The following is a 72,089-nucleotide window of genomic DNA, read 5'->3' as shown; positions in this document are numbered from 1 at the left end:
TTTTCTCTGTTCACAGGTTTCTGATTGGGCAACTGAAGTTTAGAAAATAAATAATAATTTTATTGTTTAAAAGTAATTTCTGGCTTTCAGCCTTTAATGTGGCCATCCCAAAATGCTTGCAGACTGTCATCCCTCTGGGAATTTTGTTTCTGAAAGTGTTACGCACTACAGAGGGAGAGCTGGGATGGCTTTCATTTCTATTGTCCAGAGGTAGGTGAGGAGATGAAGAGGCAAAGGAGAACTCAAACCCGTATATTCACTTAATATTATCCAGTAATTTTACAAATACATTGCCATTCCTGGTTCTGCAGGACTCATGCACTGTCTTCCTCTCACTAGTTCTTCTACTTCTGTGTGTTTTAAAAGAAATTCCTGTAACTTCTCCGATGTAAACTTTGTGACCTCTCTCTAGCAGTGCTGTCAGCTACCTAGGCATCTGCAGAATTCATTTTTCTCAACAGTGACAGCTCTTCATTTCTTTGCAGATGTCTTTATTGGCTTTATCCGAGACTCCTGAAAGAGTAAATTATTTTAGATGTGTCTCACTGCAATTTCCCAAATAGTTCAGGCTATATAAAATGACCAATGTTCCACAAAACCTCTCACTGACCCTTTAAATGAGATTTTGGAGATTTTTCTCTTCTGTAGCAGCAAATTCACACAGTCTGCTGCTGATTTAAAATATGTACTGTGGGAGACCCTAGTACTGGGACTTGGCCAAGTTCAAAGCAGCTGTGCAGATGGACACAGAAGACAGAAGGCGGAGGGAAATAGACCCTTTTAATCATAACAAGGCTGCTCTTGTTTTGCTATCTATAGTAGAAATGCATGCCAGCCCCTTGTACTTAAAAGCAAGCTTGCAAGTGTGCCAGAATAGACAGCAACAGCATTTGTTATTAATGCAAAGTTAAAAATGTGTCAACCTGTCTTCTTAGTTCTGGTCTTTACATCTCCATTTCTACACTGTCTCTGTAGTGCTGCAAAAAGGGCACATCCAGTTGCTGTCAGTGGGATAAGAATTTCCTCCCCCAGAACTCAGCTCTTTGAAAGTGCGTGGCTTCGTTAATGATTGCTGAAACTAGCCACGACCTGTCCTTTTGAGATGGTTATAATGACTTATAAATCAATTTCTCGTTAGAAAGAACTTTTTTTTTTTTTTTTTTTCCCGAAGGTGCCATTGTTGCCCATGAAAAATGATTGGGTTTGCAACATAAGGTTGGAGCACATTTTATTCTGCCATTTGTGCCTTATGCAGGGGCATTATGGTGAGGCACACACCAAGCCTGGTTCTGCCTGTCTTCATTAGGAACATCCTTTTTTGATCAAGTTACCAGTATCCTAATTACAGATAAAATAGGTGTCTCACTACTGTGTGTGTTAATATGTTACTCATTATACTTTGGCTGGTGGAAGTGGGTGGTTTTATTCATTTCAGTTGTTGTTGTCTCTGTGTAGATCAAGGCTAGATGGCATCAAATTATATCTCATCCTGTGTTAACCTGTTTCATGGAAGTTGTATATTCTTCCTACGAAAAGCATGCTTACTCACTGCAAAGTACTGAGAAGGAGAAGTTCCATAGGGAATACCATCAGTTCCCTTCATGTCCTTGCAGGAGTAATTTTCATATTTCTGCATTTTAGGAAACCTTTCCAAGTTTGTGCTTAGGAGCTTGGTGGGCTCCCACCCTCCCACTGCAGTGAATATGTGAAATATGCTCTAAGAAATCGTATTTAGCCAATTCTGCCTCTGTTCAAAACAATGAAGCACTAGAGTCCGGACTATGCATGTACCTGGAAAATGATGTGGAATGGGTTTGGAGTGTGTATATAGGTACCTGTGTGCATATATACTTGCAAAATAATTGTTACAGAATCTCTGTGATAGATGTACTCATTTTAGATTCTTGCTTTTCCTCAGGAAGACTGCGTATTGGGGAATTCACTCAGCACTCATCTTGCCTTAATTTTTCTACCTACACTTCTAGCTTGTCTGCTTGTCCTCCTGCTCCAGGAATTTGAGTTTCCACATGAGAAACACTACTGCAGTGTTTGTTAGAATTTGCATAGTTGCTCCTCTAGGCATATCTATGTATTTGTGTATGTCTTATCTGTAAGTTTATGCATAGAAGTATATATATACATATATATAAACACACACACACATACGAATAAAAAGTCATAACTCATCCCACAGGATCTTTGAACCATTTCTCCAAATCTGATGTGATACTGGTTGGAGTCTCTCTGCAATTTGTTGTACTGGGTACTTCTATATCAGATTCTACTGTAGTTCTTTCTCATGTCTCATCTTTACTCCCTCTCTCCTTTTTTAAAAAAAAAAAAAAAGCAAAGCATCTGCATATTTCGAAGACATGCACCATTGCCAAGCAATCTGGTGTAGTGGCTTAATATGCTGGCAAATAATTTCACAAGTTGTTTGTGTGTGTGAAGGCAGTATATTTGAATATCATTATATTCTGAATGTAGCTATGAAGAGAGTTATCTGAGCTTATTTAAATTTTGTAAAAGGCCAGGCAGCTCCAGAAATGAAAGAATGTTTTACATTTTTTAATTGGAGTGCATATTTTCATCCTTGGCAATGCTGATGGTGTGGGACATCACATTTGCCAAAAGCCTTTCTGTCCTAGCTCCTGAGCACTGCCAATACTTGGTGGCCTGATAACAATTTTTGGGAGCATTAGACTCCTGAGGGCTGAGGAAGAAGGAATGTTGCTTTGCAATGTGTTGCTGACCATCTGTGCACTAACTTTCTGTCACTGCCTGTAAACCCCTCTTCCCTTTTCCTCTTTTGGTGTGTTTATCTGCTGTATGGGTCATTTAGTGGCTTCATTTGAGCTCTGTCTTCCTTTCCACCTCTGAGGTCTATGTCTTGTACTTTGTTTTCCTTAAGCAGTTTTATTTTTATTGATGTTCCTGCCCAGTTTTGCTCAACTGATCTCTCCTGGGTGTCCCCAGCTTGGTCCCATGTGTCCCTGCATACAGCGCTGTCTTTTTCAGTGACCTTACTGAGGATGGCTTCTCAGAGCCCTTTGCTCCTTCTTTTGCCTTTTGAATACAGATCAGAATTGGACTTTGAAAAGAGCAAGTCATTGCCTGCAGAGCAGTGAGTCTGTTCTTTCTTTACGGGGAGATCTGAAAGTCCCACTAGCTCTATCCTTCACTTTATGGAGGTGACTCTGAAGCTCCCATAGCTTGGAAGAAGAGAGAGGAGAGAGAAGAGGCTTTCTCTCATGAATTGTCTCCCTCACATGATCTGCTTTCCCCAAGCCAGCTGCAAAGGCAATTCTTCTCTTTCCCTAAAATGTGCATCCCCTGCCTCCCTGGGCTCCCTCCACTTAGGTCTTCCTGTCTTTCACCAGTTTGCTCTCATCTCACCTCAAGACATTTTATGCCCTGTGTGAGGACAATCATTCTCTCTCCTCCCAATCCCTTTCATACCACTTAACCCACATTACCTTTTGCTATCACCATCTCCCTGCTCTGTCACAGGCTTTGATTAAAACTTGTTAGAGCCACAGCTTGTTGCGGGGGAAGGAGGAGTCAGACATTCACTCTGCAGTTTATGAGAGTTCTCCCTGGAGCCTGATGTTTTGCTACCTCAGTCTTTTAATAAAGTTCACTAATACTTCTGCTGCAACAAATTCTTAACCTTTTTTGTTTTGTTCTGGCTATTACATGAAAGCTGTTTTCTTGGAGTGCTTCTCTCTGGTGTTTTTTTTCCTAATAAATATGTTTTTCCCTCAGTTTCATCTTCATGCTTCTGGGAACCTTTAGCATTTAGCATCCAGTTGTGCCTGGGTCTTTTATGTTCTTCTCTGCTCTTTGAAATGACTTCTCTCCCTTCAGCTACAGGTTATGTGCTAAGCTGCTGTCTCTTCTAGGTACTTCCAGGAGATTGAGTGTTCAGTCTCAATCTCTTTTGCACTTGACCGGCCTTCTCTGTCTCCATTTAACATTTATGTCAATTCTGCTTAGAAGTAATAAGTGCCTGCACCTTTTGGCATTAGGAAATTACTAGAAAGGAGGCAGGAAATTAAGCAATTTTTGTTGCAATATTTATATCGAAGATAAACCCTTTTGTGAAGAAGTTTGAGAGTGTAAAAATTGCCCAGTTCAATGAGCTCTCTTCCATTTTCTTTAAAATGTATGTACTGTAGCATTTTATTAATCTTGTGTTACCTGTTGATTCTGCTCTGGTGGGAAATGTGTCCTTAAACTGGAGCTGATTTTAAGCAAATGCCAGCTCTCTCTTGCCTCACCATTTCCCTCTCATCTGAGCTTTTCATACTTGAGCAAGCAACTTCATCCTCTCCCAAAATTCTGCCTCTAAATGAAATTAGGGTGTGTAAAGTAAACTTTGAAAGATGTTAGAAGCCCACGTTCTCGATGTCTTCTTTGTTGCTTTAAGAGAGCCACCTCCACTCCCTTCTCTGGAAGGCAGATCAGACAGCTGTAGTTTCCTATTAACATGACCCTTACAGCCCCTTTGCTGGTTTGTGTCTTCAGTACTTCATCTTGCCTCCGACTTGGTAGGAAATGTGTGTGTGTGGGGGGTTGTATTTCAAAAGCTGAGGTGTTTCAAGTGAACTCGGGAGCTTTGGGGATTTTCCAGAGGCAGAGGGGGCAGCTGCCCCCGCTCCTTCCTCTATTGCAGGGTGGGATGTGGGAGGCACATCCTTGGCTCCCTGAATTCTGAGAAAGGGCTTCATGCTACGCCTCTCACCTGCCAGGTGTGCACCTTGGTGCTTTGATTTCCTGCTGTTTGACTCTGGATCCAACATGAAACAACTCGAGCAGTTTGGAGGCGGGCGGCAGAGCTGAAAGGCTGCCAGCAGGTTCACCTGGCTTGTACAGGAGCAAAGTTTGGGTCCTTTGCCTGCAGCAAACAGGGCAGGATTTCAGCCTCACTTTTGAACCCAGCTGATACTGACACGCATATGCCCTGGCTGTTTGAAAGATTAAGACACCAGCCCCTTTTCCTCTGTGCCTGCAAGTCACCTGTGCTAAAACTGGGACACACATCTCACCAACAAAACTCTAGAGGGAAGAAATAATGTTCTTTCTTGTAAAAACATTGTGGGTTGGTGATTAATGTTCTGTTTTCCCCGTTGTTTTGTTTTTGTTGTTCAGATTGTCAGCTTCTGGATGCTGAGTGCTGTCACGTAGGGGCAGTTTGCCCTCAAATTAGAACAATCCAGCCCCTATCCCGCTAGTGTGCAAACGGTATGTTAATTAACATCACTAACCATGTAGCTGTGGTTTCTTGCTAATTAAGACTCGAAGATACCATCATGTTACATAAGAACAAAATTTGTTTCAGTACTTGCATGCCCTAGTTTACCCCATAGCTGATAGTGCCCTGCTGTAACTAGAAGGTAGCATCCCTGGTTTGCTCCTCTCGTGCCTATGCTCCTTCCCTATTCCTCAAACATTAGAAAATTCACAGAAGCAAATGCAAGTTTTCCTGAATTAGCAGTGACAGCATATTTGCCATTTATAGTCTAGGAGTAGCACAGTGTTGGAGATGAAGTTGTAAAACAGTAAATAGGATAGGGGTAACATTGCTTTCACATTCTCACCAGAGTGTTTTTTTTTTCCTTGCTTGGTGTTACTGAGTCTTAGAGTGCCATTTCTCAGCCTGCATAGTTCTTTCTCCAAGGCTTAGAAACCTTGGTCTGTCCTCGAGGCAATATTGTTTGTAGCCATATGGGATAAGGTAATTATTAGCCATATAAATTTTCATTTTATAGGACAGTTCTAATTCCTGGAGGCCAACAGTTACTATGGTAGATCTCATTTCTCTCACACTTTTTCAGCCAATTGCTCACAAGTATAAATTACTGCAGTTTATCCTGTGTTGGTACTTTGTGGACCTGGTTTGGTACGAGTCCCAGTGTACTGGCCACTCTGCAAACTTATTGGAAGATAAAGCCCTCTGAAAGAAGCCTTACAACAAGAAAGCAGGGAGAATTAACTTACATATTTTTGTGCAGTCAGAAGCTATGTTTCATTTATACCTGTCCATTCCCCTGTTCTTAATTAACTGCGGGTATCATAGAAGAAATGTATAGACCAGGAGATCAAAATATTTTCTAAAAGAGAAGCTAGAAAGGTTTGATTGCAGATTTCCCTTTCTTGTTTTGATTCTTTTTCTTGCCACGTCAACATTTTTGCAGTTATCAGTAGCATAATTGTATTGCTCATAATTACTTCCTGAGGAAGAAGGCAAATATTCACTGTTTCTATTCAGGCAATTACAATTGCTCTATCAATCACCCTGATTTGAAAATTATAATAAATTAAGCCCTTTCTTTAGACAATGATAAAAACTTTCCCAACCTCCCTCTCCCCCAGAATGGAAGGGAGAACATAGCATTTTAATGAAGTCATGTTCTTGCTCCCCAAGTAAACCAGTCCTCTGGACCAACAAGAAGTCCAGGGGAAGCACAGTTCTCCCTGTTGCTCAAGATGAGTTACCAGCCTTTTAGCTATTACATATTTCATATTTTACCCAATGGGTCTTTGTACTCCAAGGAGCATCCAGGCTTCTTTTAAGGCCATCTGTAACCATAAAGTGGAGGGCAGTAGTAAGACTTGCCTTCTCAACTCTTAATTAATTCTTTTGCTTGGAGCAAAAGAGCCTTACAAACTCATGTCTTCAACTTTCACCTGATGTTTTAACACCTCATATGTCTGAACCACACTAAAGCAAGCTAAAAGAAAAGAGGCAAAGGAAGTTAAATCCAGGTCTCTGCAGTCAGCAAAGCAGAGTGCTTGTACAAGCCACTCCATCTAGTGGCAGTCACTTTGCAGAGCTGGTCTGGCCATGCCCATCAATAGCCACTGGCTGATGGGAGAAAAATCCAGAGTGGTGTTCAGCTGGGGGTTTTCTGGTTTTGGTCTTCAGGATAAAAGATGCGTGTTGCTTTTGTCTATTCTTTAATCCTTACCTGTAATCATAGTTCATTACTTACTGTGAGTTGCTACACATTAGAATTGTAAGTGTTGGCATCAGGATGGGCTCTTCCTCATCTTTCATCAATGTTTAGTTCTTTTTAAAGCCATTTTAAAATTAATCTGGTAGTATAGCTCCTTCAAAGTAGAGATAAAACTGAGAGATTTACAGACTGAAAGGCTCTGTTGGAATAGCAGCTTTTGGCAGGGCAGGAGGGGTTCCTTGGCTCCCACCTTACCCCCAAGGTGACCTTGGTGCAGCACATGGAGGTCACCTCAGCCCTGTCCAGAGAGGAGGGATCTGTGCAGGGGACCCTTGTCCACTAGGGAGTCAATTAGAAGGCTCCTGGAGTATTTAATGTAAAGATGTTAATGGCTCTCAGGCAATACAAGTTTGAGTTGTGTTGATGCCAAGTGCAAAGAGTGATGTGGCTGTGTGGAGTGTGATGTTCTGTTCTTCTGGGCAGTGTCTCCTCCCTGCTCCAGGTTTGGACAGAAGAATTCAGAGCCCAGATTTGCGTGACATTGGCATATCCACCTAACCAAACAAAAAGACCAGAAACCAAACCACTACCCCCGCACCATCGGCTGTTCAGTCCGTGTCAAATCGTGCAACATCTGTGATCTGGACTCTCCTGAGAACATTGGTGCCAAAGGTCTGGTCTTGGTTGCACTATGCAGCCATGGAAAACCTTTGCTGATCACTTAAGCACATTTCAGTTGTCTAACTTAGAGCGGGGCAAGCTTGTATCTAAATTAAAATAAACAAAATTTCAGTAAAGTGCAGTTCCAGATGAGGCGAATGGCTTTTTTACTGCAACTTTAATAAAAATCAACTACTACTTCAATAGGTGCATGCACACATACTGCTAGAAATTTCCAATTATGATATTCCCAGCAGCAAACAAAAACAAAATTAATGTCAGCTGCATCCCCCGAAGCCTAAACTACATCGCTAATGAACTCCCAAGGACTCTCAGAGAAAACTCTCTTTGCAGAGACAATAAGGTGGAAATTACTGTAATAATCTCAATGTAAAAATACAGAGGGAGAAAAAAAATCATTGAAATTCAAAGTAAGACTTGCCTCTCCTGATCCCATTAACTGTGTTGTTAGCATAGCATATGCATGCATAGCCATATTGCCACATAACTCGCTGCCACCTTCAGAAGAGCACGGAGGAATTTGTGTTCTTTCATTTGTATTTCAAACAAAGGTAAGGGTTGAAGGGTGACTTGCATCTTATTTTGAGGAGGTCTGTACTTAACATGACTCCAGCAGGGACCAGCTACCTCGTAACAACTTGTTTGTCTGTCTAGCAGAAGCGCTCTGTTGCATATAATTTTTTGAAGCTTTGCTCAAACAATCTTCTCAACATGGGGCTATGTCTTCAATCATTAAAATGGTTGGTTTTTTGTGTTAGGAGTAAGCTGGAGTAACAGCCATCTTTACATGTTTATAATACTACTTGATTTATTTAATATTTCTGGGTAGTTTTCAAGTGAATAACACGTTCTTTGCTTCTGGTTCTAAATTGCTGCTATAATGCCAAGTTTAAAGTTGCCAGACTTCACCCACTGCAGGGATTTGTCAGTTGTCAGCAGGGTCATCTTTGCAACCTGTAACATCTGCAGATTCTATTAGGAACAGTTGTAAAAGCACCTTGCGGATGAAAACTACATTACATATTAGATTATTGTTATTCATTTTTAATGTGTGCTTCAGTGACATTTCTCTCTCTCACTGCTCAGACCCTCAAAATTAAATTCCTTCGTGTTGTCTGGCCATCTAATTACCTTGTTATAACTCCAAAAGCTGACACAACAAGGGTTTGTGATGTGTGATAGACTGTCCCAGAGGTTGTTTATACTCATCCTTGTTTGCAGCACTGGAGTTGCAGTGTCCTCTGGAGATCTGAGTTTCTGTAATTCCTTTAACACTCAGTGTCCGGACCCACTGAATCAAGTGGAAGCTTTAATGAACTGTGGACAAACTATCTGAGTGTTCAGGTGCCATGTGTAAGTGCAGCATAAATATCTCATCAGCCAGATGATCTCTGCTTCTTGTGGAAATGCTCATGATATCTTCTGGTTTTAAGGAAAACTGAGCTGTGGTACCTACTGTGCAGGTGTCCTCTGCAGGAGTTGAGGTGATCAGTACTTGGGGTTTTGGCAAATTATCTCCCATGGCCTTTCATGGCTGTTTGTTGTCAGATGTAAAGTGAATAGGTTAAGTCAGTACAAGCCTGTATATGGCACCTGGAATTTCTTGGGTGTCACAAACAATTTCCTCCATTCTAAAAGCATGAAAAAGCTTGCTTTTGCTCCTGTTGCTGGTGTTATCATCAAGATGTCCCTTAGCAGATGCAGAATATCTGTAGCAATTATTCTGTTTCTTATTTACATTCAGACCACTCTCAGCCACCCTGGTGTTTGGAGGATAAAACAGATGTCCAGTGCATATTACTTGGGCAAAGTTAGGTAAAGGAGCACAGCATAAGAAGAGCTGTAAGACCTGTCATACTTGTTGATGCATGTGGGATGCTCAGATGCTGGTGAGGGTACCCTTGACCAGGTGTTACACCCTACAATGAATCACCTTCCATGAGCAAAAGGCATGATGAGACTTGGAGACCACTGGCTACCTGGAGACCTTCTGCTGTGGTCCTGATTTCTGAGTGGACAGAATGTTTTTGAGAGTGTCCCCAGTGGAATGAGTTACACTTCTGTGCATCTCGCATCCATGGATCTGTGCTTCCTGGACCCTTTTGCTTGTAGTTGTGTCCAGAACTGCACTCCGACCCAAACTTGGTGCTATGTTTTTCTGGGCAAGAGTGAACTGTTCTGATTGAGGCTTCTGATCCACACAGAATGGATCACTGATGCACTCACTGACTTGGCAATGCTGGTCACCTTTCCTGAATCTGTGGACAGGGCTGCGTTACAACCATGGAGTTCAGACATCCTAGTTTCCTTGGTGTGCTTAGCAGAAAGAAGGAATAGAGTAATGAAGCTGAATCTATCCCTATATTTGTAGATGAAACACCTTGCTAATAAATTTTCTATAACACATTCAGCAAGTTGCTGTAGCAGGGTAATGTGAACATACAGGCAGACTGGGTGAACTGGGAAGCTTAGCGTGCATGGCTCTTTCCCTGTTCCCTCTCTGTTATCAGGTTTCCAAAACCCTTGGTGCTGTTTAAAAGAAAAACAATGAAGGTGATGACTCAGTTTAATGCTTCTCCTGCAGTGGCATTTGGTATTATCCAAATGAAGGGAGCCTGGGGAATATTGGTCTTCAAGGTACTTTGCCATCAGAAGCCAAGTCCACATTTAGAGAAAAATATCTTTCTGGTAGAGTGTCTCAGAATGTTTTGATGAGAAATGAAAATTACTTTCCTGTGGAATACTCAGTTCCCTGTGCCTCCAGTTTTTGCATCGCTTCTTAGTGTAAATCCGTTCTAGGGAAATCCAGGTGATTTCTTTCTGAGTGCTTGACTTGCCCTGATTCCCACAGATAGGAAAGGCTTAATGTGCACTGAATGTAACAGAAAGGTCGATTTGGTTTGACACAATTCTACTAAGTTGTTTGTGAAGTTTGTCTCCCTGTTTATGTTAATGCTGTCTGATCTCTTCCCCTTCTAGGAATACCTCTGATGCATTTTTCCCTCTCCCAAGTCTCTCTGAAACCAACAAGCCTGGGGTTATGAAGTCAGTCCTAGATGGCCTCGCAGATACAACTTTCCGCACAATCACGACAGATCTCCTTTACGTGGGCTCCAACGATATCCAGTACGAAGACATGAAGGGCGACATGGCGTCCAAGCTGGGGTACTATCCCCAGAAGTTTCCTCTCTCTTCCTTCAGGGGTGATCCTTTCCAAGAAAAAATGACTGCAGGAGATGATCCCCTGTTGAGCATTATTCCCTCAGATCAGGTCAATATCACCGAGTTTTACAACAAGTCCCTGTCCACATTTAAGGATAATGAGGAGAACATACAGTGTGGGGAGAACTTCATGGATATGGAGTGCTTTATGATCCTGAACCCCAGCCAGCAGCTGGCCATCGCTGTGCTGTCCCTCACCCTGGGCACCTTCACGGTCCTAGAGAACCTCCTCGTCCTGTGCGTCATCCTCCACTCCCGCAGCCTCCGGTGTAGACCCTCCTACCATTTCATCGGCAGCCTGGCCGTGGCCGACCTCCTGGGCAGCGTGATTTTTGTCTACAGTTTTGTGGATTTCCATGTTTTCCACCGGAAGGACAGCCCCAACGTCTTCTTGTTCAAACTGGGGGGAGTTACAGCCTCCTTCACCGCCTCTGTAGGTAGCCTTTTCCTCACGGCAATAGACAGGTACATCTCCATACACAGGCCTCTAGCTTACAAAAGGATTGTTACCCGACCAAAGGCTGTCGTAGCGTTTTGTGTGATGTGGACCATCGCTATCGTCATAGCCGTCCTGCCTCTGCTTGGCTGGAACTGCAAAAAGCTCAACTCCGTTTGTTCGGACATATTCCCTCTCATCGACGAGACGTACCTGATGTTCTGGATCGGGGTCACCAGCGTCCTTTTGCTGTTCATTGTCTATGCCTACATGTACATACTGTGGAAGGCTCACAGCCACGCTGTGCGCATGATTCAGCGGGGCACGCAGAAAAGCATAATCATTCAGTCCACGGAGGATGGTAAGGTACAGATCACTAGGCCCGATCAAACTCGTATGGACATCAGGTTAGCCAAAACCTTGGTCCTTATCCTTGTCGTTTTAATCATATGCTGGGGCCCTCTCCTCGCCATCATGGTGTACGACGTCTTTGGGAAAATGAACAAGCTCGTCAAGACTATCTTTGCCTTCTGTAGCATGCTCTGTTTGCTGAATTCCACAGTGAATCCCATCATCTACGCTCTGAGGAGCAAGGACTTGCGACACGCCTTCCGCAGCATGTTCCCCACCTGCGAAGGGACCGCGCAGCCCCTGGACAACAGCATGGAGTCTGACTGCCAGCACAAACACGCCAACAACGCGGGGAACGTGCACAGGGCTGCCGAGAGCTGCATTAAGAGCACAGTTAAGATTGCCAAAGTTACCATGTCTGTCTCCACGGACACGACTGCCGAAGCGTTGTAAGTCAGAGACTTCTCAGCGTTGTGAGGAAACGAGTTAGTTTAAAAAAAAACAAAACAAAACAAAAAACCAACAACAAACAAACCAAACCCATGGCTTAACGTGTTTGTGCCCTCCTGTAATTTTTTTTTTTTTTCTTGGTTTGTCATTGTAAGCTGATGATTGTGTTAAAAGCATTTCCATCAGCCGGTTCTTCGGGTTTTACAAGAAGGGGTTCAAGCTAAATTTTCAAAGGTTTGTTTTTTTTTCTCAAAAAGTGTTTACTGAACAGTAGTAAGTTTCCTGAAAGAGCACAGAGAAAATACCAGGTTTGTGATGCTTCCCTTTGAGGGTATGAAGAAAAATTGTGAAACCTAATTGAGACCTAATGCATCCTAAACCAATATCATAAATAAGACAAAAATCCTTGTAATCATGATGTTCATTTCAATGTGAAATATATTTCATGTCTGTAAGTAATAGGAGTTTTTGATTTTTTCCAAAAGCGGCAGTGCTGAGTACTAGAAGTTTTGTAAAACGTGTTGTGTCCCGTGAATTGTATGCTGTTTTATTGTGTGTTCTTGATATTTGTCTGATTAAACAAAGTGATAAGGTAGACTTCCGTGGAAATAATGTGAACTGTGATACGTAAACCCCATTGAAACCCCGTTCTTAGTGTATTTGAAGAATTCCTATGAGCTATTTTGGAAATTTTACACTTTTGGTGGTCTTCTGTGGACTTAGAGGAGAGGCTTTGTGTTCTACTAAAGTTATTTCCCCACTGCCTTTTACTTTCACATGCATACGAGAGTAACAGCAACAGAGGAATAGAGGAGGAAAGTGAGCGAGGAATGCACTGGTTCAGACTTTTAAATACCACTGCGTTTATACAGAAGGACGTTGATGGTTGTACAGACGACTGCCCTCCTCTTGGGCATTGTGTGAATATGAACACTGAAATGTGAAGGTCCTGAATATTGCCTCCTTTAACCAGCAACTGGTTTTAAGCCACGTGCTGGTGCCGGACCACTGAAGACAGCATGTGTCAGACTGAGTGTGCGATGTTATCACTGTGCAGTTGATGTATACTTGAAGTGTGTCACATTCCTGTATCCCAGGTTTAAGCAGATTCAGAACCTGGGATGCCAAGCTCCTGTCTTCGCTAAAAGAGGAGGAAATATTGTCAGACTTAGACATTTTCTTATTGTGTGAGCGTGTATATAAATAAATATCTGTGTGTGTACGTGTGTGTGTGCGTGTGTGTGTGTGTAAGTATACTAATCAGTGTGAGTCATGGTAGCATAACTAAGATAGGACACTTTGACCAAATGTAAACTGTATTTCTTGTTGCACGCTTTGCACATGAATTCTGTTTCTAAAATTGAGTTCTTCCAACTGATTACTGATGAAAGTACCGTACTAAGAACATCCCGATCCACTCTGAGAGGTGCGTTCACGTGCTAGAGAAAGTAACCTTGTACTCGAGAATAAGGGGAAACAAAGAGGCAGAGCACAGCATGAACCTGCACTGACAACTGCAGTGGCTGTTGTTGGTGTTCCTGAAAATTGAGAAAGCCAGAAATAAATGGTAATTTGTTTTAAGGCCGTCAGTATTCAAATCTGATGATTATTTGAAATGAGTTGAGTCTCACTGTGAAGCCAGGATACAAGGTTTGACACCATCCGCTTGGAGAAAGAAGTTAGAAGGAAAATGTTGACTTTGTTCTGTGGTGGCATGGTTTCTGCAGCCTGGGACTTTCACAAGGAGTGTGTTCCTGGATAGTCTGTGAGGTGGTAATATTCTGTAATGCTGGTCTGAGTCAGAAGGTCTGGGTTCCTCTTCCCTGCTGCCTTGCTTTTTTGGACTATTTTCTCACCCTTCTTCTGGCTGACTTCTGCCAAAATAGCTGCAGAAGGTGGCTCAGCCCCTTAGCTGCCAGATGCTTGCTGCAAGAGGGGTGGTGGCTCCTTCCATGGCATCAGGCGAGTGGAGCCAAACCCATTCTGCCCTGACACCCATCCTCAGGGTGACATCAGGAGAGAGAGGGGCAGCAGCCCAGGTTCTCTGGTCACCCCATGTGGTGACCCCATGTTGTTTCTGATACCTTGGTGCAGGCCAGAGCAGCTAGTAGCACAGCCTGGCCCATTTTCAGCCAGGGGCTCTGTAGGGGCAGAGGTGGCTCCAAGGGGGCAGGGGTGGCACGTGTTAAAAGATCTCATCAGCGGAGGTGCTGAACAGTAGCTGGAAGACACAGGGGTACTTTCCTCCTCCCCTTCTGGTTCCTTGGGTGGTAGGACAGGGCACCATACTCTGGAAGGGGCCATGGCGGTCAGCTGGAACTGGCAGGTTGCAGAGGATTCCCAGAGGAGTTACAAGTCCTCGTCCTAAAAGATCTGTCTTGTACCTAGGCCTAATCCATCCTAAAGGAGTTCTCCTGAAGGAGGGGAGGAAAGCCCATTTGAAATGTAGAGGTATTTTAAGAGCCATTTTTGAAACTGTCTTCTTGGGAATTAAACGCAAACTTTGTGGATCTTTGTTGTGCATTCAAGTTATAAATTTTACGTGATAAATCATGGGACAATGGGGCTGTCTTGGCACTTAACTTGGTGCTTACCAATATAATAAGAAATAGCATCCTGTGAAACGTTACCGTCTATCATCAGTATCTTCATTTGCATAATGAGTTTTTCTAAAGCTCTGGGAACTGTGTTGGTTCACTTAGAACCATTTATTAAAGAGGTGGCAACGATTTCCCTACACGTTGCACACTAAGTAGAACTACTCTTTCATTAGAAAAACCTGCTGCCGTTCCAGGAGAAGCTGTGTTTAAACTTCAGCTTTAGGTATTCCTAATTTGCAGTTGCCTACCTTCACTTAGTGATAGCACAGCCAAAACGATACTGTGTTCCACAGCCACCCACACCATCATCATCCACCAACCAACAATAGTTGCAGTTAAGTATGTGTACCAGTTCCAAGTGTCACGTATCTACTGAGAAACCATCTGTGTCACATGTGTGCAGAGTTAGATTCTCAACAGTCTAAGTGTGTATCTGGATAATACAATCTCCTCAATGCTGTGCAATCACTATCCACATCTTGCACTGGCCTTTCAATGACAATTTTAGTGTGTCTATTGTGAGATAGACAGCGCGTTTTACCTGCTGTTATTGGGCTGAATGTATGTAAATAAGTGGAAAAAAAAAAAAAAGTCATCTGTACAAGCAGTGGCCTAAAAAGTCTGTAATTGTAGACTAGGACAATTGTTGATATTGCTGTGACATCTCAAATACTACCTTTGAATAAACTGTTTACAGGGTCTCTTTGGATGCTGTTTCGTAGTGAAAGGAAAATCTTTCCTTGTGATAATATGAGGTAAAGAAATTGAGTTACCTGAGCTTTTTATTTCCAGTGTTTCAAAGTGGAGAACATAACTCTTTATTGTCTGTAAATCTAACATTATTACTTCCTCTTAGAAGAATATTGTATCATTAGATGTTTGTTTGAGCTGGTAACATCCTTGCAACTGCTGCAATATTTTTCATTAGCAACCTGTATAATAGTTTGTATACAAGTACTGTTCAGATTGTCATGAAAAGTAGCTTTGACCATTTACCTACCAGTAGCAGAATAGTATTTCTGTAAGATTTCCAGTGTATTCCTACCATATCATACTTTATTTCTAGAATGTAATTAAACTGTTATTTATTCAAGGAGAAAAAGTATTCCTCTACTTTTTTGCCTTTTCCAAATTTTGAGATAACTGAGGAAGCCACGTGATGATGCTGCCTCATCCCACAATCTGGTGCTCTACGTTTTGTTTATAAGTTTGTCTGTCAGATTCTGAAACAACTACTTAAACAACTTGACAACACGTTGTCAGGCATTGTGGGGTTTAATTGTACGTTGATCTGTTTGAAGGATGAGGTAGATTCTATATTTTATGTTTGTGTATTCAGTGCTATGGAGACGAGAGAAACTACATAGTTAAAACTGAATCTCCTGTTTCATTATGTAGGCAATTTCCCCTTTCCTCTGTATTAGCCAAAATGCAATAAATCTCTTTTGCCTTCCTCAGATGCATATGTTTGCACAGAGATGTCACATTGAGACAAACCCATATACTTCAGACAAACAAAGCACAAAAGAGCAGAAGAAAGGAATACATACTAAAATAGCTCTGCCAGCAGCAACGATGACCTAAATTAATTACTGGTGGTGATAAATGACATCAAAAACTTAAATAAAAAGTTAGTTGCTTTGGTCAGTGCCAGTACAGGAGGAGCTGGAAGGGAATGGAGGGATGGTGGGGAATGATCTACAGGGCTACATAAGAGCTGTGCAGGAGACAAAGCTCAGCTGTGCTACTGGGACACACTAAAGCACTCCCTTAGCTTCTTATCCACAACTGAAAGGTGTTTAAAACGCTTGATATCTCTTTCTGGTTCCACATGCCTGATCCAAAGCTCACTAAATGCTGTTTAAGGGTCCCTGCACTTTTCAAAGGAACATATGACAATCTTAGAATCATGGTATTGGGCAATTTTCTTGCTCCACATTCATGGTTTGGAAACACTGGATGTCCTTAGGGTGCAAATGAGCATGTCCAGAGGCACTCGATCATGGTTGTGCCACAGTAATTGTATTTTAAAAAATTAGGTCAATGCTCAATTGAGAAAGTCTTGGCAAAACAGAAGCAATTAGAAGTGACAGGCTAGATTTTAATCTTTAGCTGTGTACTACAATTAAACAGAAATGACTGAATGTTTCTGCTGAAAACTCTTGCTTCCAAAGCAGCCAGGAGACAATTCCCACTGTATTCCCCTGTTCACTAGAAAGAAAGAAAGAGCTCTACTACCGTGAACTGACAGGTCCTCTTGATGGTAACACCTAACTGCAGTCATAAGCCTGTTTTAAACAACACGAGGAAATGATGCCAACTTCCCAAGCAACTGCTTTCCCACACTATACCAGCTCGAAGTGTGCAGGCAAATATCAGGTCATCATTTTAGCCTTTAACATCCATTATAATTTCTGCTCTGTTGACAGCTGCTTTAAGACATCACAGTGTCATAATGTATGCATGTCATTAGTATCTGCATTTTGTTGTTTGAGGTTTTTAAAAAATATATGTTTTGTCTTTGATGAAAGTCCAGCTTTGGCTTGATTTAAAAATCATAATATCTGGGAACAGTTCAAAAAAGAATAAAATACTATAAAAGAAAAGCTTAAGAAGGCATAGGGTGGGTATTTTTATTTGACAGTTCAGAATATATTTCTTCTTTCATTCTACCTTTTTGCTTTGGTCTTTTTACATAATGGTTATAAAGTGTATCAACAGAGTTTTCTTTAAAAAACAGCACTCAAATGAAGTGCATAGTTGCCTTTAACAGGGATCCTTAATATGAATGGGCACCTAATACTAATCTTTAAAATTCAGTTAGGAGAAAGAGTGATAATAAGGCCAGGGTAATCTTAATGACTTGATATGACATGCCCTGGTATTGCTTTCCAATAAATCAGCTTTGGCATTCAGAGCAGCACTCAGGTTAATGTTAAAGCATATTAAGGTATGGAATCCTGTCTCAATAAAGTCACTAGGATTTTTTTATTTACTTTAGCAGAAATTATATCTTAACGCCAGCTTTTCAAACTATGAGTCTGCATTTGGGAAGTGTAATTTTATATTCCACTGTATTTTCATTTTCGCTGACATTAAAACAAAGATGAGACAGAATAAATAACAGCCTCCATATTCATCGAGGCGTTTTTGCCTCCAAGAGAATCTATTTTGAATTCTGGTGGGTCAATGCAGAGTCATAAAGCCTGGCAGGAGTTCGATGGACTTGTCATGGGAGTGAAGCAATTTATTTATCCATGTGTGCAGATGGGGTAGAGAACATCATGAACAAAAGTACTCTCCCAGTAATCATAGATACATAGAATGGCTAGGGATGGAGGTGACCTTAAAGATCATCTAGTTCCCATCCCCCTGCCCTAGGCAGAGACATACTCAAGGCCCCATCCAACCTGGCCTTGAACACTTCCAGGATGGGGGCATTCACAACTTCCCTGGGCAACCTCTTCCAGTGTCTCACCACTCTCATAGTAAAGAATTTCCTCCTAATATCTAACCTAAATATGATTAGATAAGTAATGGTGAGAGCTGTTTCTTGACTGCTTGCAGTGATGTTGCTTTCCTTCCCTCTGTCCATACCTGTGCATATACGTATGCATGGTGAAAACGGGCCACACAATCTTTCCCCAAAACACAGAACTATCTCCACATGTATAATTAATAAGTAAACACCACCACCACTAATAATATACTGAGTAATTATGATGATAACATGAATGATAGTAACAACTTAATAAAATACTGTTAGACAACTTCAGTGCCATTGATTTCACAAAGGGGACACTTCTCCTGCCATTTATAGCCATAACTGGGTGGATCAAGCTCTACCATTGCTATTTATTTTTTTCCCCTTGGATCTCACTGAAAGTCCATTCAAAGCTCAGCACCAGAGGGATACCCCACTTTCCAACCAAGTTGAAGAGAGGAAGAAGAGAAGGGAGCTGGAAACACCCCAGTTCTTGTTTATGGCTGCCTCTTCCTGCAGCTCCTGCATGAGGAATGCTGCAAAGGTCTCTGGGGCTCCCCCATGGTGTCCCTGTCCTCCAGGGCAGGGCTTGGTGGCTGCTGTAGCCTGGCTGAGAGCAGAAACCTCTTCAAGAGGGATGAAGAATAATCATTTCCAGTTGGAAATCTGTAAAGAAAGGATTTAAGACATAACAGGGTTATATGATGCAGAAGTGGGGACCTGCTAGGTGTTATTTCTTTAGGGAACAAGGATTAAGTGTATCATTTTAATAGATGAATGTGGAGAATTACACAGGCTATGGATCCATCCAGTAAACACTCCTCCCAAACCTTCACAAGGATAATAATAAATCCTGCAAGGCCTTTCATCAGCAGCCTGGAAAAAAAAATATAATAATTGTCTCTGCAATGCTTAACTCATAACCTAATTCAAAGTCATTTTTAGATTACACACCTACCTGCTAGCAATGCAGTCTGACTAGGCAAAATTTATAACAGGCATGCTCAGTATATCCAAGGTTTAAAGCTTTAGCTAGAATGTTAATGTCTAAGCTGAGTAATACTGTCAGTCATGAGAATTGCAGTTATCTGCCTCCTTATCTTTTCCTATTTATTTGAGGGCTTTTATTTATTCTTATTATAGCACTAGCAAAACCTGACAGCTCTGGCAGAGGAAGAGATGGTTTCTCTGCACGAGGCTGGTGATGTTGCTGAGTTTCCTGCAACAGCAGAGCTAGGACTCTACAAATTGCTTATCTGGACAAGCAGGCCAACATTTGAGGAATTAACAGGCCATGAAAAAATGTGCCTTCTGGGGTGCATCTCCTTCCTCAGCCAACTCCTTCATCCCCTCCTTGCTTGGGAGGGGCTGGGCAGATACTTCTGCTGACGGAGGAAAGCATCACGTTCGGCCCCTCCAGCTCCCACCTCAGCAGCTGGTGATGGGCTTCTTGGCAGGGACATGGCCAAAATTCTTATGCCCAAGGGTTAGTGCCCATGGGGAGGCACTTGCCAAGGGCACTGGCTTCTTCCTCCTTGAGCCTCATCAGCTCATAGCTTGGAAGTCTGCCTTTTTACCCCAGATTGTACTTTAAGAAAAGCTCCCACTTTCAGCTTTCATGATCTTCTCTCAGGATGCTGGAGATGACTGAAATGTGGCTAAATGAAGATGAACTTACAGTCCCTACAGATAAATTACAGGAAACATAGCTGAGCAGCAAAATGTAATAAAAGACTCAAGAAAGACCATGTTGTCCACCTACAAATTTGGCATTCAACCCAAGTAGCTTTCTATGCAACTGATACCTGCAGGTAAAACACTTAACCCCCTTTTCCCCTGGGAAAGCTGAGGATCTAGTTTAGCTTAGTTAAAAGTTGTCTCACTCAGCAGCAAGGCAGGCAGTGGTTTCATCTGGTGCTGGCAAGGACCACTCCCACAGTGACAAAGAGCTGACCTAAACAGGTATCTAAAGTGAGACCTTTTGAGTTCTCTCATTCAAGCCCTAATTGGAAGTGAAGGTATCCATAATTTAATTTATTTTCCATTCCACTCTTAATACCACTGGGCCCTGCAGGTGATTTATTTTATTACTGTAGCTATTGACTACCAGGACAGAGGGGGCCTTCAAACCCAGTGCCACTCTATTCTTATTCTTTTGGTCTTTGCCCTTTCTTGCTGATTGCATGAGGCTTTTAAATAGTTGTTTGGGTTCTAATCTTAGCTCCTGTGTCAGCTGGCCCCTGCTGAGGCTTAAATCCTTCTGCTGACTATGAAAGTGTAGACTGAAGTCTCAAAAGGGAACAGAACACTTGCCTTCTAGAGTGTGAAGCTGGGAATCAACAGGAAGGATTTCTTATAGGAAAGTGAGCAACAGCAAAGCACTAGAGTATGGGCTGATGTACATTTTCTGTGGTCCTTTGCCCTCTGGCAATTTGTTCCTTTATGCCTCTATGCTGCCACCTCCATAGTGCCAACACAAGCGCTTGCATGGCTGGCTGGTGAGTCAGATCCAGCTGAACAGATCCAGCTAAAAAATTACTTTTTTTTTTTAATTATTTTTTGGACATGTAATGCTTGCCAGATCATTTCCAGACTGCGTGACCTGGGGTTTAGATCTGGGAACTGGCACAGGCTCTGTCGCATGGGCAACTCAACAGCCCCATCAAACCAGGTTCCTGCTGTGCCAAGCGTGTAATGGGACTTTCAGGGCCTTGATGTTAATTATTAGAACTGTCTAAAAGTGTTTGCCACTTCCAAACAGGAGCACCAAGGGAAAACTGAGTTTCAGAGCTCACTGAAGCACTAGAACTGCAGGGGCTTCAGCTGTCCCCTTCAAAGGCCAAATCCTCACCAGAGCTGGGAAAACTCTCCCCATTCTCAGTACCAGTGGTTTTGGCATGAATATGTTTTTTTCTTCCCAACAATAAAAGTCACATTGGATTGGAAAATTCCCTTTACCTTTTCCTTCTCTTTAAAGATATAAATGCTCCTGTTGAGTCCTGGGAAATGCTTCTGCTCAGGTGGATGGGCAGAGCATAGAATCATAGAATCATAGAAGTGGCTGGGTTGGAAGGGACCTCAGAGATCATCAAATCCCACCCTTGAACCACCGTTGCGGTTGCTAGACCATGGCACTGAGTGCCACATCCAGTCTCTTTTTAAATATCTCCAGGGATGGAGAATCCACTCCTTCCCTGGGCAGCCCATTCCAATGCCTGATCACCCTCTCCGTAAAGAAATTCTTTCTAATATCTAACCTAAACCTCCCCTGGCACAACTTAAGACTGTGCCCTCTTGTCTTGTTGAAAGTCGTCTGGGAAAAGAGACCAATGCCCTTTGGTTACACCCTCCTTTCAAGGAGTTGTAGAGAGTGATGAGGTCTCCTCTGAGCCTCCTCTTCTCCAGGCTGAACACCCCCAGCTCCCTCAGCCTCTCCTCGTAGTATCTGTGCTCGAGTCCCTTCACCAGCCTGGTTGCCCTCCTTTGGACCCGCTCCAGGACCTCGATATCCTTCCTGAACTGAGGGGCCCAGAACTGGACACAGGACTCGAGGTGTGGCCTCACCAGGGCTGAGTACAGGGGTATGCAAGCCATTCCCCTGCCTACCAGCTACAGAGCTGACTCACAGAGCAAGCCATGGTGAACACCTCTCCTCACCATTACACCAAATCCCAGGGCAGGCAGGGTGAGTTTGGTGCTGCAGCAGCTCTGGTATCACAGTGTGAGCAGCTCATAGTGCAGGTGCCCATCACCTCTGGGGCAAACTCCTTCCACTGCCTGCTTTACGTTGCCCTTCTCTCTACTGCTGCATCTGTCTCTGCATTGTTACTACTGGGAATTGAGTTGATAAGTTACTGGGAATGAAAGCAGTTAGTTTATCATCTCCGCTGAGAGGCAGGTAGGTGCTTTGCAGAAGGATGACTGCTTGGCAATCATGGAAGCAAGCCACATCTCAGGTGCTTCAGCAGTGCTCAGGCACACCATCCAAGACAACCTCTTCAGCTGCACAAGCACTCAGCACTTTTTCGCTCCTCAAATTTTATTTGAATCCCTACCAATAAGAACATGAGCATTTGGGAAATGTCCATTCTTAGAAAAACAAGTCAAACTCGATTTTACAGGCCTGTATTGTTAAAAAATGAAACTGTCTAAGTCTTTATCAAAAAATCAATCTTCTCTAGAGGCCGGGTTGGTAAATAAATCAGGAGAAGCTGCTGTAAATTAGAAGAGCTCTCCCACATTTGCAAGCAGAGCGAGAGAGGCCAGTCATACATCAGTCACTCACATTGCAGAGCTGTGGATGTGTTTACCCCACGAAAGTAATTGCAACCACAGCCTTTCATAGGAGGGCAAAGTGCCCCACATTTTCCCTGGGGTGCAAAGATGCACATGGGAAGCTTTGTAGTCATCATCATCCCTGGCAGTCCAGGCTATACCTCTCCTCACACTAACATATGTGTGTACCTTGTGTGCCCTAAGACATCCTAAAATCCCCTGAAGTGGGGAATAAATGAGTCAGACAGCAATGTGTAAGCTCTCTGGCCAAAGAGGAGTAGAAGTATAATATTCTTCTTCACTAGTCACTGGGTTAACACACTGTTTTTACATATATTGCTATTAGACCTGGAAAGTCATGATAATAGAGACTCGAGGTGTTAGCAGCAACACACACACAAAAGCAAAACAAAAAAACCCAACCAATAAAACAAACAGCCTTTATCAAACCATTCCTCTGAGAGAAAAAAAACCAAAAAAACCCAAAAAAACCAAAACAGCCTTGCATATGTAGAAAGCTGCATTATTAGAGTGACATTTAGTCTGCAGCAAAAGGGCCACACAAGCCTTTACTTCTAACTGCTAACTCAGGTCTCCTCAAGAGACTTGACTGGGATTTAAAGGGTAAGTATTGCAGAACGTTCTGCAGAGGAGAGAGCAGTCCCCTTAATGCTGTCTTTTCAGGACATTATTCTTTCCATTTGTATAGAGACAATTGCTCCATCTAACCTGCTTGTCCTGTACCCTAGGCAACCTGACAAATTAAAACTAACTGCCTAATCCATCAAACAAATTGTTTGCCCTGGCTCCATCAAAAGTAAATAAATAGCCATAGCCCCCACCCAGGAAAAAAAAAAAAAAAGAAACAAACTAAAAACATTTCAACGTCTAAGAAAGCTTCTTCCCTGCTTCTTCCCTGCTTCTTCTTTCCCTTCAGCATATGCCCAAAGGGAGGACTTCACAGCATGGACACAAGGTTTGAAGGAGACCAAAACCCTCTAACACAAGTATTTATTTTCTAATACATCCATGAGCTCAGATATCCAGGGGGAATTTGGTAGTGATGCAGCAAACCACATCTCAGCTCCTCTGGTGAGGCTCCAAGATAAAAAACAGACCTTGAGGCTGATTGCTTGCCAGCCAGGGGCAGGTCTGGCAGAGCACTCAGCATCACCTCTTGCTCCTTGCTGCAACTGGAAACTCAGCCTTTTCCAGGGCACCTCAGAGTACCTTAACTTTTCTTTGAAAGCCTGAATGTATTTGCTGTCTTTGATTTCCTGGCGGGGGATGTGTGCTTGGAGCCTGCTAATGAAGCTCAAAGAGCAGAGTCAAAGCACTTTCTCAAGGTTGGCTGTCACAGGTGGAAAGAAACTGCCTGGCATCAGTCATCACCCCTGTATGTGTGCTAGAAGACAAAGGCATGAAACATTGCACAGCAAGGGCAGATGCAGGGCTGGGGCCATGCATCCCTGCACTGGCAACTCTGCCTGATGCCTTCACTGTCCTGTTCGTCCAAGAGCCATAAGCAGATCGAAAATCCACGGTATGCCAACTCCAGGCACCTCAAGCCTCAGTAATTCAGGATGCATTGGCACCATCTAATATCTAAAGGCACTTGCAATCATTAGTGACCACCATGAGCACCTCCATTTTGGAGAAGAAATGTTTACATGCAGCTAAACAGAAGCTCTGGGACAGTCAATTGGTTCTGGTTCAAACAGATGGTCAAGGGCTGACTGCCTCAGCCTCATTTACCTTTTGCCTTAGACTCCAGACATATCTAACCTCTTCCAGCAGCAGCAGCACTGCGTTTGGCAGCAGGCACAGCGATGGGTATTGCTAGGTAGCCAGCTTTTAATTGAACATAGATGGAACTGAGGCAGCCTGAGCCTGGATGCAAAGTGCTTCCAGTCCTTGCTTCCTCTTGTAGTCCATGAGCCACAAAACCAACAGTTCTTCCCAGTTCAGTCATAAAACTTCCTTAAAATTATTTGTTGTTTGGTTTTTTTTTTTTTGAGCTTTAATTATCTAGAAAACACATTCAGAGACACTCACAGCACCTTATTGCTAAGAAAAATAAACATTAGGGCTGGACAGGCTAGGTAAGCCAGTGTACTTTTCAATAGCTTCTTCTTCCTTGCCCAAACACCAGGTGGGAATGACCACTCTACAGTCTCTTCTCTGGATGTGACGTTATTTGCAGAGGAGCTGACAACCCTTGAGGGAGCAAAGCACAACACAAAAAGCCAAAAGAGATTCTCCGTTGTGGATCCCTGATGGACTATGCCCTGGAAGTGTTGTTGCTCATCCATCACCTGATGCTTTGTATCCTGTTACAGATTTGCTTCAGGAGACAAGCAGAGGCCAGGAGAGCCCCCTGATGCATACCTGGCCCTTGGGGAGACAGGCTGCCAGGTGCAGTAGGTTTCTCCTGCCAGCTTGGCTAAAGGAACACCCAGCAGCATAGCCCTTCTTGACAATCTCATGAGCTGGGAGGTTAGGAGGGAGAATACACAACTTAAAGACTGTCGGTCAGCTGGAAGGCAGGAGAGCTCTGCAGAGGGACCTGGACAGACTGGAGAGTTGGGCTGATTCCAATGGGATGAGGTTCAACAAGGCCAAGTGCCAGGTCCTGCACTTTGGCCACAACAACCCCATGGGGAGCTCCAGGCTGGGGACAGAGTGGCTGAGAGCAGCCAGGCAGAAAGGGACCTGGGAGTCTGGATTGACAGGAAGCTGAGCATGAACCAGCAGTGTGCCCAGGTAGACAAGAAGGCCAATGGCATCCTGGCCTGTATCAGGAACAGCGTGGCCAGCAGGTCCAGGGAAGTGATTCTGTCCCTGTACTCAGCACTGGTGAGGCCACAGCTTGAGTCCTGTGTCCAGTTCTGGGCCCCTCAGTTTAGGAAGGATATTGGGGTCCTGGAGTGGATCCATAGGAGGGCAACCAGGCTGGTGAAAGGACTCCAGCACAAGTCCTATGAGGAGAGGCTGAGGGAGCTGGGGGTGTTCAGCCTGGAGAAGAGGAGGCTCAGAGGAGACCTCATCACTCTCTACAACTCCCTGAAAGGAGGGTGTAGCCAGGTGGGAGTTGGTCTCTTTTCCCAGGCAACTCTCAGCAAGACAAGAGGGCATGGTCTTAAGTTGTGCCGGGGCAGGTTTAGGTTGGATATTAGAAAGAATTTCTTTCTACTGGAATGGGCTGCCCAGGGAAGTAGTGGATTCTCCGTGTCTGGAGATATTTAAAAAGAGACTGGATGTGGCACTCAGTGCCATGGTCTGGTAACTGCAGCAGTAGTGGATCAAGGGTTGGACTTGATGATCTCTGAGGTCCCTTCCAACCCAGCCAATTCTATGATTCTATGAATAAAGCCTATGGTACTCACTGAAGCCTTCTTGTCCTGGGAAGGGCAAGTAGTTTTCAGGCTGTGCTGAACTGATTGAGAAAGCTCATCCTCTCCAAGGACTAGACCAAAGTGTTCCATTTATGCATGGCCATCTCTTGATGACACCTGGACCATATCCTAAATGGACCAAGGAGAAGGCTGCAGGGCTTCTTTCTGCACATCACAAGAAATACACATGAATGTCACTACTTCTGAGGAAAAATTGGAAGAGGTGCCAAAAAAGCCAGAGAAATTATTCAATGGCTTGAGAATCCATTTTTGTGTAACATTTGTTTTTTGATCAAAGACTGAAAGATGATCCTGTTGTAGCATGCGAAGCATTTTCACAGGAGGAAATACCAGCTACTAAGAGGCTCTTTAACCAGCAGAAAAATGCACAGCAAGAGCTGAAAGTGGCTGAAAGCTGAAACCAGACAAATTAAAATTGGAAATAAGTCATGTATTTTTAAGAGTGGGGGTAATTAACCGCTGGAACAAATCCTCAAAGGAGGCAGTGGATTCTTATCTCTGGAGAGTTTCAAAGCATGGCTGGATGCTTTTCTACAAGATACACTTTAGCCAAAGAAGCTATTAGGTTCAATACATGGGTAATTGTGTGAAATGCAATGGCCTGTGATATACAGGAAGTAAGAACAGATGATCTAATGTTTCTTTCTGGCCTTAAACCTAAGGAGCTATTTATCTAGATGGGAGCCCTGTGCCTATAGCTAAGAATTTGATCCAAGGCCCCCACTACAATGTTTATAAACCCGTGAAAAATGAATGTATAAATGCGCCAATGAGAATAGAATCAAACAATGGATGGGGAGCTAAGGAAGAAGAAAGACACCCCGTAAAGTAATTTATTTCTATTTTTCATGAATTATGCTGGAATGCAATGAGCGCCTATAGAAGCCAGGACTGTCAAGCAGTAATTTACACTGGACAAATTCAAATGAAACAGGAAGATACGAGACTGTATTTGGAGACTGTCAGGTTTCTGTGATAAAATTGCATTAGTAATTAATAATCTCCCAGAAAAGGGAGAGAGAGATCATCTGCTACCATGTGTCTATTAGCAGATAAATCCAAAGTGAAAGATATTCCCTCTGGGACTACTTGATGGATTATATTAAATTTAATGGTAATAGAAGAAATACTGTAATTGGAGGATGCTGGAGGGAAAAGATATGGTGGGAGCAAAAGAAGAAGGTGCACTGCTGATAGAGAAGACCCCATGGTGTAGGAATGGGTTCAGCACCTGCCAAACTGCACCAAAAGGGCAAAAGATGCTCCATTCCCCAGGGGCAAGGACCAGAAAATGTACAGGATGATCTTAGTTAATATCAGAGCCGATCTATATTAGCCCAAGGGAGGTAAGTTTGGCAACTGTAGTGTAGAAAATAAACAATAGAAATGCCAGAATTTTTAAAATCTATGAATACATTTCAAAGGAATAAAATGACAAGTTCAATTCGGTTCCTAGAAGCAGAGGAGAGAAACTGATTAATCAGGCATGGAAGTTCCTAAGTAACCAAAACAACTGTGTGGGCTTTCTTGTCTTGACTCATGTCACAGGAGGAGGGTGTATCTATTTGAAAATGGAATATATATCCACATACTCCATAAAGGAATGTCCAAACATATCTGGATAGAAAATGGTCCCTGTTATCTAGGTCTCCCCTGAAACTCCTGTATGCTCCTGTGTGAAGCTCTTGAATAGATACAGGAATTTTAGGGTGTTTTCTTTGAAGATAAAGTAGTTTGTTAAAGAACATGTGGACTCAGTGCCAACATCCCAAAGGGGCAATATAAGCTTCACAAGTAAACTTGTACTGAGCAGAAAGATTACTACAGCCTAGATGAAAATAAAACAGCAACACATTTATGACTTCTGAAGTCCAAAGACTTCTTAGAAAAATAGATGTGTCTGTCAGAAACTTACAATGTTGAGAGCCATATCCCTGCAAATTGCCAACAGAATAGTAAGAGTTACCATCCCCAGCCAGTGAAACATCAAATTATTATTGCATCTGAGCTGGATCTTTCCCATAGCATTGGATACCATCTCTACCAGCCTTGGAAAGCTGTCTTCTGCAGATGGGCTTTTTCAGAGGTGTTGTACACCTCACCTCTCAGGAGAAGAGACAAACAAAAGTCAACACGTGACACAGAACTGAACCATGCATTATATCATGCGAGGGGATGCATAAAGCTATGGGATACCTGCAGAGAAATTAGGTTTTCCAGTGCTACCTTTGCTCATTTTGGTTTAAGGCTGAAGGAGGGGGGGAAAGGAGCCCCAAGAAGTCTCAAAACCTCTGTGTTTGGAAAGGGACACCCCTTTCAAACAGGTTGGGTTTTATGCCAGTTTTGGTGACAGGTGATTGAATTTGATCATGACAAGGAGTAGGAGGGTGACCAAGGTAGGGCTGTACTCTTTAGTCATCTGCACAGCAGAGCAGAAAAGCCCCTGGCATGGCTGCCATGCTGTCATGGTTTAACACTGGCCCCACAATTAAACCAAGTAACAGATGCTCTCTATTAATCTCTCTCTCCTCCCTGATAAAGAAGGGAGAGAGACTTATGGGTTGGAAACTAAACTACACAACTTTAATGAAACAGTAATGATAAGTAGGAAAAATTACTAAATATATACAAATATACAAATATACAGGAAAATTGATCCCACATTCCTTCCCCTCCCCTCTTCTTCCCCAGTAACTCTCACGTCACCACCGAGGCTGTAGGGCAGCCCTGGGAAAGTCCAGGCTGGACTCCTGGAGTCGGCAGCAGTCGGGAACTGGAGGCAGGAACACACAGATATGGGCTGGCACGGATCAGGACCACAGGCAGACGAACAGACGGGATCCTTCCAGGATGCTGAAGCAAAACAGGGAACGGGCAAAGAAAGGGAAGCAGGAAAGGCAGGAAGGGCAGGAAACTGGAAGCTGACTTGACCCTTGTGATCCCTCAAATTTATACTGAGTATGACATATATGGGATGGAATACTCTGTTTGGTCAATTCTGGCATCTATCTTGTCTCTTCTTCCCCAAAGAAGGGCTGCAGGTGGGATCTCTTTATTCCTTCTGTAGGGTAAAATGTTCCTCAGAGCTGAGCAGTGTCCTTGGCTCTGCACACCAGTCTCTAGCAGTAACTATAAACATCAAGTGTTACAGTCCTAGAAGCAGACACTGTCTGAGAAACTTGCTGTTACTTTCAGCAAGTGCAACTACTTACAAGAGACTTAGCTGAAAGCAAAGGTACAAGACCGAAAATCACCTTTATCCTGGCCCAAACCAGGACACATGCTCATCTTGTTTTGAGTTTTTCTCTACTGCCCAGCACCCACCCATCCTTGGCACTGCCTTCCCTGATGCTCCTGCACCCGGGTGCCCCTGCCCACTGCTTGGTGACATTGGTGGGTGTTGTCACCACCAGCAATTCCAGCAGCACCTGTGTAGCATTGCCTCTCCTCCACAGCACCAGTCACTCCAGCCAGGAATCGCCAGTTTATTTTTAAGGTGCATTTGGTTGATGTGGACTCATCGCTGCTTCCCACAGGAGAACATCTTGGAGTGGGAAAAGTTCCAAAAAACATATGAGCTGCCACGTACATCCACTGTAGAGGATGTGTGAGCTAATAGAAGGAGGATAAAGCTCAGCACTGAGCCCTCACCAAGCTTAACCCTGACTCCACCACTGACTTGCTGCACGACTGGGGATTAGCTGTGCAGCTAATGCCTCTCCATCCCCACCTCCAGTGGTTATTACCAGGATGAGTTATTTAATGTGTGTACACAGCTTTGATGCTGTATGCACCATTTCCTGTGGACATAAGTGCTAAAGAATATTGGGTCTTTCTGTCATCCCCTGAATGTTAAAAAAGCATTTCTGGGCTTAATTAAGTGGGGGGAAATGGCTAGAAACAGCCATACTGGAAAATGTGAATCCTGATGTATAAATAATTGTGAGGCCATGGCAAGATGGATCTCAGAAAGAAAAAGCCCAGATTTAACCTTGGCCAAAGCCTGCTTAAGTGCTTCTAATGACCTTTAAGCTCTTCAGGCATCCAGAGAAGGGCCCCACCTCAGTCCTTTCCTGGTCTGCCCAGTATATGTTTGAGCAGTACAGGTAAATATGTTCATATTAAAAAAACAAACAAACAACAAAAACAAACAAACAAACAAAAAGCAACCAACCAATCAAAAAAAGAAAAAAAAACTAAATAAACCAAAACAAAAAACCTGGAAAAAATCACTAAAGCTTTTCTATAAACTCAGATCTTGGGCACAAGCTGATCAGAAGCCTTACAGAACCTTCTGCGTACTCTGGGAGGGAAGGTGATGGGCCTGAGTGTGTACCAAGCCTCCCCACAGCACATTTCACAGCCTGCCTATCCTCTCCAATGCTCTGCTTTAGGTGGGATCAGTTGCATCCAAATACCTGCTAGCTGCTAGCCTTTAGTTGCCCTGGAGAAATGCTCCCCTGGCAGAGCCAAGATATTGACACTGGGGAAAGCCTTGATACGAGTCAGCAACGTGCAGAAAGCTGTGGTTTGCATCTGTGCAATTTATTCCTGTTTGGGGGCCAGCTAATCTCCACTAGTGCAAATAGCAGCTTTCCCTGTGTGCACTTGAGGACAAAGCTGACAAAACCCCATCAGTTGGTGTCACCAGTGGATATAATATGGCCAAATCCCCAAACCAAACAAGACCTTAATTTTTTTCATTGTGTTTTAGGTTTCCTGAAATCTGAACTTGAAAGAGGTTTCATCCCTTGCTCAAGGGGTAAAATCCTCTGGCAAGGAAAGGCAAATAAAGATTCACCAGTGCACAGGCTTTCTGCAAACATACAGCTGGCTGAATGTCTCACCAGTGGGATCAGCTTGATGCAACTGCAGCAGCATTTCAGCCTTATCTGTGGTGCTGGACCTTGGCAAAATTAAGTTCAGCTTCTGATGATCTTGTGTCATCACAGCAATGTTTTCAGAGTACATTCTTCACACATTAATAGTTTTGCATGTTATTAAACTGGATCTAATTATGCTTGGCTTGCTAGGAGCAGCAAATCATATTCACAATTGCATTTTCATTTAAAAATTTATTCTCTCTGAAGATTTCATTAAGATGTTAATTGCTACTCGAACTGTATGCGCATAAATAATAAACAAGAGTATCTATCCATTATTAGAAAATAATTTCCACATGTATCAAGTAATTTACTTTAATTTGTTTTAGACTTTAATGGCAAGTAGTGTGCCCAGCCAGAATTAACAAAAGACCCTCTCTTATGAAAATGTGGCTGTATTTCCTTCTCTGCAGAGTGCTGCTTGCCAGGCCACCCTGGAGGAGTAGGTGATGCCCTTTGGGCATTGATAAAAAGAATGCCTCATATCAAACTTCTAATGATGGGACACATTGTGTAGGTTTAAATCACTGAAGAAATCAGCACAAAAAATCTCAGACTATGAGACAAAGGTGTGAGGGCAGCAGACAATTTTCTGTCTGTGAACCCTGTATTTTAATCAAGCAAGGGTAAACACCAAAACTTCAAAGAGTCCTGGCTGAGCCAACCAAGTCCTTTTGGACCTTTAGTCCCTTGCCAGAATCCTTCTGAATTTCCTGGTCTTTCTTTGTAGAGAATCCACTGTGAGATGGGAAACGGGCTCCTAGGCACACGGGGGATGGGGAGCCTCTGCATAGCAAGGGCAGCAAGGGCACAAATGTGGCCAAAATCCTGTCTGAGGTCCCACTGAGGTGGCAGCAGCTGGATACTGCTGAGCTCAGTCAAATCACAGGAAAGCATCTATGCTTGTGCCTATTGGCCTCAAGGTGTAATGACAAGGTGGGGTTTATTTTTGGCCTCTAGAAAGAGGATTTCTTGCTCTTGCCAAGATCAAACACGCCCTATGGAAGGTCTGCTGATGTGTCCTGTTGGGCAGCAGCCATATTCAATGGCCTACAGAGAAGAGTGAAAAGAAAAATACAAAAGGTCTGGCAGTACCAACAAATTCTCCTTTCTGTGCCTTCCCTCTGGCATCACAGGCTGAGTCTGTGTGCTGGAAAGTGGAGAGGAGATGCTCGGTAGAAAAGTGGAAAGTAACAAGAGGAATTTAAATGCAGTGTGAATCAGAAAACACACTCAGAATTCTAAAACGTCTCTGCTTCAGAGGAAGTCACAATAGAAGACTGAAAGCCTGGGCAATAGGAACAAGGAAATAGAAAAAGGAAATTAAATTTTTAAGACCCTGTATGTTTAGATGGTGTTATCTTCAGGACAACAAACAGTAAGGGGCCAGGGAATTCAAAATTAAATCCAACACTCTCCTTGTTTCCTGATTTTCTCTTGTTAAGCATAAAAAGCACATCCAGCATCAAGTTAACATTGTATTTCCTGCCATGTGACTCTATTGGCATCATTTTTGTTGCTATGTATATGTGGACTGACCCACTCTGAAATGCAAAAAAATTAATTGCCTTGATATGCAGAGAGAGGTAAGCCAAGAATTTCAGAGCCATGTTTCACAAGAAACATAACCAGCCCAACTGCTGATTTCACAAGGTTTTTTTTTGTAAGTCCAAGGTGAAAGTCTCGTGGATAAAGTTCATGTCTGATGGCAGTCTGTTGTTATTAAGATGACATTTATTGATTCATGCCAGCTAATTGACAAGTGTTTATCATACCAGAATTTAAACCATGTAGCTCTTAAGTCTGTGCTGCTCCAACACAGCTGCCATCCTCTAAAGTGCATTTAATTCCTGTGAGCTGACTATGAAAGGCAGTAGGAAGCTTTCATGAACTCAACCTCCCCATCCTCTGCAGCCACCAGCTCTACAGGGCTGATGGCTTCTGCATTCCGAGTTGCAGGATGGGGTCACCAGGAGCACAAGGTGATGATCTGAGCAACAGGACACGTCCAATCCTGTGTGCAGCTTCTGTGCAGGGAGGTTCCTCTGGGGAAACACACCCAGGGGGACAGTGGGATGTGTGAAGTGGTGACATGGGGCACAGCCATCTCCCCAGAAGGCATCAGTTCCCTTTGGCTGCCCATGCCCAAAGCTCTGTGAGCCTACCTACCCCTCAGAAAGAGAAAGTCAAAGCAGAAGGCATGCCTGGCACACACAAAAAACAGAGCTCATCTCGTGAAGGTGAGACCTGCCCCCAGCACTTCTTAGCAAGGTGTGCAGGGCAGCATTGTGTCCCACTGCAGTACCAAGAAAGGTGCTGTTTGGCAGAGACAGGTAATAGACCCTGCCAGTGATGCTCTGAACTGGTGACAGGAACTCCTAGGGTGAAGAGGTGACACCATGATCCCAGGCAGTGGTGCACAGAAACCTGTGGCTTTCCCAGGCTCATCCTCAGCATGGGATGAAGAGTCTGAGTAGGAAGGATGCCTTCTCTATTGCCATGGCCTGCAAAGCTCAAAAGAGCAGCATGGGGGGGACCACTGGGTGCGAGCTAGTGCCAGTTCATCTTGTTTTCTAGGCAAAGGGGATTTTCAAGCCACCTGTGTGGGATTACACCCCCCCAGATGGTCAGATACTGGTAGACATGGCCTTGACACCAGAAACAAAATGTGTTGAGCAGCAGACTGCTGCTGGTCTTACTTTACTCCTCTCTCTCCAGCCAGGGTCCTCCCAAACATTGAGACTCATCACAACCTCCCACCATCTTCACTGTTATCAGGAACTACTTTGGACTCAAATGTTATTAACAATTAGGTTTGCCTCCTTCTGAGCTCTGGGAGCTCGGCAGCCTCAAGCTTGAGGGCTTTCTTCAGTGCTTCCCCTTGTATTAATGCCAACTCTAATACAAGCCCCTTCTTTTATTTTTTGAGTGAAGTCCATCACTGGCCCAAAAGCAAACAGCAGCCAGGAGGTGTTTGAGATGCCAGGGGAGCAGAGCAGATGCTGCCAGGTTCCTGCTGGTTGTGTCCTGCATCCTCTGCCTGCCCCCCCAGCTCTGTCAGCAGCCAGCCACAGGCAGGTCCCAAAACACAGCCCAGGAGCCTGGCCAGGGTTTTCAAAGCAAAGAGTTAGACTTTGATTATTACTTTGAGATGATTGTTATGGAGTTTTAGTCATCATGACCTGACCTGGTATCTGTAAGGGTTGACTCAAACTTCTGAGCTAATTCTGTGCTTTCAAAAGCTACTTTTTGACAACCCTGGAATCCTCAGAACTGAGGATGAGAGGTGGTAGGACACTGTACTTTTCCCTATGCCAATTTTAATTTTAAAAACTGCCTTCTTTTCCTCAGAGGCAATAGGTTTTGAAAGGAATATGGGAGGGAGAAGCAGAGGAAGGAAAGAAAGGAAGAAAGAGAGAAGGGAAGAGGAAAGGGGAAAAAAAAAAAAAAAAGAAAAGAAAAGAAAAGAAAAGAAAAGAAAAGAAAAGAAAAAAAAAAAAAAAAAAAAAAAAAGAAAAAAAAAAATTTATTCTATCCTGGATGAAACCAGGACAGAAGGGGAGACAGATTTTAAAAAGACAATGAAAGGAAGAGAAAAAGAAAGGAGAAGAGGAAAGGAAGGGAGGGAATTATCCTTGCATTTACAAGTGACTTGAAGGATTCTGTGCTATATTCTGATCCTTCACATTTTGCTTCCCATTTCATGTGTTTTCATTCACATTGGAAAAGTTTTGCAATACAATTCAAATTCAAGCAACACTGAATCAGTCTGCGAGAGACAAATAGATTTGGTCCTTTATCTGCAAAGGTCTGACTGCTTCATGAACCAATCTTGCCCAACACAAGTTGAAATTTTAAGACAATACTGAAGGGTATGATAAGACTCTTCCAGGAAGCTTTATCTCAAGGGTTTAAATAAAACTCACCCCAGTTGGAGCTGCTGCAAGCGATGCCTGAGCACAGCCCTGCCATGAAATTCTTTATGGAAACCATAAACAAGAAAATCTGTGAAAATAAGACACTGAACTTGCCATTTCAACGTTTAAAACTTTAAAGGTCTCAGGTTTCTTTTGCTGCATTGTCCCCTCACCAGTTAAAAAAGCTTGAATAAAAAAAAGAAGGAAAACAGGGATTACTGGGGACCACAGTCATGGACCATTACTCAGTTGTCCTGAAAAGAGAAAAGTAAAGAGATGAAGTTCCAACTGTGTAGAAAAAGCTGAAAAAATATTATTTAAAATGTTGAAACATAATTTTCACTCTAGAATGAAATACAGTGTCAAGAGTCTATCCAGTTTGAACCAACACTCATTCCAGTCAGAGGCACAGGAGAGCTTCCCCAGACCCAAGGTGCAATACTTTGTAGCAGTCAGGATGCAAGGGAGTAAGAGGGGTCTCCAGCAAGAAGAGGGAGTGGCAAAGCACCCAGAAGCACTTTTGAGTGCAATTTAAGGGACTTTCCTCTTTATAAAGTAACCTCTCATTATGCTCAGTTGTGCAGGAGCCCAAGGCCCCATATCAGATCTGTTTTCCCAGCTGAAGGAAACGTGGACCTACGTCTCCCCAGAAAGCACCTCAGCTCCCAGACTAGGGGGTAATCTGTAGGATTTTTTCCCTCACTCCACCCTTTCTACTCAAATTGTACCAGTGTGTGGATTCCTGGGGTTAAGGCACAAGGAGAATCAGGAACCTGCCCCTTATGCAGACTCACTGCTAAGCCTATGAATGGTGAAGCACCAATCCATGCTTTTTGTTACTTTAGAACACAATTCTTTACTGTAAATGCAGACACAGGTATCCCCTTCAAACTGAATGGGATTTAGAGCTGCTTTCCTACTAGCACCTTTGTACATCCAGGCCAACAAATCTTGAATTCTTCCCTGAACAGTGTCTGTGTCCCAACAGCTGCTTCTGGTGGAGACAAAACGGGTGCAGGACATGAAGAAGGATGAAGCAGTAAATGAAGTTTGGAGAAGCATAAAGGAACAATCAGGAGCTTACAGAAACAACACAGACCCACATGTGATTTACCAAGGCCAAATGAGAAGCTGTTTCAGGGACAAGGAATGTAGTTTGTATACAGTAAATGAGGAACTGTGTTTTATGAACGCGACTCTGCAGCGGATTTAGAATGTAGGGGCAGCAAGCAGCTGAATGCAGACATCAGTGCCATAGGGTATATATGGGCTTTGGCAGATCAGGTAAAACAGAAAAATTAGAAGCTGTCCAAACGAGTCAGAAAAGTACTGAAACATGAGAGACAAAGGTTTTGAGAAGATCTTTAAGAAGCTTAGTCATAAAAGGAGACTGAAAAGTTATTTGTTAGCTTGTGTCAGCAAAGAAAAATTCTTCCATGAAAAAATAAGAAGCACTAAAAGATTGCTGATTTTATCAGAACCAAAAACCAGTGTCTGAAAGATGAAGCCAAATGTGCTCACAATTTGAGCAAGGAACAATTTTTGTTTAGCACAGAAAGCAATAAACCTCTGGAACAAAGAGCCAAGGGAAGTGCTGGACTTTGGTCTTCCAGTGTGTCCCCCAGAGCAAGGCTGGTGCTTTTCTTGTCGATCTTGCTTAAACACAGCCCTCAGTTGAGCTGCTTGCCTCAGCCCCAGAGTAACAAGCAGACAGGAAAGAGCCTTTTACAGACATAAGATCTGATCAGATGATCTGGTGGGTCTTTCTGGATATGAACAGATGAACTTAAGGTCTTTAAAGCTTTCTTAGACAATCACACATGTCTTCCCCTAAGATCAGCAAGTGTAGCTTATTGGCATTCTGGATAAAATCAGTGCTTCAACAATAAAAATAAGAGATTCAATTATACATGACTTGCCTCTATGCTATTCAAACGGAGCTGGCATTTTGACTTCCACTGGCTGAGAACCTGCTGTGAATACCACTTGGACCAGGAAGACTGATGATATTTTGAAAGAACTACATCATTCACCTGATGAACTTTTTATGAGACAAGGAGTTTACCTTTATCCATTTATCTACGAAGGTAGAAGTGTGCAGGCTTTAAAAGTGAAAAGTAGATTTAAAAAAACAAAAAAACTGACTGCACTTTTCTGGACCATTTACAGCAAAGCAAACGCACACACTAATCTACCCATTTATAAGGTTTGTCTCTCAGCATCTTGCCCCATTAAATCCCTCAGCAGACCCCTCCTCCTCCTTTTTTGGTTGCTTGGATGAAGTCCTAGTGCCACATCAGCCTACATCCAACATTAGTGGAGAAGTCTTTCAGCCTCTCTTTTGCCTTTAAAATGCCTTCTGGCTAATCTGCTGCTATGGTCCCCAGATTTGCTTAACCAGCCCTGCCAACCCTGACAGATTTGGCTGGTGCTCTGTTCTCCAGCTCTTCTGCCCCTTATGAGGGAGCGTGTTGCAGGAACAAGCCAGCACACCACAAACAGGGGCTGGACCACTTTTCTACAGCACACATACACACTGACATTTCTCAACACTCAAGCTTGCAGTACCTTTGAAGTTTCCTGTGGTTTCTTAAACTCTGTGTTCTGCCAGGTAGTACCATAGTCTTAACAACATACACCACTGAGAGGGTTGGGACTTCACCTCCTCTGAATGCTTGAACTAATCCAGTAACATATTCACCCTCCAGTCAACTGCAAGTGTAGGGAGCACAGAACATAATTTGCTATATGTTTGCTAGCAACAGAGGGACAAAGAAACTCAGAAAAAGTACCTCGAGTCCAGGCTCAGGATGGAAGAGTATTCAAGAGGGCACAGGTGCCTCTAAACAAAACTCCTGTTCTGAACCTCTTCTGTCTTGACTCTTCCAAAACTGCCCCTGCTCAGTTCCATGTATCCCTTGCTCAGCCTTCCAATTTCTTCTTGTCAGTGACTTCCAGTCTCCACTCTTCAGGTTTCTGTTTTCTTATCCATTCAGTTCCAGTCTTCCTGCCAGCCTTGCTCTTCATCACTCCAGTCCCCTGGCCATCCCATTCCAACATTCAGACTTGGGTTGTTTCCCCTGTTTCAGTGTCTTCATCCTCCCTTTCTTCTCTCCATATTGACCTTTGGCATGTTTGACTCCCTGTTTTCTAACTCTCTCTGCCTTGCAGTGTCTCACAATCCTGGTCTCCTTCCACACAATTCCTGCCTTGCTTTCCGTACAACCAGTTCTTCCCATTGGTGAAGATCCTGCTGACAGGCATCTCTTTTTTCTTAGTATTTTCTCCTTCTTCCCACTCTCATCAGGTTTCTAAGCACAGTTTCTTTAATCTCAAATCTCAGGGTTCTAAGAAATTTCTTTTTTTCTCTTCTCTAGTACTCCCTGTCTCTCCTCCCTTCCAAGTATCCCCTCTCCCAGGCTTCTCTTACCAGACCCTCTCAAAATACTTGCCCAGGCTGTCTTAATCTTCTTGCTCTTTTGTACTTCTAATCCATGATGTCCAAGCCACAGAGTAATTATTTTTCTGTTCAGTCTTATTCTTACCACACTAAGGAAGAGCTGCTGATGGGAAAGTAGGCTGGTATGGGGGAAACTGGGACCCAAGCAGGAACAAACAATATGAGAGAAATGGTCAGGGTGGGATTAGCAACCTATTTCCTATTGAGTGGGTCCCCAGAAAAAAAAAAATAAAAATAAATAAATAAATAAATAAATAAAAAATTAAAACCTCTGACCCTTCTGCGTAGGCAGAAAGAAAGACGGGAGTTTCAGGACCACATATTCAACATGTAAAACTTCTGCCTAAAGTTTAAAGTTTGGCAGTTATAAGCAACAAAAAATTGGCTCATTCCGAATATTAAGGACTCTTAATTAACAATTAGGTATAATACATTATTACAAAATAGTAACAACTTCATCTGCATGACAACTTCATACTATCATTTAGTTCTTATGTTGTGATAACACGTGATAAAGACATCATGTTATACGACTTGGTAGGCACATATAGTATAAAACCATCTCTTTGGGAAAGGGCTTACAATCCAAAATGAAGATTTAATCAGCTTGAGTCTTCCCATTCTGCCCAGCAACTTTCTGATTATAAGAACATGAGGATAGAATGCAAAACACATGTAGTTTAAATACTTTTAAATAACCAATTATCCATATCCAGCCATGCTGGATTTGGGGTTTAATTGCTTCAGATATCCAAGCTTTTCCTTCAGTTATCATTTCACAGTTCATAAACACAATTTCCTTTTAAAGCAGCATTGTCCTGCAAATTCACCATAATGAATTTTCCAGTCTGAGGACTGTGACCCAGTTCTAAGTTAGAAGTTTTTCTATGAAGCTAAGTAAAACCTTAGTAATTCATAAATGAACAATATTGGCCTAATTTAACAGATTCACATAATGAAGTAGAAGCTGAATACTCAGCTGAAAAAATCCATCTCTTCACTTTAAACAAACCCTAGAGTCCCATTTCCAAAATCCATATAAAATGCTGCACATTTGACTTACCATTTAGCTTTAGCTTTCTGATTCACAAAATCATAAATCAAGATATTTGGGGTTTTTTCTCCCTGTAATAGTTGCACAATGCTGAAACTTTGCCATCAGTCGTGGAGCACTGAATGCGATTTTAACTATCATTTCTCTATTTCATTTTATAAACCATTGTGTTCAAAAGTGCCCCATGCTTCCTTGGCAATTTCTCTCCTGTATGCATAGCAGAAAAAAAAAAAAAAACCAAACCAAACCAAAACATGAGTACTTATTATTTTAAGAGTAATTCCTGCTTGGCCACAGTAATCTTAACTTCAAGAATCTCCTCACTTCTTGGAGCCTGTGATTGCAGCTTCAACAGAACCACCTCTTTACCCTCCTTTGAGCAACAAGGCACACTTCTGTATTTTGTGCTGAAGAGTTTACATGGAATTTTCTACAGGTTTTTTGCTGGTTTTGTTTTGTTTTCAATTTTGCAGTTAGCTTTCAGGAGTTACAAGAGGAAAAAAACCCCAATGTAATAATATTTTACAAAATACCAGCTAATAAAGAAGTTCCTTGATCTACCCTATGGACCACCACACTCACCAGTACAGATTAGCTCAGCTGTTTCTGAATTTCATTTTCTGAACTACTTTGCTATGTATCTATTACTTCTTCCTGGATTTGCAGGCAGACCATGGCAATTTAATACCTTCAAAATACTGACCCAAATCAGACCGGAGATTCTTTGCAAATGTTATTAAAATACAAAATGGTTGTATAATAGCACAACTCTGCATCATTATTAAAAAAAAATATTCCATTCCCTCTCTTTCAGTTATGCTGCACCTGAATTATAACACAAAAGCAAGAGTTCAAAAGTCAATTTCAGAGCTGCTGGCAGGGCTTTATATTTCCCATACTTTCAGCAGAAACATTTTCTTCAGTAATAGCAACTGGGTTTGGTCTATTTTTAAGACCAGCATTCCAGACCTAATCCCAGACTCATCACAGTATGCTGCTTTTGATTGCATGGGTTCACAAAATCACCTTGAATGTGCAAGCTAGTTTTGCAAACTGCAAATCTGTTGCTGTCTTTTTCCTTCTCTATGCATTTTCTCCTTAATGTTGCAAGACTTTTAGGTCTGTCTGCCAAATTAAATAAAATGATGTAACTAATGATAGTGTTACAAAAAATATCATTTCCTTTTTTTAAAAAAATGTATTTTTACAGAATTAAGCGCACATCATTCTGGAATATGATGTTTTGCTTGCAAAAATGCAAATGACCTTTTCATTAAACAGCAAACAAAATGATGTATTTCTGAAAAACATGATAATGCTTTTTCAAGGATGTGCAGATGGTGCAGTATAACATCTGCAGCAATAGAGGATCTGAAGAGAACAGTAAATCTTTGAGAAGATGAGTTAGTACCTCCAGCCCTTTTTTCTTTTGCAATTTTTTTGCAATGTTCTTTACCGACAAGTATTCTCTACCCTAGAATGCTCAACATTTGGCCTCTTTTCAGAGCTTTTATTATACTCAAGAAAAAATCTTAATCATAAATTCTATTAAACATTTTAAACCATCCACAGTCCGTTTTTCAACGTCAGCTCAACTTTTTTATTTGCATCAAACAAAACAGAGAGCACCTTAATAAGCAAGATCATAGAATCATAGAATCATAGAATTAGCCGTGTTGGAAGGGACCTCAGAGATCATCTAGTCCAACCCTTGACCCACCGGAGCAGTTGCTAGACCATGGCACTGAGTGTCACATCCAGTCTTTTTTTAAATGTCTCCAGGGACGGAGAATCTACCACCTCACCGGGCAGTCCATTCCATAGCCTAATCACCCTCTCCGTGAAGAAATTCTTTCTAATATCTAACCTAAACCTCCCCTGGCACAACTTAAGACTGTGTCCTCTTGTCTTGTTGAAGGTCGTCTGTGAAAAGAGTCCAGTTCCCACCTCGCTACACCCTCCTTTCAGGTAGTTGTAGACAGCAATGAGGTCTCCCCTGAGCCTCCTCTTCTTCAGGCTGAACAGCCCCAGCTCTCTCAGCCTCTCCTCATAGGGCCTGTGCTCGAGTCCCTTCACCAGCCCGGTTGCCCTCCTTTGGACCTGTTCCAGGACCTCTACATCCTTCTTAAACTGAGGGGCCCAGAACTGGACACAGTACTCGAGGTGTGGCCTAACCAGCGCTGAGTACAGGGGAAGAATCACCTCCCTGGACCTGCTGGTGACGCTGTTTTTGATACAGGCCAGGATGCCATTGGCCTTCTTGGCCACCTGGGCCACCTGATCATCGCATAACAGAGGAGAGCCAGAGAAGGTCAGCAAGGATGGTCAGAGGCATGGCTTCAGGATGAAGAATTACTGCATAACCTTGCACTTTTCAGTCCAGAAAGAAAATAACCAGGGAATATGTTAGAGGTCTAAAAGACAGCCCCTTTGTGGGAGAGGACAATATGGATCGACAGCTCACTTGCTTTTCAAGAAGCCAGGTGTGACAAATGAAGTCAGCAGGAAGTGGGTTCAGGCTCGACAGACAAAAGATGAGGCTGTGCTTTGGATCTCCTATCACACAGGATCTTTTATATGACAGGAGTTTTAATTTAATGAAAAAAGAAGCAAAAAATTAATGAGACTTATGAAGCAACTTTTAATGATCTTCCCTACCATTACACACCCTTCCATGTGTTAAGAGGAAAGCGGATTATAGTGATTACATAGTAGATGCTGTGCTTGAAGATCTATGAGGAAATAAAAAACACTTCATTAAAAAAATAATCTGCCTAGATAATATGCCTAGTTTCATCTAGTCTAGATTAACATTTTCACAAAATATGGTAGACGTGGTGCTTAGGGAGATGGTTTAGTGGTGGAAGTGGCAGTGTGCTAGGTTTACAGTTGGATTTATGATCTTAAAGGTCTTTTCCAACCAAAACAATTCTATGATTATATGAAAATTAAGACATGTTAAATATAGAATTTTCAACATCTTCACAAAAATGGCTTTGAGTCTCCAGTTCAGAAGTGCTCAGACCATTAAACTACCTGGGAAATTACGTCCGTCTTAAAACAGAAGTATTTTTATGCATTTAACTTAAAGATCAGTAACCCACGACAGTGAATGAAATGTAAAAAGTAAATCTTAAAACCAGTATTTCAAGCATATTTTGATCTTTTTTAAATTGTATTTTTATGCATATAATTTATTTTCTTCTTTTGTAATTCTGTCAGGCAAGTCCTGGAATGATTTCTGTACTTCATCCCCTATGAATGAGGGTTCTTGCAATTCTTGTATCAGGGCTAATGTAGACGGTGAGAACACTGTAAATGCAGACTCCAATTCTTCAAAAGACCAATGGTAGACCCTGAGGAGGGCTGTTTATTCCACGTTGGGCAGTGAACCTTCATTGGACAGCTTCCTGTATTGGCTGTCCCGCCCGAATTTTGATTGCCAAACGGATTTCCCAAAAGCCCTGAAATGAAAAAAAGAATTAAACAAAACCATACCTTTAAGTAGGTCTACACAAATTCCTCTGAATCATTCCCCTCCCATCCACAATCATTACAACTGCTTTGCAAAATACTTCTTTCCAATGTCCAGATGCTTGCTCCTGGCTTCTCTAGTTGCCATACTAGTATTAAACTACAGAGAAACTTTAAAAGTTCACCCTAGGTCATGTTTGTTATTGGTAATACCATGTTTTGATCAAATAAAACATAAATCACTTTGTGTGCTGTCCACCTACCAGAAGCGAACAATCAGAAAGATCATGGCAAAGATCAAACCAACAATCACAATGACTCCAGTTATGAACAGTACGACCAGAGTGGCATCTATCTTTGTTTTATTTGATTGTTCTTCTTCTGTTCTCCTTGATTTTCCTCTTTGTGTTTCTGAAGAAAAGAAATACATGGTCATTATTACACTCAAATTTGCAAATGAATCAGGCAGTTAATTTGAAGGAAGGGACTGAAAAGGAGCCAGGAATGATTATTTACTATCTGACATTTTTCACAAGCTTCAGGCCTTCATTGCACCAGCAAAGGTTAGAAGAGTAGCATTTTATACTTTCTGTGCAATGGCATATCTAACCAAGGAAGGTGCAAAAGGAAGGGGGATTGAGGCATGTTGAGTGGAACAAGTCACGTAGCCATGAAACACAAACCACTGCAATTCCTAAAGGGAAAAATAAGTGGGAAAAGTATCTATTTGATGCATGTTAAAAATGACTAACTATTTTTTCCTTTAAAAAATGTTTTGAAGTAATATTTCAAGACATATCCACATCAGATATGTGAAGGACAGACAAAAGAAGCACCACAGGCTGTCTGCCACTCGAGGCAAGCTGACTTCTTTGTTCTGTACCTGGTACCAGGTGCTCCATCACCCAGAGCTGAGGCACTAAGGTACCAGGGTCCTACAGAAGAATTCTAACAATGGTAATTGCTACAATACAATGGCAATAATGAAGCCAAGAGAGAATATGCTAACAAAAGAACAGATTCAAGGTCTCAAGTGCTGCTTTTCAGTTTTCTATCTCTATCTAGGTCTGCAAAGCTTTTATTTAAAGGAAATAACCACTGTGCATGGCAAGCTGTTCTGTATGGCCCAGAGACACACGGAGAGGAGCAGCTGCATGAAGCTAATAAGTGAAAAATGCAGCAAGGATTTAAAGTAATGTATTTTGTAACACTGCACCCTGTTCAACTGTGGAAGGTTCACCTGAGGAAACTGAGGGCCCTGCCATTACTTAAGCTGTTCCTGTAAGACCAGATGTACCAGTTAGGAGATGACTCTAACAAACAACTCAGGATGACTGGAACATAGAATCATAGAATTGGCTGGGTTGGAAGGGACCTCAGAGATCATCAAGTCCAACATGCTGAAGATGGCTAACCAAGTTCCCCCATCTCTTTTTTAACATTGTAGAAATAAACACCTGGAAATCAAGCCCAGTCATCTTGTATTGAAATTTAATTGACCTTATTTGTTCAGCCACATGCAACCAAATCAATGAACATCTTCCCAGATCCCTCCAGCTTTGACAGTTTTACACAAGCCAACCCTAATTTCTCTTTCATTTTCCCTCACGTAGTTTCTAAAACTGTAAGGTGCTATCTCACTGCTGACTGGTATGCAAAATTCATGTTCACACTGGTGGGAATTCTGTGTGAATGACTACAAGAAAACCACTTCTATTTCTATTTAGCTTCTGCTTCTATATAAGGTCCTGTGCCTCTGTCATCACTGTAGTATCTAAGCAACTCTTTCATCACATCATTTGAGTCTCATTCTCCTGCATCACACAATTTTCCTTTTAATATTCTGAATCCACAGTTTATCTATAGGATTGTCCTGATCTTTCTGCAAGGTACAGCACAGGTAAGAATGGTGAACTGGCTGAGAATATTACAGGTAGTAAGTCTGAATACTGTGGTTTCCACACAGTGTAGAGCTAACTGCTTTTAGACTAATTCCCTTCACTGACTAGACTATGTCTTTTTAGAATTACATGCAGTTGTGGGGCATGGAGGTTAATGAAAATTACCTTTTATTTTGAAGTTTCATTAATATATTGTATTTTTTCCTTGGCAAGATTCAAATTTAGAGCTCTAATAATACCTCTGTCTTCAGGCTGCAACAGGAGCCTGCAGAAGAGAAAAGCAACTTCTATTTTGACTGTTAACCTACCCAAATTCTTTTCCTTCAGTCAAGAGCAAGAACTGCCCAAGAAACAACCTGGAAAAACAGATGGAGTGCCTTCCAAGTAAACACATGTATGTAAAATGCAAGGAGGAAACAGAGAAAAGCAGCTTCCCAATAAACTGGTTTACAATGAGCAAAGTCTGATTGACATCAAGTGTACTTTTAAGCCCCTGATGACACTCCTGAAATCCAGATAACACCCCCAATTAGTCAGTGAGAATTTTGCCCCAGCCAGAACATGCCTTTACAAAGATGTAAAAAACTACTCATCTTAGTAAAAGTAGGAAAAGCAATTTTTTTTAAACACACAAAGTCTAGTTCAATGACTTGCAAAGTTTACAGCCCACTACAGGTCTGTGAACTACTTCATGATAAAGAGTGATGAAAACAGCACTATCATATATATAATATATATTCCACAATAACACTTCACAAATATTCCTAAAATTGTGTGCACTCCACTGGAAATTTACTAGGGTCTACAAGCAAATACTGATATCATATCTGACAGTTTAAAACAGATTGCCTCCAACTGTACCAAAAGCTTGGCATTCTCCCTTTACCTGTTGATTATTTATATCCCTATTTATTAAAAATAAATGAACTTAAAGAAAATGCAAGGGTGGGATACTACAGTTAAATTTTAGGAATGTTGGATCTAAACTATGAATATCCATTTTTTTCTGTGAGCCTGAACAAGACATGAAGGAAGAAAAAGAAGGAATGCTCAAATTTATTATTTAGTTTCCACAAGGGCTCTCTGATTTGAGGCCAGCCCCCTGGCAGAAACCCCAGAGTGTGCTGATCATGACTCATGGAAGCCCTTCCCAACATAAGTGGTTCAAGCACTCCTGAAAATATCAACCATACAAATTCTGTTTCTGCATTCTGATCAGTCATTTCTTCAATAAGAGAGAGATTCACAAGACTGCAAATCAAATACATCAAAAAAGTGGAACCCTTGCTTTTTTAGCACTATTTCTGTCCAAAGGTAACCCACTACTCCTGCCAGCAGCACTGTTCCTCTTCATCCTCCTCTTCTGCTGGGATTTTCACTGAGATGGAATTCCTCCTGGACCACAGTGTTGACTGTACTCCATCTACAACTCACCTCATTGATCGAGGGAAGCCCGTGGATGCAATATTTCTGGACTTCAGGAAAGCTTTGGATACTGTCTCTCATAGTATGCTCCTGGACAAAATGCCCAGCATACAGCTGGACAACTGTGCTGTATGATGGGTGAGCAGCTGGCTCACAGGTCGAGCACAGAATGACAGTGAATGGGGCAACCAGTCACTAGTAGGGTCCCACAGGGCTCCATCCTTGGCCCAGTCCTCTTCAACATCTTCATCAATGACTTGGATGCAGGACTGGAAGGAATTTTAAGCATGTTTGTAGATGACAGAAAATTGAAAGGAGTGGTCAACTCCCTTGAGGGCAGACAGTCCCTGCAGAGAGACCTTGACAGATTGGAGAGATGAGAAATCACCAACTGCATGAAGTTTAACAAAGTGCTGAATTTTTCACCTAGCTTGGGGCAACCCTGGTGGCAAATAGAGACTGGGGAATGAGTGGCTGGAGAGCAGCATGGTGGAGAGGGACCTGTGGGTCCTGGTTTATGGCAAATTGAACATAAGCCAGCAGTGTGCCCTGGCAGCCAGGAGGGCAACTGTGTCCTGGGGTGCATCAAGCACAGAGTCACCAGTCAAGGGAGGGGATTGTCCCACTGTCCTCTGCACTACAACTTCACCTTGAGTACTGCGTGCAGTTTTGGTCACTGAGGTATAGAAAAGACATCAAGCTGTTGTAGCATGTCCAAAGGAGAGCAACAAGGATGGTGAAGGGTCTGGAAGGGATGACTTATGAGGAGTGGCTGAGCTCACTTGGATTGTTCAGTTTGGAGAAAAGGAGGCTGAGGGGTGACCCTCACTGCACTACAAAGCTTCCCCTCAAGGGGAAAAGACAGGACTGGCACGAATTTCTTTACTCCTGTGATCAAAGACAGAACTCAGGGAAATGATAGGAAGCTGAATCAGGGGAGGTTTAGGTTAGATATCAGGAAAAGGTTTTTCACCCAGAGGGCAGCTGAGCAATGGAACAAGCTCCTGAGGGAAATGGTCACAGCACTAAGCCTGCCTGAGTTCAAGAAGCAAGATGCTCTCAGGCACACGGTGTGATCCTGGGTGTGCCCTACATAGGGACAACAGTTGGGCCTGATGATCCTGATGGGTCCCTTCCAATGTGGCATGTTCTATGATTCTATGATACAAGCAGATGCTCAAGATTTCATATGGTCCAAGAGCCAACAAGAGTTCTTTCCACCAGTTTTCAAATGCAGAAAGTATGTATTAGTTTGCAGAGGAAGTATGTATTAGTTTGGCATTTCTCAGAGAATGAGATGTTGCCTCTGCAGGCTGAGTTTTCCCCCCCTTAGTAAAATATTGATGCTTAGCATTTTTGTTTCCCTTCTAGATTACCTATAAGCTTTTCTCTGTGTATTAAAAATGGATGGATATATGCTAACTAAAGAGCAGGATTACATACACACCAAGAAGTTCCAGGATGTTAATCTTGGGTACTGAGATACCCCATTTCATTTCTGTGCAGACACAAGGAAAACATGACCATGAGGATTACATGTTTGTACAGTAGCTGGTTACAGAGGTGTGATTTTTCTCTCTCAAGGATGGCACTGAAGTCATCAACAGGAAATCGCAGAATTGTAGAATAGTTTGTGTTGGAAGGGATCTTAAAGATCCAGTTCCAACCCCCCTGTCAATGGCAGGAACACCTCCCACTAGACCAGGTTGCTCAAAGCCTCATCTTATCTGGCCTTGAACACTTCCAAGGAGGGGGCAGCTACAACTTCCCTGCACAACCTGTTCTAGTGTCTCACCACCCTCACAGTAAAGAATTTCCTCCAAATGTCTAACATACATTTACCCTCTTCCAGTTTAAACGCATTACTTCTTGCCCTATTATTACATGCCCTTACAAGAAGGTCCTCTCTAGCTCCCTTGTAGGCACCCTTCTGGTACTGGAAGGCCACTATAAGGTCTCCCCAGAGCCTTCTCTTCTCCAGACTGAACATCCCCAACTCTCTCAGCCTGTCCTAGTAGGAGAGGCAACCCAGCCCTTGGATCATCTTTGTAGCCCTCCTCTGGACTCACTCCAACAGCTTCATGTCCTTTTGTTTGGGATCCCAGAACTAGACACAGTACTCCAGGTAGGGTCTCATGAGGGCGGAGTAGAAGCTGCAAATCACCTCCCTTGATCTGCTGTCCACATTTCTTTTGATGCAGCCCAGGATACAGTTTTCTTTCTGGGCTGCAAGCACACATTGCCAGCTCATGTGGAGCCTCTCATCAACCAACATCCCCAAGTCCTTTTTTCCTCAAGGCTGTTCTCAAACCACTTTCAACTGAACTTGAGACGTGGGGGCTGGAATGGCCTCTGTGACACAGGAATGCTATTGCCTCCATCTTCTCCACAGAAGTGCCACTAGACACACACCCCAATTAATTCTCTTGCTCATGAGAAGTGTGGTGCTTGAAGCTCAGCTGGGGTTGCAGTAGGCTGACACCCTTCACATAGCATCCTAATGAGGATCATTCTCTGCTTGCGAATTCCTCCCTTGCAGAGTCCTCTCTTCTCACAGGATTATTATTAGTAACTATGAGCAAACTGCCTTCCAGCTCCAAAGTCTTCACAAAACACCAAACACCACAACATGCAGGAGTGTGAAACAACACTCTTCAGTGCATTTCAGGGTAGTGGTTCAGTATGAAGGACATCTAGAAGTGTCAGTTATTAAAAGATGGGATTTCACTTGCAGAGATCCCAGTAATTTTTAGTGAAGATTTTTTTCCTCTGTTATGTTTCTCTTGCTAGAGAAGACTAAAGAACCCATAAGTCTGAACAGTTCTGAAAACAAAAGGACAACTCAAATTACTGAAGTGCTGTGATCACTGGAAACACATGGAAGAATTCCATGCACACACTGAAAATTAATTCTTAAGAAGTTTTGCCATATGCCAAGTTCAGACAAATTCATGTAAGGTTTTACCTGCCTTTTGCAACATGTCTTCCTTTCCTCCCACCTCATACACCTCAGAATCTGTCAGGTTATGTATTTTCAAGTGGTGGCTTTGGGGCCAGGCTTGCAGATGGTGCTGCTGAACCTGGCCAGTGATGTTCATGTGGGGAAAATACCAGAGCACTGGAGGGAGGAGGAAGGATGACACCAAAGCAAACACATTCATCCCTTACCAGCCACATTGGTAACTTTTAGCTCTGTTGATGACCTAAGGCTTTCTCTCTAGGAAAGTGCCAAGAAGAAAGGCAAACACATTTACACTTCTTTTGCCCTGTCCTGCAGCTCTGGCATGAATAAATGTATTTCTGTGCAATAGTGGAAGCACTGATCTAGGAGATGAGAAAGACAAAATAGACAAAGTTAAATGCATTGATTTGAGTGAGGTGAAGAGAAGGCCAAAATCTCCTTAGTTTAAAAAAATAAAAATTAAAAAAAATGAATTTAGGAGGTAATACAGAGGATCTGCTCTCTTCCGGACTGAAACTGATTTGCCCTTCCAGATGATTCAAATAATAAACACAGCCTCCAAAAATCTGTATGATATCCTCTCCCTACAAACAGCTTAGCCTGTTGCACCCCAGTTCAGGGATGCAAGGTGGCCTCTGTGACAAGCAGCCACGGCTGCCCAGATGGCTCTGACCAACCCACGTGGGTGGAGGCTGCCCAGCTTGCCCTGACTTGAAATCTCCAGGGCCAGTTTTGGATGCTGGAAGAAAACACAGTTCAGTTCTGAAGACTGAGCTCTGAAACATGAGATTTTTGTCCTATTTCTGATACCGATTTTGTAGTTCTGCCCTTCTTCACACTGCAGATTGGAGACCAGACAGATAAATGGCAAAGATGTTGGCTCAACAGAAAGATTTTCTGGAGTAGGTAGAGCAACCATCTCGCTTGACACGGATGATAAACTTAAGCCTCAAATTCCCAAACCTCATTTCAAAAAGGCTTTTAATGAGAAACTGAGAAAGGCAGCATTGTACCACCGAGAGAAATGTTGTCCCTTTCAAGAAAAACTCATTCCTTTTAAGCTACTTAATAAAACTTAGAGCTTGTCTTCCTCAGATTTCTTCATAACCATAAATATCTTCTGAACCAGTAAAGCTCTTTTCTTGTAACAAGTCCTCAGTGGGTGTGTCATTTGGGCATCTGACCACTTTTCACCAAAACTACTCAGCCACAATTTAAACACAAGTGTGTGAGTATTGATGGTGATGATGATGGCGACTCACATCAATGGGACCATTTGCATGCTTAATCCTAAAACAGACTATGTGCTTTGCTAATCCTCTGTAGCTAATGGAATGTAGACACTGAGTAGTGGAAGAAGGGAGGGGGGGGAGGGGAAGAAAAAAAAAGAGGAAAAAAAACCCCACCACATTTGGGTGTTTTCTGACTGCTAGATGGATTTAGAAAATAAATAAACAAATTTCATGTTACCATACAATGGCAGAAAGGACCTCAATAGAGACAAAGGAAATAGTCTGTTTTACTCACGAGAGAGGATTCCCTGGCCAGTTTTACCTAGGGGAGAAACATGGGGAGGGAAGGGGTGTCTCCAAGGACCTTTATCTAGTGTGCCACAATTTTGCATAAGACCTGAATCCACCTTCTTTCAGGAAAAACTTCAAGTTTTGATGAGCAAGGCATTCTCACCCTTTCTCTGATTAAGAAAGATGGAGTTTCTACAAGGGTACTCTCATAATTTGATAAAATCAGCACACTGCCACCTTTCCTGATGAAGTCATCCAAAATTCCATTAGCAGAGGAGGTGACAAAAATAGTACTGGGAAACCTGTGTAATGATGTATTCTTTCTAATGCTAAACTTTGCTAAATCCATGTGCATAAGAAAATTCCAGATGGCTTCTAAATGAAAAACATCAAGAGGTTGTTTTCCTGCTTCAGTACTGACAGGGAAAGGAGATTTAACTGAAGAACTGATGCTGCTGGTGCTATGTGGCTTAATGGGACAAAAAGAAGTCTGCTAACCAGCCTGAGTGCAGTAAAAAACTAAGCAGGTTCTAGGAAAACCTCCTTATTTTTGCTTTGTTTTTTACAGAGCATAAAGAAAATACTCATTCCTACCACAAGGAACCACTTCATTCCCCTTCTGTCATTTTTATGTGTCATTCCTCTTTTACTGGCCTGCATTTCATGACAGTCATTATTACCACAGGGAACAAGCTCCTGCCCATATACTACAGGTGATGTTATGAAGATTGAGTACTACATAAAAGAGACAAGACCATACCACTAGAAGACAGTAAGCATCTCTATGAGCTTACCAGTTCTCGCGCAGATTTTGTATTTTACAGAGGCAATGATAGTTCCATTTTCCTGAGTTTCACACTGGAAAGCAACTGAATGGGTATCTCTGCAAACTTCCATAACAGCTGAATCATGGGGAAGGATGTGTGATGTCTAGCCAGATATAAAAGACAAAAAGAAAAAAAAAAAAAGAAAAAAAGTTACATGTTTTTTTTTCAAGCAGGTCTGCAAAGACAAATTGCATTGTGTCAAACACACACAAAAGTGCTTATTCTATTCCAAAAGCTTTCAGCCTTTGAGGAACTCTTGGCCCCTGGTAAAATTTCTCCCATCTCTTCAGCATTTCATACTGGAGCAACTGGAAAGGGCAATGTGGTTGTGACCTGTTGACATACTCACCAGCCGCTGTGCCAAGTTTTTCTGAAAAAAAGCAGTAAACATTCTCCCTACAATTATTGTTTCCCTCACACAAATAGCAAACTGAAGCTGCATAAAGGAACAAAGTCATGCAAGCCCTTTCAGTACTAACTTGCCAGTGAAAAATCAGGGCTTATTTGTATTATGACAGCAAAGGAAATAATCTGCCCAGAAGTCTGTACAATTCAGATGGAGTGTGTGGTAAATGCATGCAGTATGCAATTTTTTTGCACAAAGTGGGGTTCCTTTACTTACCTTCCTTGAAGTGAACATCTTCCAAACATATTTAAATCGATTTTCAGAAGGTATAGAAATACAAAGCATCTTCATGCAGTCATGGCCCTCAGGAATTGGTATTCCCCCTGTAGGAGGAAGTTTTAATAGGTATGTACCAACTAGATGAAACATCTCTGTATAGATCATAAAGTTCATAATTCTTCAAACCACAAGACGTTACTTGAAAATTATCCTTTCCCTTAAAATTGCTTCAAAGACTTTTTGCTTGGTCTAATGTCTGCAATGAAGCACACAGCAGAAAAATGGTATTTCACAGGGACTTGAAATCAAAGACAGTACAGAAAAGAGATCTGAAACATTAGTGGATTGCTTAACAGGGTAACTGGAGAGTAGAATGCAATCCATTCCACTTCCACCACACTCACTGAGAACCAGGGTATTTCCTTTGGGCCAACATATATGCTCTAGATTACTGCATTACAGTGTTCCACTTACATCCACAGTCTACTTGCCCTCGGCATTCCTCCACACGAAAAATACATTTTGCTTCAGACCCAGGGCATCCACTGGTTAACAGGACTTCTCGAAAGCCAATCCCTTTGGGGGAGGAAAAAAAAAAGTCTTTCACTTTGCATTTCTTCATTCCCTTCATACTCTTGTTTTTGTTCTCCCTTTATCCTGGATGTTAATATGATTTATCTATCAAATAGCAGGCAAAACAGATCTCAAGAGTGCCTGTTAAAGCCATCCCATGTTGGTGTCTAAGATTCAAGACAACACCAACTTCTGTCAAACTCTGCACTGTAGGGAGCCAGAATCATCATGTGTCAGGAAAAAGAATCAAAATAAATTCAGAGCTATTCTTAGAGAAAAAGGATTTGAAATGAAAGTAATATATATTCTGCAAAACAGTTAATTCACTTTAAATATCAAGGCACTCAGGCTCCTGGCCTTGAAATGCTCAAATCAGATGGCATAAAGAGACTGCCAACTCAATCTGCCTTCAGTCTTGTGACTGTCTGAGTGTCTTCAACTCCCACCAAGGTCCAAAGAAACTGAAGGCACTAAAAAACTTCTGGGACTAGGACTGGGGAACCTGACATTAGGAAAGAGTAACCACCACCAGGCCCAAAAATTAGGTCTCTCAGAGCACAGAGTCTGGTGGTTAGTAAGGTAGGGCATCTCTTGACAAACAAGTAAATCCAAGTGTTAACCACCTGCAACATGAAGTGTCACATTGAAGACAAAGAGCAAGAGATAATCTATGTCAAACATGTCAAGTTAAGGAATATTCTCACATAATGTTCAAGGAAGCAAAAAAAAATGTTCACTCTCATTATCAGGATTTCAATAGGAACATCTTCATTTTAACAATTACTAACAAATTGAAAACAAGTGCTATAATTGTTTTTGCCAAAGAGTGTGTACACAGTTCACTGGAATGACATAGCTTGTGGGGGAGGCAGGAATAATATATTTAGGCCCAGTAAACACTGAAGGTTTTGCCATTTTTCCAGAAGCACTTTGTTTACTAATAGGCAGAGAAAGAGGAGAGTTAAAGCCCCCTTGCAGTAGAATAATGAATTGGTTTGAATATGGCATTTATCATGCATCTGCCTTCCCTAAATGTGTATTATACAAACCAGTGGATTTCAGAATTTTTCAGGTGTCATGTAACTTGTGAAACACTACTTCAAATGACAGAGGGAGACAACACCACTTACTGAAAATGACACGAAATGACAATTGTTCTCCACTCCAGAGAATGTCTCATCTCACAGATGCAGAGAGAAGTGTAAACGGCAGTGAACTGACACTTTTATTAAAGGCATTCCTCTTTTTTAAGTGCCATCTAGGTTTTGGTTTTTTTTAGCTAACAAAAAGGACAGGAAACTCATGAAAAAGCTGGCTTGATAAAATCTGGGCACTAGGCTAGCTCTAGTCACATCCATCTGGAAAAATCTCACCATGTCCTATCTATAGGAATATTGAAATTTGGGAAGTATATCATATTCAAAAGGTTCATGAAAAAAGCTCTTTTACAGTGGATCTGCAAATTCTTTGCTACTCCTCTGCTTCTTTCTTTTAGACAGGTTTTTCTTTCACTCCCCTGTTTTCTTTACCTATCTCTTCTTAGTAGCTGCCAATGCTGATGAAATTATTCTACTGAAATGCTCTAACAAAAGCAGTCTTAACAAGTGACACAAGTTAACCTAATAGAAAAATGTCCACAATTCAGTATAAATTATCCAAATGAAATTCACCCTAGAGACATGTAAATTAATAGACCTGTGGAGGGAGATGGGTGAAGAAGGATCATCCATAAATAACTTAGCAATACACATCATGACTGGGAAAAAATAAAGAAAATTCAGTCAGTTCAGAAAACAAGAAATATAAAGGACTAGATAGATGATTCCAGAGAATAAGAACAAACCTGAAGGAGACAAAGAGTTTACAGCTTTACTGGAAGAACCAAGAAGCCACTTTTCAGACTTTCAACAGATAAACATGCCATGACTAGACAAAACAGCCTAGACTAAAAGGAAGGCTATAAACAGGATCTACACTTCAGATATGAGGTGATGCTTTTTTTTGGTTAGAGCTTCCCCTTCCCGATTCTTCTGTAAGACTACATAGCTTTCAGTATAAAGGGGGTTAAGCATTTTGTATTAGGTCTGGCTGAGATGGAATTAACTATCCTCATGGTGCTGTGATTTGTATTTGTAGCTGGAATGGTGTTGATAAGACACCAGTATTTTGGCTGCTGCTGAGCACTACTCCCACAACACCAAGGCTGCCTCTTCACAGCTCCCCAAGGGCCACTAGGATGATGAGGGTGGACAAGAAGCTGGGAGGGGACACAGCCAGGACAGGTGACCCAAACTGACCAAATGGATATTACATAGCATAAGACTTTGTACTCAGCAATAAAAACTGAGAGAAGGGAGGAGGAGGGGGAGGCATATGTTATTAAGGCATTTGTCTTCTGAAGCAACCACTATGCAGACTGGTGCCCTACTTCCCGGGAAGTGGCTAAACATCACCTGCTGATGGGAAGCAGAGAATAAATTCTTTTGCTTGTCTCCTCTGCTTCTTCATGCAGCCTTTGCTTTTCTTTATGAAGCTATTTCTAACTCAGCTCACGAGTTTTGCATCTTATTTTGTCCCCCTGTCCCGCTGAAGAGTGGAGTGACAGAGCAGCATGGTGGGCACCTGGCTGTCAGCCACAGCTAACCCACCACAACACTAACTCTGAGGAGCTAAAGATTAAACTGAGACAAAATTTAGGGAAAATCCCTGAAAATATAGAACAATTGAGACAACTGCTAGAAGGGTGGGACTTCAGGAGCAGTTTCTTAGTATTTAAAAGATGTTTTGAATACTAAGAGTGGGTGAGGTTGTTAAGAATATGGGGATACATATATGACAGTATACAGAATGTAAAAGCAGATTTGAAATTACAAAGCTAACAAAGAGGAATATTAAAGTATGCAGAAGCAAAAGGCATTTCCTAAAACCATATTGTCCTAAGACTGGAAATAGGAAGGGATCAAGGAAGTTCTGACATTGGAAATATGAAAAAGTGACTGAAAAAAATGAAAAGGGATATTCCAGAAAACATCAGGTTGATGCAGGCAAAAACTCATCTTTTTTTTCTGTTGTCTTATAAGAAGCTAAATTTGTTCAGAAATAAATTAATAGTGTTTCTAATTCAAGACTACTTCCTTAGGAAGATAATTACCAACTCACAGCAGTTCTATCTCTACCCTAAACACAGGGGTTTCTTCTTAAGGCTCATCTCATTTTTCCTCTCTTCCTTCCTGCTCCAGAAGGATACCTCTCCTCTGCATTGCACAATTTATAAATTGTATAAATGTGGAAGAGAGAACAGGCTACTGCAGGCAAGCAATTTTTTGGCAATATTGTATGTGGGAAGACATCTGTGAGAAGCATCAGAAGATCTTTCATCTTCTGAACATCTCACAGATGTTCACAAATAGCGAAAATTGTTACTTTGGGGAAGGCAGCTCATGTGCCAATAAACCCAGGGAACTGGTGTAGAATAGGAGCTTGCAGGCTGTGAAATTAATAAAACAACAGATCTGACCTAAACTCCTAATGACAATCAGCCTGATTGTTTTTGTTAATTATAGTTATTGGCAATTGAAATCAATGAGAGGTGAACAAGGGTAAGCAAATTACAACTGCTAAATTGCTACAGTTAGCACTTTTTTTCTTTTTTTTCCCAAGAAAAATGACAATATGTTTTATTCATCTGCTTTGCTACTTACCACATGTAACTGTGCATGCTCCAAATTGTAGCTCCGTGGACACACTGGCATTCAGACCTGAACACAAAGTCTGAAGTTACATTTCTAATACATTGAAGGGTGTAGGAATGCCCAGGAATCTCTATCCTTGAAATCTTTACTGCTTTTTAGTTGAAATGAGAAGTTTGCCAACATTATTGCTTTCACGAACTAGGCCAGAAAAACAAGACATTTAAGAAAAATTTATCATAAAATACAGTGTGAATAGCATGTTTAAACCTTATAGATGATTCTCTAAAAGGAAAAAAATGCATTTTCATATAAACATTTAAGTCAGTTGCATTAGCCTACTGAATACTCAGAGAAGTGCATTGTCCGGGGTCTATGCAAATTATAGGTCTTTCCTGAAAAGAGTTAAGAAAAATTTTCATTAAACAATATCCAGTTAACTCATTTCCTCATAACTTCTGGCTAACTACGCCTTCCCACATGATTTTTTCTCCATCACACTTCAAGGTCAGGTTTAGACAGCCAGCACAAAGATGAGTCAAGCAGGTACAGTATTTTAATTAGGTACTGTGGTTTTAATCACTGTGATTGGAGTCCTTCCATTCTGAACGGTACTGTGAGGTTACAAAATGGGTTTCACAGAATGTACAAAAGCAAAAGGTTCTCATCTCCATCTGCGATTCAAATCTGGATTATACATTTTATTCCTAATAGCAAGCAATTTGAATGTTTGTTGATTAGGATACAGTTCCATAGAGAAACTTAGTGATGGTCCTTTGGAAATTATTCATTAAATAAATATCAGGTCTTTTCAGTTCTTCCAAATGCAAAAGAAAAAGGCACGATGACTGTTTTTACAAGTCTTTTACAAGTACACTGCCAGTGCTGCCTACTCAAGGTTATTTTTTTTTTTTTGATAACAAATACTTACCAATGTAAAGTTTGCTTTCACTGTCTCTCATTTTTTTATATTCAAGATTTATGTTTACAAAATGTTATATCTGTGCAGCAATGCAAGTTTATGTATCACTTCTTGCTACTAAATCTCTGAGTAATATTTACATTTTTCACACACCATCCAAAACTTGAAATTTCTCATGTTGAAAGGAACAGATCCATTTCTCTCAGAGTCAGTGATACACAAATATAAAACCTTTCTTCCTCCACTGTAAGGGATTTACAGTACAGCAGCAAGGTGCAGTCTCCATAATGACACACAGATACTGAACTCTTTTTCCAAACATTATAAATGAGCCATCAAAATGTTATTCTTCTGTTATCTCTAACTGTCTCTATGGTTTTGACATTTACTTCAGCATATAAGCTGTGCTCGTCAGAACAGGCTTCTAGAGTATGCACAATACTCCTTAACTATCCAGTTGAATGATAAAAAAATCCAACGTTAGCCAAAACATAAAGGAAAAAATGATAAGACTAAAATCCTATGAAAACAGAGACAACCTTTAAAACAGCTAGTGCATCCTCCAACTCTGTCTCTAAGATGCCTTGAAAAATAACAACTTCTTTATAAGATTGTCCCCACTGTGGACATCCTATCATGTTTCCCTGAGCTTCTGTGACATTAACGGGGTAGTCATTGAACAGCCTTGTCTAATGGCAATTCCTACAGCACAGCAGAGAGGAGGAGGAGACCTTAAGGATCCTCTCTACAGTCTAAATACAGCCCATGTTAAAGTAAATACCTGTTTTCAACTTGGTACCACGCGAGATGTGCTTGTTTGCCCGCGCAGAATAAACGTACACAGGCAAAAATGAAGGGGAGGGAGGGCCAGGACAGCCTCAGATGATGCAAATTCTCAGCTCAGTAGATTTCTGACAAGTCGTATCAGCTTACGGTAAGTCCCCAACCTCTACCCTGAAAGCAGGAATTACTGCATTCAGTTTTGAGGTGACAAGCTGAGCGTAGACACAGCAGGGTGTCATCACATCTGAAAGGAGAAACTGCCGTTTCCCATCCAGACACAAAGAAGAAAAAGCTTTAGAAACAAGACACAAAATTTCACATATTACTAATGTAAGGTGGAGGAACTTTGCTAACCAGTGAAAGCAAACTTCTCCTAATTACAGGTAAAGACCATAATACCCTTTTAGGTGCTTCTGGCTACAAGAGCACCACAACACACAACATGGCTCTTTTGTCAGAGATATATAAAGATGAATTGTCCTATATCTCTAAATAAAAGAAATACTGTATTTTCTAAGTAGCATATTCCAAGTAAACCTTTAAACACACCTAAACATTAAAAGCTGGTTGGTTCTAAACTACTAAGTTAATTGGGAATCCCCAATCCTGATTTCTGATGTAATGAAATTTAAAAAAAAAAAAAAAAAGAAACTTCTGAAGGGAAAGAGGATCGTGGTCATCCCATGGAACACACAGCACTTTTTATACGACTGTTACGAACCTTCCAGGGCAATATCACAATCCAAGGGTTTGTGTTGCTTCCTTTAGTTGCATTTCCTCCCTACATTTTAAATGAACCAAAATGTTAAGAAAGCTCCCAGTAAGAAACTTCAGTTCTTTCTACTTATATAAGATGACTGGTCCCAGTTGCATCAGGTTCAGATAAAAATATAGTGTCAGCCCTATGTGAAAAGAATTATGTATATAGCTTCCATTAGCATTAATAGGAGTTATATATGTAAATCCCACACATGCTGAGATAAGAATGTGCTAAGGAACTGCATTTAAATTCCTGTCAGGGGGCTGCAATTAGTACCAGCACAGCAAAAGCAGTCTGTATTCCTCTGTACGTTTGGAAGCCTTGTAAAACCTATGTAGAACAGAAATCTTTGCTGCTATACAGCATTTTAATGACAGGCCACATCACAGCATATAATGCAGATAAACATTTTAAAACCCCACAGAAGTCCAATTAACCCCAGGGGAACTCACTCCCGAGTTGGGCATCTCAGTCTTGCCAAGGATTGTGGCTTTAGCACTTACAGGCTGAAGGACACATCACAGGGGGGAGGAAGAGCAGCAGAGCTCCATCCCCAAAGGGACAACACAAAGGGCAGCTAAGGGGATGCAGGGTTTTCCCAGGCTGGAAATCTCCCCGTTGCCTTTGAGTTTTGCATTTGGGCTTTGAATCTGTGCTGTTTGCTGCTCGATGGCAGACCAAGGTGGTTTGCACATACCAGACTTGCTTTAGCCCACATTTTTGGCTTGCAAGAAGATCTGGAGCTTTGATCCGGAGCTTTCCCCCTTTCCCCAGCCTCCCTCTTCGGGAGGGCCCCCGTGATGCTGCACAGCTTAATAAAGCACTGAATCCACTCCGACACCTTCCCACTGCCTGCATATGACACCGAGGAGAGATCGTTACATCCTGGCAGTGATTAAGCCTTGCTCAGAAAACACGACTCCGAGCCAGGGCCCTCCACACGAAACCTGGTCGTCTCCCCGCACTCCGGCCAAGCACTCCCTGTCTCCAGAGGGAAGCCGGGCGGGACACTTCTCTCTCCTTCACCAGGGAGAAGCCATAAGGGGTGACGAGCCGGCCGAGCTGAGGGGAGGCCAGCGCCTGCTTCTTTCAGCGAAGGGCCCCGACGCCAGAGTAAGGGAGTTCGGCCCGGAGGGACCCCGCCAAAGGCGCCCGCACCGCCCGGGGTCGCCTCACCCTGTTCGGCACTCCCGGCCGTGACCTCCGCCGCCTTCGCGCTTCTGCCGTTCATCAAGGCCGCCGTCAGCCAGGCCAGCAGCAGAGGCAGGCGCAGGGCCGGGCTCCCCGCCCCGCCATCCGCCCTCAGCGCCATGTTGCCGCCCTCCCGGCCCCTCACGATGCTCGGAGACCCCGGGCGCGTCACAACGGGACCGGGACCAGCCCAGTTCTCCTGCGGAGCTGCCGGTCCGGCCCGCTTTGTGCTCCGTCGGGGGTCTGCTGTGCCTATCCGGGGTGGGGCTGGGCCAGGAGCCCCGGGGATCATGCTTCGAAGCTGGCACCCGAAGTGAGAGCAGCTGAAGGGATCCTCGCTCGCTGTCGGGCATGTTGGGAGCGCAAGCCCGACATTCTGCTAAAATGGGCGGCAAGATTTGTGGCACCCAAGGGAGCCTGTAAAAGAGGATCCTGAAGAATAATGTTTGCGGTTACAACTGGAGCATTTAGTTCTTTTCCAAAGTCTGGAAAAAGCAGATTTAGATTCAAATCTTTCTGGCTGATCCCAGTTTCTTAAAATGCTACCCCAGGTTTCCTGCAGTAGTTCTCAACGCTCGGTGTGCCAGAGTGCTGCGAAGGGGATCTGTGCAAACCCAAGAAATGCTGCCCCCAGTCAGGAAACGAGCCATCAGGTGTAGGATGGGAATGTTGGACCACAGTTCTGACTCCGAGTGGGACACTGGGCCAGCAGGTAGAGAACATATGAGCCTACCTGCTATAAGCATACTCACCGTGCAAAAACAGTGTTTGTAGGGGATACTCCCACATTTTAAATGGAATCCATGCTGAGGGATCTGCTTTGATATTCAGAAAGCCTCTGCAGATGTCCCAAGCTATCTTTGTGAGAACTTCCTCCTCAGTGAGCATGACTTCCAGCAGAAAATACGTTTCCCAGAATAAAGAAATGCAGCCAGAAGGGGGTTGGTTGCTTGTGCGTGTAGAGCTGGACTGGGCTGTGTGAAATTTACTTCAATGGGCGCTGAAAATGAACACAGGTCTTGTAGAATCATAGAATGGTTTGGATTGGAAAGGACCTTTAAGATCATTGAGTCCAATCATTAACCTAACACACTGCCAAGTCCACCACTAAGCACCACATTTGAACTACCTCCAGGGATGGTGACTCAACTACTTCCCTGGGAAGCCTGTTCAAATGCCTGACAATCATTTTGGTTAATATTTTTTTTCTAATATCCAGTCTGTCCCCCAGCACAACAAGGCCATTTCCCCTTGCCCTATCACTTACAACTTGTAGAAGAGACTGGCACCCGCCTCACTACAACCCCCTTTCAGGTAGTTGTAGGGAGTGATAAGGTCTCCCCTTACCCTCCATTTCTTCAGACTGAACAACCCCAATTTCCTCAGCTGCTCTTCATAAGGCTTGTTCTCCAGATCCTTCACCAGCATCAATGCCCTCCTCTGGACTCATTATAGCACCTAAATGTCCTTGTAATGAGGGGCCCAAAACTGAAAACAGTATTCCAAGTGTGGCCTCACCAGCACCAAGTAGAGGGGGAAAGACACTTCCCTATCCCAGCTGGCCACAATGTTTGTGGTACAAGCCAGGATGCCATGGCCACCTTGGCCACCTGGGCACACTTCTGGCTCATGTTCAGCCAGCTGTCAATCAACACCCTCAGGTCCTTTTCCTCTGGGCAGCTTTACAGCCATTCTTCCCAAAGTCTGTAGCATTGCATGGGGTTCTCGTGACCCAAGTACAGGATCCAGCACTTGGCCTTGTTGAGCCTCATGCAATTGGCCTCTAGACCATCAGTCCAGCCTGCCCAAGTCCCTCTGTAGAGCTTTCCTACCCTCAGACAGATCAACAGTCCCACCCAATTCATTGACATCTGCAAACTGACCGAGGGCACACTTGTCTAGATTATGTCCCTGCATTTGAGCTATACATGTAGCAGTCTGTTTGACTGAGCCTTTCTTTAATAAGTTCTTCCTAGGATACCTGCTCTTGCATGTGCAACAGCAAAGATGGAAGAAAAGTTCTGGAACTGATCAAGCTACTTCCCTAAAGACTAGAAGAGCGTTGATTACTTTTATAAAATCCTTGGGAGGCTCTCAGTGGAGGCAGAGAAAGCTGGAGGAGTGGGAAAATACTGTGTGGTAGGGAACGAACCCTAATTTATTCAATAAAGTTCATGAAGCTGTCAAAGTCAATGTTGTCAAAAATAATAATTAAATCCTTAATAATAGCTCCTATTTCTTAATCTGTCAATATTGAATAAAACCAACTATCTCTAGGGAGAGGGAAAAGATTGACCAAATAGGTTAAATCCAACTGTGTATTCTAGTGGGTTTTTTCATCAAGATATTTTCAGCACACTTTCCTATGTATGACATGTAAAATATTTCTATATATACACACAGGTGCACATCTATTCTGTGCCACTGTGGCTGCTTGTGATGGGATGCAGGAGATAGTTAATATGAAGGAAAGATTAATAATTTCCAGAAACAGCAGGGCTACATGCTTCTCAGGAAGAAATAGATCTTTACCATTTCTGCAGAATAAGCAGGAACTCAGCTTTTTAGGCTGGGCCCTAGAAAACTTCTGGATGTCATTTTGTATATTTTCTCAGCATGATTAGTTAGTAGCAATGTCATTTCCATTTCTTCCTTGTATATCACATGCTTTGTATTAGTCTTGGTCTGTTTCTACAATCCATCTTCTGCATGGGTTCTCTGTCATTTTTTTTCTGGCCTTTTTTATTTTTCTATTTTCATCCTAAGAAAGGGGATAACAAAACTCATACCCACCTGGCTCTTGCTGTTAAGTGGCTCTGTGGAGCAGCAGTGGGCTCCCGAGTGGGCAGAGCTGTTCTGCCTGCTTGTGTTGCTCTCACAGCTGGCTGTACCACAGGCTGCCCAGAGAGAAGCAGAGAGAATGCTGGCGAGCAAACAGCTTGGAAGGAGCTTGTAGCTGCTTGTTCTTCTCCCCAGGCTCAGGACAACCATAAAGTGTTTCTGCAGTGGGAGTGTGTATTTGGAAGCTTTCCTCCAGGCTGCTCCTTTTCTCTCCTCGCTTGGCACCATCTCCCACACAATTGTTTTCCTCAGCCATTTACAGGAAGAGCAATCTGCCTGGACTTGTAGCCAGTATCACTCCTCTCCCCAGGGTTACTAGCAGTGGACAGAGTCACAGTACTCTGTAAAATTACCCATATGTGAAGCTGGAGATGAGAGCTGCAGCTAGGAGCAGCAGGCAGAGCTTCTTCAGTGGTACAAACATCTGGAATATGATTAGCTCTTGATTCTGCCTTCAGGCTACCTGGGATGTGGACTTTCAATTTAGCCACGTAATGCAAAATGATTTCTTGCTGACTTTATTAGTTTAGTTGCTAATTAATAGACCAAATAACACCATTACCACAACACCAACAGATCTGTACTTTAGCCCGAGCTCATTCTCAGTAGGAGTGTGGACAGATTAGATGCTCAGTAGCTTTCTGAGTTAGTAACTGTACTTGTGAAGGGTTCAAGTGGTGTGCAGCCACATGACACAGACAACATTTAGAGTGAACCAGAATAGTCTTGTCTCTTTTATTCACACTGATAACTCAGGTTGTTAACAAGGTTAGGAAAATATTTGTTACTCTTAGAAAACAGGAGTTCCATGCAGTGTTGTCTTCTGTGACAAGACTCTGTTGGTCAATAGAATTTCTTTATTCTCTGTGCATGGGCCATTAAATAATTCTGTAAGTCATATCTCATTGAAAGCTCCTGCAGCAGGAGCTCATGCCAGAAGGTCACCAAATCTATAGTGGTCAAGGGGAGGTGGGACACTGTTCTGAAAAACGCCTCCACTTGTTTTGTTCCTATGCACAGATAATGGCATGCTTCTTCCACTGGGTAAGAATTGTTGCCATAGTAATGTTTCCAGCACTCCTTTGGATCAATAGCAGAACAGAGGGGTTTTCAGGTATTTTTGTTGTTTGCAAGCCTGCAGTCCTGCACCCTAAATATTTCTGTTCCCTTCTATGAAATAAGTTGTTTCAAAGATCTTTCAGCACTGTACAATTATCTGAAGAAAGCAACACAAACATGGTGTACAAAGATCTTGGATCAGAGTCAGACCTCTGGTGGGCAAGTGCAGTACTGTTAAGAGTGCAGTTTAATTTCCTCAACCAAAGTTGGCCCTTGTAGTTCTATCAACACATCACCAAACACAGGAGCAAACTGGAGCTTCAGAACTGGTTGTGGTTTTTGCTGAGGGTCTAGATATAATTCCATCCACAAATCAGCAGGATTTTTAGTTGATTTTACGTTCATTTACTGGTTCATGGACACTCTGTAGGTAGCTGGCATATTGCCACATGATAGGTGCAAGCTGATTAGATGCTACTAACTCTAGGATAGGAATGAAATGGGAGCTTTTCATAAATTGTTAAGGGTTGAATCTACAAAAAGCATGGATTTAGTCACTGCACTGCCACTTTCAGCAACCACCTTCAACATGTAGATCATCAGAATTCACCCATCTGCTCTACACATGTCAAAAGACTGTGTATGTGTTGAGTACAGGCCCCTACGTTTCCTCTGTGTAACCTAAGAGTGAGGGGACATTGCAGCATTTGCAATGAGCTAATTCAGATGTTTACTGGGAACAGTCCCTGTGCAACAGCCATGCTGTGTAGGAGTTAATATGAGCCATTCATGCTACTTGACCTGGGTGTTTGAGAATGGCTGAATGCATGGTTAATGTATGAAGGCAGGCTTTGATTGAAGATGAAGCATTGCCATGTCTCAGTGTTTTTTGTGAATTTCACATGAAGAACTGAGGACAAACTTTTGTCAGGTAGAAAGTGTTCTGCTTGCCACAGTGATATATAAGCAATAAAGGAGAGCACAATTTGCTAGCAATATATTTTCCATCTTTTTTTTTTTAAGGAAAAACATCTCAAACTCTACTTAGACTTCTCCTTTGGGTATTGATTCATTCATTTCAGTTGTTTACATCTAAACCTTACCCTTCTCAAGCCTATTATGCATTTTTCTGTGCATACATTCCCTTACAAAGAGCAGTATTTACCTACAGATGCTGCACAAGGCTTTATCAGGTATTACAGTTGTTCACTTCTAATTAGCATGGGAATGTGCTATCTTCTGCAGTTATGTGGTACAGTTTTTTTAAATAGCGACTAATACTGCATGCTGAAAACATCTCCAGCTCACAAATACAAGTGTCTTCTGCAGGAACAGTGGTAATCAGCAGCATAGACACAACTCAGAGAGATTCATTAGAGTTCCCCCACAGTTTCTAGGCTGGTGTCTGCATGCATGTATCACCACTGAACAGGAAAAAATAGGCACTACTTATTTTCTCCAAGCTGACACTTCTCAGGAGATATGGTATTTCTTATCTACTTATTCTCCCCCTACCTTGCTTCCACCAAAACTGGAAGAGCTTTCCCTTATCTTCTGCAGCACTTTCCCTGCTGGCAGTGAGGCCTGCTTGCCTACATCTAGACATCTGGCCTTCCAGAAAGGAAGACAAGAGGAAAAAGGAGCAGGGGAGGAGGAGATGATAATACATGCCTGGGTTTTGTCATGAGATGGGGCCTGGATGCATCTAGACTACTGGACAATGGAAAATACTCTTGAGTCCTGTGGCTTGTGTGCAATTTTTTGGCTTCATGGACTTGTGAAGAGAAAGATAAGATAATTCAAGTGAGATTTCTGTCCATGGACAACAGCGTGCTGTGATGATATGATTTTCCCCATGTTATTTAGGAATGCCTCCCTGACACTCAGCCTTTTCAACAACAATAATTGTTAAATATTTTATGCCAGAAATATCAGATAATTCAGATATATTCTTTGACTTCCTGTTATAGTCACATCCATTTTCCTCTTACTCTGAACAAACTTTAGTTGACAGGTAGAGGTACAGTAACTCCATCTGAGGAGAACGGAAGAATCACTGCTGAGACAGTACAAAGCAGAGATCACGTTTTGCTCCCCCTGTTACAGTGATTTTTTGGTCGGAGGAGTTGTTCAGATGCAAATAAAGGGACTGAATAAAGTTGAGTTAATTAAAAGCCTGCTCAACTCACCTGGAGGACAACAGAAGTTTTCTTAATAAAGTCACAGGGATCAAGACCCAAGCCTAGAACATCAACAGTACTGAGGTGTTTTTTTATCTGTTTCTGGCTTGTACTCAGCACCAGCAAATTAAAACTTTGAACGGTAAAGGAGAGATTCCAGGTTTTACAAGTAAATGGATAAATTCGTGGGCTAGCATTTCAGGACCAAAAACATAGCCTTAAAATACAACAGCTGCAGGCAGGCACATCACCTGCTTAACCAGGTTGTTCTGTTAAAAGTCTACCTGATACCTGACATCACTTTGAGAAGATAATTGCTGCAGCCAGGCCTCTCCTTCTAGCTCAGTCCCTGTTTGTTCCCTAAGGGAATGCCCCCGAGGCTACCCCTGGCACTTCAGCCTTTCTGTTTACCCACTCTCTCATCCAGAATTCACCCTCCTCCACATGGTGTTCCTTGGCACCCTCGCTAGCACAGAGCCTGCAGTAACTCTGGCTGTGCTCATCTCTGCACACAAGCAAGGAAAATGCCTGCCTCTGAGCCAACACGTGGATGCCCACCACCTGGCCAGAGGCAGACTGCAAGGCACTGCTAAATTATGCCAGAGCTTCCTTCCCCACTGTCTTGCTAGCTCTCAGGCAACTCATCACATTCAAGGAATCCTGCTGGTTTCCTCTGCTGTCCCCTGCAGTTTGGCAGAAGCATCCTCTGAAGAGACCTAGCAAGAGCTAATGCTTATTAACTCCTCCTCAGATATCCATGGGTCTGGATGCACTGAGATACCATGGTAATGAGACCGGCAAGGGTGTCTGGGCAGACAAACAGACAGTATTCCCACAGCTAGGGGAGAAATTTTGCCAGCAGATAGTTAATCAAATTAACTGTTACGTGCTCTGAAGAGAGGAACATGTGAATACACAACCCATGTAGGGTGAACCCAATGACTGCATGTTGTGACACTTTTTATAGGAAATCACAGAGCCTCTGGCAAACACACAATTAAAAAATACTTCAAAAAAAAAAAAATAGAATGACATCTAACATTTGACAAGCTGTGTTATTTAAACAGCTTCCTGGTAGTGATGGGGAGCCAAACCAGTCTTCCAGATTAGAGTTCTTAAAAGGAGGGAATTAAATCACTTTCAAAGACTGTCTCTTACAGAGGCTACACTTAAAAATCACCACAACTATTTCTAATACAGATTTCAAAGTGCGAGATCAGTTTCTGCCTTAGATGTTGATCAGCTGTGCTCCATTCCCTTATGTGCATCTGCCTCGATAAGAATAAATCTTGATCAACTCAGGTGCAGAAATTAGGAGTTGCCTTGAATTTATTTGTTTGTTTGTTTGTTTGTTTGTTCTCAAGCATAAATTAAATTTGAACAATGAGGGCATGGCTCTCCCAAGGGCTGAGCACCTGCAGCTCACATTGAATTCAGCTGGAATTATAAATGCCAAGCAGCTCTGAAAAGCCAGGCTCATAACTGTTCCATTGGATGTGATTTATCCAAATGGTATTGATCAACAGCTAAATCCCAGGGCTGCCTTTCCTTTAGCAACTACTGTGTTTACTTTGAGGCCTAAATTCTGTGTAAAACATTCTGAATAATTTTGTTTAATTAAAAGACTGCAGTGAAAGGAAAAAAAAAAGGCAAAGATGTGCCTTATTCTGCAGTACAATAAAAATAAGTAAATATAATTGCAGTTAATTATCCATCACTCAGTACAGAGAGACTTCTGCTTAATCTAATCACTGGTTAATTAGGTTGTCTGTTTTATTCAATCAAATATACTGTAACCAAATCATCTGTATTTGCATTGTGCTTTGTTTATTTTGATGATTTTCTATTATTAAAAAGGTCACTTTCAGGTCAATTTAGGCCTCTATTTGTTGTTTAATCATAGAATCATAGAATTGGCTGGGTTGGAAGGGACCTCAGAGATCATCAACTCCAACCCTTGATCCACTACCACTGCAGTTACCAGACCATGGCACTGAGTGCCACATCCAGTCTCTTTTTAAATATCTCCAGGGATGGAGAATCCACTACTTCCCTGGGCAGCCCATTCCAATGCCTGATCACCCTCTCCGTAAAGAAATTCTTTCTAATATCTAACCTAAACTTCCCCTGGCACAACTTAAGTCCATGCCCTCTTGTCTTGTTGAAAGTCGTTTGGCTAAAGAGCCCAAGCCTCACCTGGCTACACCCTCCTTTCAGGTAGTTGTAGAGAGCGATGAGGTCTCCCCTCAGCTGCCGGGATTTCACATTACATAAGTATCTTTCAGCAGAACCCAATTTGAGACTTCTAGAGCTATGCATGTATTGAAAAATCTAAAATTTAGGCTTTGCAAAGGAACTGAGTGCTCCACTTGGATTAAAAAGCAGTATTTTTGGTAATACAGGCTACAGTAATTGTGATATTTCCCAGAATCAACAAGGTATTTCAATAAGGAGTGAGGAACCAAGATGGAAAATACATGCAAGAAAGGGCTTAGGCTCACCATTTCTAATTCAGAGACCTCTCTGTTTTGTGATGATGATCCCTGGTCAGGCCAGGGGGTGCAGTGCAGCTGAGCCTGCAGTTGAGCTGCTCAGCTGGTGGATGGTGATGTGTTCAGTGACAGTGACTTGGTTGTAGGAGTGGCTCAAAAGTAAATCCTATTTTGGCTTTCAGTGAAACTTAGAGCATTTTTAGAGATGTTTTTCCTTCCTGTAAGTTAGCGGGTGTGCTTATCTGAGGTAGCTCTAGGGTCTCAGGTCTCAAAAGTGAAGTTCTGCACAGGCTAAAACTGGCCTAAGAAGCAGGTTAGTCCTGTCCTGGATGGCTAAGAAGGTTCGGGAGGAAGACACTTTTTCTTTTAACAAATGGAAAAGATTATGGGCTACATTTTAGGGGATTATGATGTCTTGGTCCCATATTAACATTATCCTAGTGCAGAGAAGACACCCTCAAGCTATTCAAGCTGGGATAACTGATAAGCAACCAGACCAGAACTGGGACATTGAAGGGTTCAGAGAACCTGAAAACAAGAATAGCAACAACTCCATAAATTTTCCCATGTAAATGTGAATACATTGGCGTTCAGTGCTTCTCTCTAAAGTCCTGTTTAAGACCATGGTAAGTACATGAGAGAAATTTCCTTATCTTGAATTTGTGAGGCTGGGGATAGTGATAAGAGCAGGGGTAGTATAATAAAGAGTGCTAATCTCATCATAGCAATCCTGCTGTGTGCATTGCTCAGGGCCAGCTCTAGGTATAGGCAAAATAGGCAGTTGCCTATGGCAACAGACTGATGGTGAAACCAGAGTGAGCTCAGGCTCCTGCAGCTGCCTTTGTCAATGCAAGTGCCCTGGAGAGCCAGCCTGGAAGCTGGTGCTGGAGGAACCAGGACATCTGGGGCCCTGTCTTTTGATGGTAGTGGTGAAGACCTAAGGGCTTCCCTGCAACTTTGTCATCCTCCCTTTGTTCCCCTTTGCTGGAAAGTGTGACTCCCCGGGACCCTCCTCTGGCTCTGCTGCCTCTCTTTTGCAGCAAAATCCAATCTTGCCAGCAATTCTGAGATGTCTGGAGCTGACTTGTGTCATGAGAGTCCTGCAGGCTTACAGTTGCTCAGTACAGCTTGAGGTTAACCAGACTTCTGTCTTTATTGGCTCCTCAGAGCAATGGCAACACCAGCACTGACAGAAAGAAGCCAGGAAGGTGTCATACCATGGCAGGAGAAACAAGACAGGCCTTGCAGAAATGTGCAGGCAAAGATCAAACAATTTTTCACAAAATCATGCACAGACAACTGTGCCAAAATAACACAGACGTGGTAAATGAAGTAGAATTGTTGCTGGGTCATTCAAAATCAAGACCCACCAGGTATTTCTAGCCTTCCTTGTTGCAGCTTTGACCCAAGAAGAGCCTGAATATGATTTCTGTTGCAAAGTCATTGCAATCATTTTTAGTGCTTTTACATTACAAAATAATTTCTGAAAAGTCATGATTTCTTGTTACCAGGTACTCCATCACTGGGAAGCATCTGAAGAAGTGTGTTTTCAAAGAATTTTATTCCAAGGCTCACATATTGGTCTGTGTGCATTCGTGTTTACAGAGCATTGAACTGTATTTGCTTTGTTGCTTCATTACTAGAAATATTATCTGCTTGCAAAACAATACATGTTTGGGAAGGGATTTGGTGGGAGGGTGAGGTTGCTCAAAGTTTATTTTTTGCTCTTGTTGCCAATTACTACTGATGCCTGCTGCTTAAGTAGGCTGGTTGAAAAAGGCAGCTCTTTTTTGAAATGTCCATAAATGATCCACTGCCTTTTGGCAGTGGTCTGTGAAGTTACAGCAAAGGCATAAAGTTAAGAGCCAGGCACATACTGACTCCCACCTCTTCTCCTCAGGGAATCTCCTGAGCTCAAGCAAGGTGAGATTGAGCTCTGCCTCAAAGAACTGCTTCTGGTATACTGCATGTTCTCTCTGCCTAGCAAACTTTCCATAAATGTGCAGTCTAGTCCTTCTCTCACCTGGACCACATCTGCAAATAATGTTCTGATGTTTTTATTTTTTTTTTTCAGCTGCAGCTTATTTTTAGCTATAGTGTGAAACCAAAGCCAGAAGAAAAGAGCACCAAAACTGGTGGGAATTTAAAGGAGTGTAAACAGCCTGCCAGTGGATGGTCCAAAATTTATCCATGCCACTTCCCACTCTTTGTTGCTCACACATGGAGAATTTGATTTATTTTTTTGTGGCACCACTTTGGAGTCAACAATAGAGTAGTAAAGGTGTTGTTATTTTAGAGACACCTCTTTCCACTGCCCCAGGCAGATGTTTTTCTCCCTCTAAGGTGGAGCCTGTTGAAAGTAGAGTTGTTCCATGGCCTCATTCCTGAAGGGGTCTTCCAGCAAAACTCTCTCGGTGTCCTTCCACCAGTGGCTGTGGAGACATTTTCACAGAGCTGCTTTTTAATTGCTGATATCTGTATTCATAGATTCATGGATCAAAAGCTGGGAGGGCGCATTGAATCATCTCCTTTGACCTCCTCAAGCCCCTAAATGTCATCATTTACCCTGGCACTGAACTTGTGTTTAGCTGTAGTATGTGTTCCAGTGGGGATGCAAAGTTACCAAGGGACATCAAATTAGGCACTTCTCCTGGTGGTTCATCTTCTCTGCTGTTAGAAATACACCCTGCACTGGTGGCAGTGCCTGAGGGAGCCATCTCAGGGCCTGAGGACCCATTATGCTGGCCTCCCTATACATAATTCAAAAAGACAGCTATTGTCCCAGAGAACCTGGGGACTGTAAAGTATATGGGAGGCTTAATGTCAAACAGAATATTATGCAGTTGGGTTTTGGGCTGCTTGGCCAAGTGAGGGGACCGAGGGCTGAAATGTGAAAGGCAGACGTGAGGTTTGCAGAAATGTCAGAGACATGAGAGGAATGATTCAGAGGACATCTGCCCTTCACTTGGTGGTATAATTTATAACTCAAAATAAACAAATAGAATGTGGAGAAGAAATGAAAAATAATAATCAGCAGAGAAAAACTCAATCACATAGCTGAAAATTAAACAGAAAAAATAGTCTTGAGGAGAGCTGGACTCTGATCTTTTTCTGAGCTCTGGATGCCTGGATGCAGACTTAAGGATTTGCAAAATGCTGAATAAAATCAGCTCCCACATATCCAAAATATTAATGTTTCCCGGTGTATATATATTTATTCATCTGATTAGAAAGAAAGAAGGGACTGAGTGAAATAACATCATTATGTCCCTGAATGCATGGTTGAAGGCAATTTAGGGTCTTTTTTTCATTCTTTTGTCCTCTGGTTTTGAGCAATACTTTTTCCTTCTGGAGGGCCTTTAGTACTGGTTGGGATGTTTACATATTTTTCCCTTATCTCATCTGGAAATATCTACTGGTATTTTCAAAGCATTTTTTCCCCCTTCTAAACAAGAGAAGAGTCAAAACCTTAAAATTGTGTGAGCCTCAGTCTTCATTTTCACTACATTTGTCTCTCTGAGGTGAACCCAGTTTGGTGGACTGTCTCCTACATGATTCCAGTCTGAGAGAATGAGGCCTGTAACTTTTTTTATTAGCTCACCAGGACAAGCTGATCATTGCTGGCTCTCAGGAAGAGTCAAACATTACTGCTTAGGATGAAAAGCATTCAGCCT

The 72,089-nt window shown here is 42.4% G+C and overlaps 2 protein-coding genes across 4 annotated transcripts in view; one reads left to right on the top strand and one right to left on the bottom strand.

The window, feature by feature from the left end:
* CNR1 (cannabinoid receptor 1) overlaps positions 1–15,795 on the top strand; it is an 18,080-nt gene extending 2,285 nt beyond the window's left edge. For 2 of the 3 annotated variants that reach the window (XM_030448291.1, XM_030448290.1), the window contains one exon: positions 10,620–15,795. In XM_030448291.1, coding sequence (XP_030304151.1) covers positions 10,681–12,102 — 1,422 coding nt within the window. In that variant the 5' untranslated portion in view covers positions 10,620–10,680 and the 3' untranslated portion in view covers positions 12,103–15,795. Of the gene's footprint in view, positions 1–5,151; positions 5,245–10,619 lie in introns of all 3 variants that reach the window. The other variant, XM_030448292.1, reaches the window with a different exon arrangement.
* A 26,763-nt stretch (positions 15,796–42,558) lies between these two features.
* Positions 42,559–60,135, bottom strand: SPACA1 (sperm acrosome associated 1). The gene is made up of 7 exons (XM_030447566.1): positions 59,829–60,135; positions 56,200–56,256; positions 52,400–52,501; positions 51,923–52,029; positions 51,268–51,403; positions 42,926–43,073; positions 42,559–42,652 (listed from the first exon to the last, which is right to left on the bottom strand). Exons 1-7 carry the CDS (start codon positions 60,133–60,135, stop codon positions 42,559–42,561), a joined length of 951 nt encoding a protein of 316 aa, XP_030303426.1.
* Between the last annotated feature and the right edge of the window lie 11,954 nt (positions 60,136–72,089).

Source organism: Calypte anna, chromosome 3, assembly GCF_003957555.1.
Source record: "Calypte anna isolate BGI_N300 chromosome 3, bCalAnn1_v1.p, whole genome shotgun sequence".
Lineage (NCBI taxonomy): Eukaryota > Metazoa > Chordata > Aves > Apodiformes > Trochilidae > Calypte > Calypte anna.
The sequence above is the reverse complement of the archived record's forward strand: the minus strand, read 5'-3'. Positions and strand labels throughout refer to the sequence as shown.

Excerpts from the sequence above, each read along its gene's own strand:
- SPACA1 (XM_030447566.1), bottom strand. The coding sequence starts at position 60,135 with ATGATCCCCGGGGCTCCTGGCCCAGCCCCACCCCGGATAGGCACAGCA. Across the intron at positions 52,502-56,199 it reads AGCATGCACAGTTACATGTG|GGATTGGCTTTCGAGAAGTC; the intron begins GTAAGTAGCAAA and ends CCTCCCCCAAAG. Across the intron at positions 51,404-51,922 it reads AGATGTTCACTTCAAGGAAG|ACATCACACATCCTTCCCCA; the intron begins GTAAGTAAAGGA and ends ATATCTGGCTAG.